Source organism: Coccinella septempunctata, chromosome 3 (assembly GCF_907165205.1).
Source record: "Coccinella septempunctata chromosome 3, icCocSept1.1, whole genome shotgun sequence".
NCBI classification, from domain to species: domain Eukaryota; kingdom Metazoa; phylum Arthropoda; class Insecta; order Coleoptera; family Coccinellidae; genus Coccinella; species Coccinella septempunctata.
The window spans coordinates 30,764,192-30,836,280 of NC_058191.1; the positions used below are offsets into that span (position 1 = coordinate 30,764,192).

The 72,089-nt window shown below is 35.6% G+C and overlaps 1 protein-coding gene across 1 annotated transcript; it reads left to right on the forward strand.

Annotated features, from left to right (window-relative positions):
* Nucleotides 1–21,288: 21,288 nt before the first annotated feature.
* LOC123309593 (leucine-rich repeat-containing protein 24-like) lies at nt 21,289–50,161 on the forward strand. Its single transcript, XM_044892782.1, has 2 exons — nt 21,289–21,329; nt 47,970–50,161. Exon 2 carries the CDS (start codon nt 48,016–48,018, stop codon nt 50,047–50,049), a length of 2,034 nt encoding a protein of 677 aa, XP_044748717.1. The 5' UTR covers nt 21,289–21,329; nt 47,970–48,015; the 3' UTR covers nt 50,050–50,161.
* The last annotated feature ends 21,928 nt before the right edge of the window (nt 50,162–72,089 follow it).

Here is a 72,089-nt window from a genome sequence, read left to right on the forward strand (position 1 = left end):
ATCAATATTTGCTTTCCCCACTATCATGGCCTTCCTTCAACATGAAATATTGACTCCTCCAAGGCCGTACCGAGAAAAAATTTTTGGGGGGTTGAAAGTGAAGGGTGTCTTTAGGGTACCTAATACTGTATGGCGGAGGGAACCTCATACTCGTTTACGGAAAATTTTGGGGGAGTTTCAACCCCTCTCATCTCCCCCCTGGGTACGGCCTTGTACACCAAAACAATCGAGGAAGCATAAAGCATTCATTCTTTTCGACCAATAGCATTTGCTCTTTGGCGATGCAATAAAGCTTTCGCTCTAGATTAAACATCCACTTTGGTCTCTAAGTTTCAATATGCTATTTAAAGATTCAAAAGACATAACGCCAATTTGAATCAAATTCGCGGGCGGACTACCACTCACGAAAATTGAAGAATAACGAAAACTCATCTGCGGTTGAACAACATTTTTCGAATAATTTCAATGAAATATCTATTTCATTCCACTTATTATTTCGATTCGATTACGAAATATGTCATGTACAAAAATTATAATTGAATTTTCAATATTCGATCCATAACGGCAATGTGTTGGTTATTCCAGTTATTGAATTTGTTCGTATGATTATCCATTGCAGATTTTCAATGTGAGAAATGAAATTCTGTAAATCCTATATAAATAGTGGAAAAACACACTCTGTTATTGGAAATATACTATGACTAGCTTCAGACCATAGGCTATACATTCAGCTCTGCTGAAAAACAAAGAACTGAGAACATAATCAAATGTATCATATTCGGAATAGATTGATGGACGTATGGGAAATGAAAATCCTAAATTATAAACGATTTCGTATACTAACAGACGAAACCATTTACAACAGGAAGTACCTACATCTTTCTTTCTGAATATTTCAGTCGATTTTTTTTCCTTGTAACCTTATAATTCAAAAAGTTTTTTCTAGGAATGGTAATTTGTGAACGCATTACGTAATTTATCAGTACTGCATAATGATATGCAATGATTTATAACTACTATATGGCTAATGAGGTTTTCATTCAATGGTTAACCTGTGTATGAGGAGTATCCATTGGATAATTTGATGAGAAAATGGATGGTAATTATCTGATGGATATGTTGAACAGAACAAAGCTATTAAAGGGGGTAGAATATAACAGGAGCTGATTATGTTTTGTATGGGATTAATATTCGAAATTATACAATATGCTGAAATTCTTGGATCAACAGGTTACAGAACTTTTTGTTGAAAGGTGAACAAATATGCCAGGCTATAATTTGAAGAAAATAATTAATGAAAAATTATGACTTCTCCTCCCAACTCATGACACAATATAAACCATGATTGTGTTCTTCTCAAAATAACTTCATAATTTGAAATTTTTTTTCTAAGTAGCTAATATTGAAAAAATCCATGCTGACAATCTTGGGAACGGCCAATTTTAAGAAGTGGAGGTACTCATAAATTGCCTTTTATTAATATTAAAACCAAAATGTTATAAAAAAGGTTGCTATTTCAAAAATTAAATTGGGAAAACCCTGCGTGAACTACGATATTTGATTTGGGCGACTTCAAACGATTAGGGAAATATTTTCCGAATTAATTCCTGTACGGAACACCATGACACTAATGTTGCAGAACCCTATACGATATTGGAAATCGATATTTACAGTTTTTGAGAAATCAGGATGATGAAAGTAGCGAGGTATGATTAAGTTATGATATCTTCATTGGGAAATATTGATTTCCTGAAGGAATCAGATAACTACTCGACAAAAGCAGAGTAAAAGAACAATATTGGCCAAATTCCCCATCACATTGTCTATTTTTTTTTTTCGTTGAACTCATATTTAAAAGCAAAGAGACTCTGAAAACCGAATATATCGAACTTGAAGTCTGCCGATTGAATTTTCGAACTTATCATTGAAATGAATTTTGGCCATTTTGGGAGGAAACTAGAATTCCTAATTCACTTCATACTATAGTCTGTCGAGTTGAGAAAAATGTGCAAGGTTATTTTCGAAACTGTGAGTTCCTTACATAAAAATGTTCACTGAATTCGACTCTCTGGGTTTAGCATTAATTATTTAATTGCTATTCGAGGAAAGTAGGTATAACCCAATTAAACCTCCTGAAATCAAATCCTGTTTTCACATATCCCCTGATATTATCTCCATCAAATAATCCGGCAGTTTAATTGAAGTTACTTGTTTGAAGCCATTGAGATATAATCTGAGTTCGATTAGAACAGCTCCAGGAGGTAAAACAATATGTCCAGTAGAAATGCTTTGGGGCATACCTCGCATTACACTTCCGTTCAGTGTGTTTGACTGTGATAACTCAGGGAAGTATTGTGCAACATTCCAAAGGTCTCTTCAAGTTGGTTATTTGGAATGTCCGTGATAGAAGTTGTTGGTAATTGAGTTTACTCTCAAAATCAGCTTTACAGGACAGTGAATCCAGTCACTGCAAATAAATAAAGAAATTCACTGATAGTCAGTTTGTGAACGGGAAATAAAATGTCTTATTTTTTCTTCATCTGTCCAATGTTCGAAATAACCACATATAGTCGAACCATTATAACTCGAACTTGAACAGATAGAAAAAAAGTTCTAATGATGAAGAGTTTGAGTTGAAGAAATATCACATAGATAGAAAACAACATTTCACTACAGCACACGAAGGAACCCAAATGTACATGGTACATATCTACTGAAAACACTCATGTAATAAAAAAGTATTGAAGTATATTCAAATTGTTTTTTCGCTAGTTTATGATGTCAGATTTTCAGCCTCAATAATTGGATAGACGTGCTGGACGGTTTCAATTCCTGTCTAAATATCAGCATCAGAAGGATTTCCTCTTGGTGCTCTTGCCCTATATAATCTGTTCTCTGACATTTTCCAATAATCTCACAGAAACATTATCATCTGCATGCAAAACTTTCGAGCATCTAGAGAATCAAAGCTATGTGTTATTCATTGATTCTTATTTTTCTTTTATTCTGATGGAGGTGGTTGTGGTTTACTCGTTATTTGTACTGAAACTAGCTTTTTGGAAGGAATTTTTAATATAGCATAAGCTTGGCTGAATTTATATTGTCGCCGAATTATAAATGCAGTACAATATATATATCAATATTGTGGAAGAAGCCATTGGGCTGAAAATGGTCTTCAGAGAATCTTCCAAAAAGGAGGTAACACTCGCAAAGTGAGTAGACGTCAAAAGTCTGCTTTGATTGTTCGACTTATAGGTAGAATTCTACCTTGGCCAAACTTGATCGAATTATAGAATTTCGAGTTATAGAGGGGTTTGATGGTTCGAGTTATACAATGTATCACAATGAGATAGTCAAATAATACAAATAGCAGAGATTATATAGAGTATGAAGATAAGAAACGCCCTCATATCTCTAGTACCTACTAAAAACCGACTACATTTTGGCCAGTGAAAACACATTTGACAATAAGATGGCGCTGCAAACGTACTGTCAATATAGAAAAACTGTTTAATAACAGCTTTCTGTTTTATGATTGAGAAGCGCGACATTCGAATTCTATTCCTTGCTATATCCTGAGCGACAAAATATAGGTATGGTTTTGTTTTATGAGTGGGATGTTAGTTTTCATCTGACCTTGAAAAACTCTGTCGGGTGTGCTATGTTTTTATTTGCAATTTATAAAAATTTCAAATTATGTACAACGAATAGAGCTTTGACTAGTACACAAGATCATATGGTGATCTGCTATACGTCAAAGGTGTTATTTCTGTGCAATACGTTGTTTTGAATTCACAAACTTAGTTGAATTTCTACAATTCACATTAGAAATTAATATGAATCAATATTCAATATACCATCATAGCATACACATTTCAGCTACTCACATATTATTTACAGAATTTTCAGAACCACAATAAAAAGAAATTACAGTATAGTTTCTTCATGCTTTTTTATGATTTCTTCATTATATTGTCCCTTTGTGACACAATATACAAATTGATTATTGAATGAACAAAACACTCACAGCAGGTTTCATATAATTTTGACTTTCCAAACAACAATTTGACAGTTACTCGATTTCCAAAACGAACTCAATAAAACTTTTGCATTTCTGAATATACTGAAGGAGTAGAAATTGAGAATCTTTGAATGGCCGTATAAAGGTAAAAGTTTCGCCTAAATAGGGCCTTCATGAAAGGAATGCTTCCAGCATACAACAATTTACGTGGATGAACAGTTCTCAATTGACTCCAAATGTTCACTGCACATGGTGTAGTCAGTAGTGTTTGCATGCCTTCACGCCCTGAAAATTTTATCACAGAAAATAAATGAATCAATGAATGATCGAGTCACATGTTAGCAAGTACAATACTTACATTTCCATTTTCCTTAGTAAAGTAAAAAATTTAATTTCCGAAATCCATTTTATTTGACAGTAATGTTCTTCCGATTTCCAGTTCTTCACCATGTTATGAATGTTTGAAGGCATCATTCAAGTCCTGCCGTAATCTGAACCTTGTGAATTAGAAGAATTTGATTTTATGAGAATATTTCCTAGTCTTGAACACAAATCCCAGCTGACTGCAGAAGACCAATATTGATCACAATGTTCGCCAAAAAAACGCCATGTAGGTATATACATGGACTCCTTCAGCTGGAGCTCCTGATTCACTATCATCAAGTCAGAAGTCAGGAATTGGGGTCTTGAGGAGTTGTTATTTCTGTCTGTTGGGCATCAAATTGCAGCAGATTCCTTTGGTCCCATTGGCTTTTCTTATTGGGATCTTCGTAAAAGAATCGAATTATTGAATTCGGTACAGTTAAGAAGATCATTTATATGGACCACGAAGAGGGCAGTTAATAGAAATGAGCCTTGAGGCTATCAAACATTCATATGAATGTTTGATGAATGTTAGTACCACGTAAATATTCCTGTTGGTAAGAAAATTCTACATCCACTCGTACCAAATCGATGGAAATTATAAGGCTTGAGTAGACATACCAAAATAATAATTGCATTTGACGTTCCATCCACTGTTTCTCGCTGGTTTTGAATTCTACTCGCATTTCTAATTATTCTACACAAGCAGAAAATGTTCCGTCATTCTCATCATGCCATTATGTAAATGGATTTGGGAGTGTAGAACCCTATTCTATAGGTCTGTAGACTGAAAGGCTGTTATAACGAACTGGTGATTATGCCCCTTCTCATAAGTAACGTGTGCATACACTGGAATGCCCATAATGGTGTACAATTATGAATCCTCCAATTAGAACGTTATTCGTGCGATAAATTCGGGTTATAATGTATAACTGTACCGCTTTCAATCGGGGTTCCTTCTCGTTCTTACTTCCGACTTCGCATGATTCTCCGATCTCAACCGTGAACTAGATGGCCACTTTAGGGTGTAAAGAATTTAGGTTATATGAACTTTTCCCTTTTTTATCGACATTCTTGTGAAATAACACCATACCTTGAGAGAAAAAGTTTTTTTTCTGCGAGATGGGTTAAACTGATTGGAGGGATTCCTTATCAAGTTATTTTTTTTTTCACTTTTATCAAGTTATTTATATGAAGAATAAAAGGGGGTATATTTTCTTCACCCTAAATCGCACAAAACAACAATTTTTCAAGTGACCTGATGCAACTAACCCTATAGACTAACTACAGAACTACTAAACCATTCATTGTCCAACTATAAGTTTAACGTTTTGTTTAGTTTTTTCGATGCCGGAGTCACTTTCCACAGTCTTATATTCGAAATTTAATTAAATTTTGTCGTATTTCTACCGGTTGCAGCTCAGCCATCTTGGATATTTCATAAGGACAATTTTTGGTGAAATGACTCATTTTGATGATTTCTACCTTCTGTCAAAAAAAGCCTTCGAAAACACTCTGTATATTTTTATATGAAAGAAAAATATTGACACATGTCATAATATGCATATGCTGAAAGCAGTAAATGTTGGTTTTCCTTTTAGACTGAAAGTTGAAGACATCAGTTTTGGTAAATCCAGAAACACAAAATTGTTATTTCCATCCAAGCATTCATATTGTGGTTATTTTTGCAGCAATGAAATTCTTTTGTTCACACAAAATTTCGAGTTGGTTCACCCTTTTGATTTTCATCAATGTGATTTCTAAATTTTGAGCAGGGATGTCCGTCTCCTGTTATATTCCATATTATCTTCAGCATCAAAGATTATGATGTAGAAAGATGAGGAACGAAGCGACTAAAGTGATGTGAGCGCCATCTGTGTTTCAAATGTGTTACTAAGACCATAAGGCTAGTTAAAATATTATTCGAGGGCCATTTGCGGAAACATATGAAAATATTGATTTATCGTTGCAGATCTTTTCTGAAGATAAATCCTCAAATTGAGGCTGTTCTTTTTGAGTCTACAATTCTTTGTCATCCTCGTCACTTACAATCTTCGTTTTTGTGGAAACATGTAGCTGAAATATAGGGTGTCCCAAAACTAGTGAATCAAACGTCACACCACGATAGAGTAGACCAAATACTAGGGAATGACACCAATATTAGTCCAGCGAAAATGTACCAGAATTTTATGAAAATACCTAAAGTTGCCGATTTTCCAACTATTTTTTTCAATCACAGGACCAGTTTGTGACACAATATTCCTAGATTATTGTTTTATCACACCTAATTAAAATTATTCCAAGTAGTTCATCGAAAACCCAAGTACATGTAAATCAAAACAATTGTTTTTTCTACCTAATTTTTATTACTTGAAATAAACAAACTCCCTCTATAGGGGTGATAATATGGGCGAAAAACGCTGTCCTTAACCACAAATTGGCCCTGTGATTAGAAAAATAGACCGAAAATCGGCAATTTTAGGTTAGGTTTTTTTGGAAACGGTACATTTTCGCTCAACTAATGTTGGTGTCATTCTATAGTATTTGTTCTACTCTATCGTGGTGTGACGTTTGATTCAATAGTTTTGGGTCATCCTGTATAAATCGTTCAGATTTAAATGGAAAATAACAATAATTTTGCTCACAGGGAATATTTTCCATACCGACTGATGAATCAAAAGATTAGAATGAGCGAATTTCAATTCAACATAGCAGTTCCTGATACCTGATACATTATCCTAGCTTTTCCACAAGTATTTTCGGCATCTTTGCAGAAAAAAAAATAAATAGGAGTCGGTAAATGGTTGTGCCAACGTCGTTTTGACATTGACGATAGTTTATGTGTGCTAACCTTAATCCGTTCTCGTAACAAATTTAATAAAATTATTCTATCGCTTACCGACTGCTTTTATAAAGGGGAATGTTCTTTGAAGCTCATATCAATTAACAAAATCTTTAAAAAATGAACACATTAAAAAGTATTTCTTGAGAAGGGAATTTCAGTTGTGGGATTATTTGTTGGCTCAACTGGGACCTACACTCAAAGATTTTTGAAGATGTTACATTTTTTAACAACGCAGTTTTCCAATGTCGCTCTCAAAAAGGAAAGTTATAATTATAAATAATTGGTACGAAAGAAATGATTGTAAGATTGTAAGATAAATATGACTTGATTGGGTCATTTTGTTCAGGCTGATATTGAAGGATTGAAGGATAATTCCATCTTGATAAATGATTTTCTGTTTGCCGAGATCTGACAAATTCAAACATAATATATTTTGTGCTCAGTACAAAAGAATGATTGAATATAAATCCTATGGAGATCATGCCGAACAAACCCACGAATAGTGCTGAAAGCGACCACCGAAAGAAGATATTCGAAATATGTCTGAAAACGAGGAAATGAATGTGAATTTTTCAGCTCCAATTCCGAAAAAGCGCAAGCCGTATCCAGTAACGTGACAATCTCCCCGTTAATGAAGCTTTTCTCCGGATAACTATTTCATCATTCCATCCCTGGTGCGGAACAGAGCAGCCTGAGGTAACGTCAAATATTGAATATTTTTGTGTAGTCCGCGCGGATGGCAACTCGTGAATTTTTTTGCTGAAATGAGATTTGGCCGATGATGGTAGGTACCTAATTGAAATGAAAATATGCTGGATATGGTGTTGTTTCAGTCGACTGTTGATGAAACAATGGATATAATTGACCATTCTTTCAGGAAGAATAAATGTTGAGAATGTTGAATCGGAAATGTCGAGCATTATTTTCATGAATGATAGAACATCAAAAAAATAAGTGCTCTCTGTTTAATGTGTATTGTTGAAATTAATAAAAAAAAAATATGTTTCTTCAGCAGGAAAAAAATCTTTATCATAATAAAATCTGAATAACTAATGCCATATCATAGATTATGTAATTGAATAAAAAACAGTTAATGGTCAAAGTAGCCCACATGTGAATAAAGCATCCCTGACAAAAAATTACAAAAAAAAGAAGCAACAAATATAATCGTAAATAAGAAGACATTTTTTTCCAAGTCTTTAATGTTATTTTGATCATTCGCTGCATTGACAATGACTTGTTCATCATTTGATTTAATTACATTATTAATACGATGGTATTTGGTCTGCTTTGTTAACTACTTCAATTTTTGGGATTTACTTAAGGTAGTTACACTTTTCTGGACCTATTTTCTTTGCTAAATACTGGTTTTCTTAAATAATACGTCACACAATACTATAATTTGCAGCTTTTTCATGAAAAAAAGAAACTTTTGATGAACGATCTATACTGAAGTTTATGGTGCTAGAGTTTAATCAAAAAGACGTATTTATATAATAGACTTATCAGACTTATATGAATAACAGGAGTGTATTCAGGGATTTTGATTGTCAGAAGAATTCTGGCGTTTGAATCCAATGAATAATGAGTTACTAAAAATGATATTCAATAAAAAATCGGCGGTTAAGTATTTATTGCAGCATTTTGTGACATAGTTAAAAAGTCGAATATTGTTTGAATTTGATCATATTTCTGTGCCACAATCATGTTTTATTTATTTTCATAATTTTTGGCCATAAAAGAAACTTTTGAACTTTGAAATAGTACATACTTCTGCATAAAGTGAAATATTTGGTTGAGAAACAACTACCCTAGTTCATTCCGGAATTGCAGCAAACATTTCAAGAATTTGCTGGCCATTTCAAATCACAGGAATACGAGGATTATTTTCCTTGGGACTATTGGATATCTTCATCCGAAATTTATGAATTCTTATATTCTTCGGCACCGAAAGAATCCCCCAAATATTGCCCAACACTTCCCGAAGTATATTATTGGTTGCCGATCTCTAAGAAACTTTTCAAAATACACAAAACTTTCCGGAAGAGTTACGTTGCAAGAACTTCGAGCTTATTCACGAACTAATGCTATATCGCCACAATCTCCAAAGCTCCAATTTATCAACCCTGATACCCTAGAAAAGTTAATATTTCTGTTACGGATAAATCTATAAGTCCCTGGTGAATGCTCGTGGGGAATCTTTTGTGCTAAAAATTGGACGAACAGAATTGAGTTCTGTATTCTTATTGCAACATGTTTGTTTCTCGTAGGCATCAGGAGATTTGCAAAAATCGTTTAAGCTTTTTTATGTGAAAATTTCTATTTATGTACGAGTAATGCTTATTGTGAACCTTCATGAATTTAATTATGGAGTGATTAAAGAGTGATTCCTTGCCAAACAAAAGTGTAGATTTGTCATATCAATTAGTTTTTAGCAGTCCTTGCTTTGATGCAGCTCCCCGAAAGTGGAAAGAAAACTAGCTTGAATGAAATTGAGAGGACATTCCATGGAAGCGAGAAGGCAAACAAAATTTCGAATCATACATATACTACACTATCAACACTACGACAAACAATGATTCTTTATTCTGTTATTTTACCTACGCTATCAACACTACGACAAACAATGATTCTTTATTCTGTTATTTATTTGTATTTCTATTTGAAATGAGGAAAGACTTTTTCGAATGCTGAGGTTTGTCGAAATTGAACTATTGAGCAATAGATACGAAATTATAGGACTGAAGCATTCTTTTGTATGTAAACTTCAGATTATGCCAACAATATGCATTCTTCCGCTAGTTATCAAATTCCTACGTCCCTTGCCGAATATAGCTCATATAGCTGAGCAAGCGCAAATTAAGTTTGTGTTTCAGCAAAGTTTCCAAGGCACACGAGTTCTTTAGGAGCATTATGCAAATATCAACATAGAACGAGGAATATTTTTACAGACTGGAATGAACCTGCTAGTCCCATGAAGAATAATTTCCCTTCCTTTCTTGTAAAACGTTACATATCGATTTTCAAATGAGTTTTCTGCAATCCTTCAACGTATCGAACGTATGTATGTTTGACGCCCGAAGCGATTGTGGAAGATGATAAAATCATATTTTTGGAGAGGACGCCAGAGGGGTCTATAAGAATGGAAATCGCAGTTTTATTCGAGGCAGAGTTATTGAATTCCACTGGCGGAGATTTACGCCTCCGAAAAAAAATTAAATTTCTGTAGGCGTTGAATTCTTTCCTGAATCAGGATCATCTATTGAAGGATTCGCGAATTACTCGATGCTTGATTAAAATAATCAATACTCGAATTAGTGGATAAAACGAGATATGGTTTGTGTATGTGAAAAAATTATATAATTTAGAAGACTAATGGAATTTGAGATAGGACATTATGCCTTCTTTCTTAAGTATATAGAGGTAGGTGAGTGGCAGTACGATCTATATCTCCTCTTGGAAGTGTTATGAGTATACAGGGTGTCCCGTAAAGACCACGTCAAACGAAAACGAAAAGTAGATTAGAATGTGCTCTATCTGATGTGAAAAAATTGTTCGTATGAAAGTCTCACAGTTTTCGAGATATTTGATGTTTTATGAAAATGTTGAATTTTTTCGCTTAAAATGCTTTCTCTCTTGTGGAAGCTACAATTTAATACTTTTCGTATCAGTTTTTTTTCCGTAAATTTTGCTGAATGATTACTTCAATTCATGCAATGAAAAATAACACAAAATATTATACAGGGATTCTGAAAAAAAAAATTGAAATTCATGTTCTGAAGAAAGTGTTTTTTTGTGCTGAATTCTATCAATAATAAAAATTCAGGATTATTATTAGAGCAAATGCTCAAAATAACCACCCCCTTCACTAATACATGCCCTGCATCTATTGAGAAATAACATTTTCAAACCATACAAACTTCTCTCGCTATTTTGGCTGCTGAAATACGAATGCGGTCCCTAACTTGTGCTTCATCTTTTATGGGATTCGAATAAATTTAATTTTTTTAAAAACCCCAGTAAAAAAACTCCAGAGGATTTAAGTCTGGTGAACGGGGAGGATATGTTTGGTGTAAATATTCCCTAACATGACGAGTGTAGTGAGCTGGGCACCCGTCGTGTTGAAACCATAGATTATGTCGCATTTCCAGTGGTATATCTCCTAAGAGTAAGGGTACACTGTTACTTAGAAAATTCAAATAGTTGGTGCTGTTTAATGATTGCAGCAATTCTGTCGGACCGAATATTTTTTCATCGTATATTCCAGTCCATAAATTCACCGTAAACTGGTTTGAAAAGGGCATTTCTCAATAGAGGCAGGGCATGTATTAGCGAAGGGGGGGGGGGGCATTTTGAGCATTTACTCTCATAAGAATTCTGAATTTCTATTATTGATATTTTTATAAAGTTTCTTCACAATAGATTTGTTGATGTTGAAGGTCTTGTGCGTTATTATATTATATCATTGCAATTAATGAATAATTTCATTTTATAAGTAATTTAAGGACTAACTGCCATTTTTCAAGAGAATTATTCAATATGTTACAGCAGAATCTGCGAAATGAAAGAATTTGTAGAAAGGGTGACAAAATCAGTTTTTCACAAATTTGCTCCATTTTCGATAAACATTCAAATATCTTTTTTCGTGAAGAAGGTTATCACCTATATTTTACCTTTTCGGAATCCTTACAAAATGGGCAACTTTTCAACGTAATGTGCAGAACAGATCTAGTGTCTTTTTTTTATACCACGTCAGATAAAATTCAGCACAAAAAAACACTTCCTTCAGAACATGAATTTTAATTTTTTTTTTCAGAATCCCTGCATAATATTTTGTGGTATTTTTTAATGCATGAATTGAAGTTATCATTCAACAAAATTTACGGAAAAAAACTGATTCGAAAAGTATTAAATTGTAGCTTCCGCAAGAGAGAAAGCATTTTAAGCGAAAAAATTCAACATTTTCATAAAACATCAAATAACTCGAAAACTGTGAGACTTTTATATGAACGATTTTTTCACATCAGGTAGAGCACATTCTGATCTACTTTCCGTTTTCGTTTGACGTGGTCTTTACGGGACACCCTGTATAAGGAATTCCTACATCTGTTTTGAAGAGCTTCAGTGTAGCGTTGTAAACATTGTGTTTCTTCAATTCAATTTGCTCCTGACAAATTAGTGCAAGAATTTACGCAGGAGCAAATCGTTGATTTCATTTTTAATTGATTTTGTTTCAGAGATTGGGAGTGAAAACCCTAAAAAGTTTATGAAGAGATGCAGAATCCTCCCAGAATAAATTTCAATAAACATTGTGTTCTCTGCCATTCTGATGATATGCATTGTTTAACTAAGTTAATCAAGTCAATGATCTTGATAGTTTTCACATCTTTTCTGTCAGGAGAAGTTGCAGTTCGGGCTACTCGGTCAGCCATTTCATAACCTCCTTTATCAACATAAAGCTTGGTACCCAGATGAATTTCACTTCACGGTTTTTCTGCAACCAAAGATTGTATTTTCTGAATATCAGTCAAATGTTATTTATAGTTCTCACAAACGGTTTTATCGAATAACATGAATTTCAGAAAATAGTTTCTCATTTATTTGATTAATCTTTTTCGAACACAAGATATCACCCACGTCATCCAGTTTTCTCATTATGACGATTCAATAGAACCCAACTCTTGACACTAAGTTAGACACTTTCTTATGAGTATGTGGGCGTTTTTTAAAATGAAAGTGTTCTTCATATTTTCTCGCATTATACGCCGTTTTCGAGTATTTTATGTTGAAAAATAAAAAATATCTGTGAAATTAGAAAAATTGGATACTTTGACCGAATGCAACTCTTTTTGAAAGATCCATAAATGTGTAGTGTCATAGATTTATCTAGTTACTCTGGGGGTAATTTAGTTTTTCCAGGGGTGGCACAGCTCAGTAAGAAAACTTGAAATGGCTATATCTTTTTATCGGGGCCAAATCGAAAAAATGGTATAGGAAAAAAGTCTTTCTTCTGACCTCAAGAATCTACTGTTCGAATATTTGTACGAGTCAGAGACTCACTCTGTACCTATTGTTTTCACCTAACTCTATTATAATATTTTGAATGCCATTTTTTCGTGTGTCTTGACTGTAAAATTTATAAACATTCATAACCTCTTGAGAATCGCATAGCTCCATTGTTGAGCACTTCAGTATCGATTGATGAAAAGAATTACTGCATCACCTCAACCCTTCACTCTTCAACGACATTCCCAAGAATCGAAATTCCAAGAGGTTCCACTCGTATTGGACCATTTCCGTTAGAAACCGGATCCATTAAAGAGAATTCCTCTTCTTATTGTTCAGAAAGGATTCGGTTCCTCCCTCCAGATTTTCCATTCGATCGCGCCTTCCACTTTAATCAAACGATTATTGAAAAATAAAATATCCTATAGTTCCTGAGACAAAAGAACTTATTCTACGGGAACTTTGTAATGGAATGGTTATTCGTAGCCGAATCAAGCCCATTCCGAGTTAAGAACACTTCGGAGTCGCGTATTCTGAGTGGGGTAATTAAAAGTAATTGCTTTTCGAACAGTAATTTATTTCAACAAATGTGTCATGACGACCCGAATCACTTCTGGGAGCTGAGGAAGTTCATTTGCCAGAACTGCATAGTAGCGTCAATGCTAGATTTGTTCTTATAGCTGTTTCCAAGATAAGAATAGATTAATAAGAGTTATAGATTAGATAGGACGATAGATTGAAGTTCGAAAACCCCGAAAATTGCTCATTTTCAATCCAGAAGAGTTGTCATATCATTATGCAGTTTTATTTTAAATTGGGATTCAGGAATAGAAATAGCTTTTTTTAGTGAAGGCAGTATCAGACCAGTGGAGATGCTATTAGACCTCCCTTCCCTTCACATTTTTGTCCAGGGAGAGGCAGGACTAGCAACCCACAGGCTCCACCACCTTACCGTAAAGGAGCCTGACAAACTCATTTTCGTGCCCAATCGTCTTTCAGTCCAATTGGAAGCAGATGAGGTGATGGGCATGAGAACTGATCAGATAATCACAAGAACCAGCACGGATGGAACCTTCAGTTCTCTGATTCCAAGCAGAGACGAATGGCTCCATCACAAGGAATTTTATCTACAAGGACCTTGCTGGTACTGATGGCTCCAGAACCAGTCAGGGATCTGGAGCCGGAGTCTACAGTCGTAGACCGCTGATTGAACGTAGTGCCAGTCTGGGAAAGTCGACGACAGCATTTCAGGCAGAAATCTTCGCCATTAATCTATGCGCCAAACATTTGCTTAACATGGATTGGGCGGGTAGGTTAATAAAAATCCTAACGGATAGTCTAGCTGCAATTAAACCTCTTGCAGCAGACAAATGCAACTCGATACATGTATTTGAATGCAGATCTAAACTCTCCAAGTTGGGAAGTTTAAACAGACTGCAACTGATTTGGGTACCTGGACACTCTGGCTTCAGAGGCAACGAAGTATCGGATGCTCTAGCCAGAGAAGGTGCAACATCAGCGCTTATTGGCCCGGAACCAAGTACAGGAATTTCCAATTCTTTAATCAGGGAACGGAACAACACCTGGATAAGGCAAAAGGTCTTGGAGTACTGGCGCAACCGTCCTGGACTGCGTCACTCGCACAGTGCTATTTCAGTGCCTCCCAGCCCATACACCAGTCGTTGGCTAGGATTTTCTAGAACCAATCTAAGATCAATGATGGCGGTTTTCACGGGACATTGTAGACTCAGAGCCCATCTTAAAAAGCTTAGCATTGTCGATGACCCGCTCTGCAGACTCTGCTTAGAGAAGGACGAAACGATTGAATACATCCTCTGTGTCTGTCCGGCGGCAGAAAGGGTCAGACTTGGAGTATTTGGTTCTCCGAAGATGGTCCTAGAGGAACTCAAGAATCAATCCTCTTCCGACATCATCTCCTTTTTGAGTAGGATGGGACTGGAGGGAGAGATCTAGCTCTCTAGCTTCCGTATTTTAGGGAAAAACTTTTCTTCGTGGAACTGAAGCGCATAACTCTACAAAAAATTTTTGTTCATTTAAACTTCCAAAGTAAACAATCTATCACTTTTCAAACATAAAAACTATTTCGTGATTGTAAATTGATGATCGTATTGCTTCAATTTAATATAAAAGTACTGGTCGTGGGATCGGAATATTTCAATAACATCTAATCAAATTCTATTCACTCTTCGAGGGAATACCTTTGTAAAGAGGTGTAAAGACTCTCTTTTCATAAAAAGCATAGACAACAACGTATCGGAGAAACCTGTGTGTAAATTTTATAAGTTTCCTTTTATTGATGGACTATCACAGAAAATGAATGGAGTTTTTGATGATAATACCAGGCTGGTTTTTTACAACATCAAGTCATCCCATCATTAATTCCAATCGGTTTTAACTCAATAGTAACTTATTTCTATACCCACTCCATATTATCACAAAGTGGTAGTCCTATTTCACCATAAGTGACGTTTACTCGTCAGTAAAAAGAAGGTCTGCTGACCCACTTGGCTCCCATTCTGACTAACAAGCAATAGAGAGAAACGTAAGTTTTAGTAAAAATATCAAATGATCAGTAAAACTAAAGATACCTCGACTAATGCGAGTGAAAATGATAAAGCTGAATCTGAAACAGTAGGAAAGCGGCAGTAAAAAGAAAAAGCAGCAACATTCACCAATTCAAGACAGTGGTAGGCACTAGTGGCAATACCTCCCAAAATAAATTTCAATCGATAACTAGTGGCAATACTTACAGAAGAATATTGTGTCATTCATTCGAAATTCAGGTGGATACAAGTACTAACGGCGAAAAAATAAATGAAGCAAAATAATACCATGTTTCAAAATCATGAAAAATTGCATGCCTGAAAAAAAAAATTGCAAATCTAGATTCCAATTGGAGTTCCAACAACATAATCATTATCCTCCGCAACAAGATAGTGCGCCTTTAAGTAAAGGAAATGATGCCTTAGCTCAATTGTGAGACACAGGCTCATATTAACTGAAAAATATTTAACGAATTTATACGTAAGTAGAGATTGATGTATCTATCTAAAGGTATATTCGTACGAATTTGCCTGTGTTGAAGCTTATGGATCATTATTTTTGAACTTTATCACATTCGGAATCAATAAAATTTGTAGTAATAGAATAACAAATGATTTGTTTCGAACCATCGGCATCGAGTTGATCGAGTAAATGCGATATCAAGAACAAAGGGAATTTATATTCGTTAGGGCAGGAATCAACTACGAATTGACCCACATTGTCAATACAATCAATTCGAGTAGGTTGTTTTTAACTGTCTAAATGTAACTAGATTTGACGGCAGGTTTCACGTAACGTAGATTGTGCGATCAATCATTCGACAGACATTCGGTTTTCAGCATTATAGTCCGAGAGCTGGCAGCAAAAACAACTACCTCATAAGTTACCAAAGATTTGGTTTGGTACTTTGATTCAACTTTATAATGTGAACTTGAAACCGTCCGTCTGCCGTGCGTGAGTGGTCGCCTTATTGGATAAAAAAAATTGAAAAGATGAGAAAAAATCGATTAGAACCTCCTCATCAGTTACCACTGTAATTTTTGTGTCAAATTTTCAATTAATATATCACTAATCGAAATTCAGAAAGAAAACATTGGCAGACGGTCGCATTCTCAAGACAGACGGCCTAAAAGTATAACTACCTGAGGTACGTAGTACATGTAGATTCGCAAAATTTGTCGCGGTTTTGAACCAATTGTGATTTTTCATGATGTGAATATTGTCTTTTGAAATAAGAGCTTACATGTATTTTAAAAAGCGTCATCAACTTCTTCACAAGGGTCATCAATTTCGATTGCCAGATCATTCATCATTGTAAGTTATGAGGACGAATGAAACATCTTACGGCATATGGTCGCATCCTAAAAAAAGATGGCAATTTAAAATTGATCTTATTTTGTGGATATTGTTTAGAAAAACAGGAGCAAAATACAACAAAAGATTAAACACACAATTGAAAATTCAAAAAAGTGTTAAATTGAAAATGCTAACTCGATGAGTCGATTATTTAATGGCCTTATCTCCATCACTGCTTGCAGTGCTTGCACCGTGAAATACTTCATCTTCATCTAAGAGGGATGTTTTCAAAGTTCTGAGAATTGTGCTGTAATTAAATATGCAGAACTTGTAGCCAATTTTAGTGGTACTAGACAAGTTTTAACATGTTTATGCAATTATCAAGTGCAATATTATTCAGTTGTATTATGATGATTTCTTTGGTTGTGAAGGATCGATTGAAACAAGTACACTCTTTGCTTCTTATCTCACGTTTCGCTTTTATGTAAAAGCATATTCAGGGCTTCAGCACTTTTAAATAAAAGCAAAATGTCAGCTCAGAAACGAAGAGTGTTCTTGTTTCAATCGATCCTTCACACCCAGAGAAATCATCACAATACAACTGAATAATATTGCACTAATCACAATAGATATTTATTAGGATCATTCAATATATTTTACTTATTCAGTTGTTCAACTAATAGGGGCGCGTTTTCATCACTGTTTTTGTAATCATGAAAGTGGCAGCAAAATCTCAAAGACAGATTTTATTGTTGTGAAAAGTAGATGTGGAAACATAAGAAACCATACAGCATCTGCAAGGAGTATTTGGTGAGTCTGCAGAATCGTAAAGTACTGTTTATCGGTGACTACTCAGAGGGAAATATATTTAAATTAGGCTGAGATTGTTTTGGCATTTTGGTTCAGTGATACATTGACTGGAGGTTTGTAGCTTATATTATTTCAACTCCTGACTTTGATATACTTTTGTAATCTCTTGACTTTTGATATTTTTAATAAGTTGTGATGTTTTGTGGTTTTTTATGCGTTGTAACTGAGAAGACCATTTGTTATGAAGGAACAGATTTACCGACTCACCGACATAAGAAAGATAAGATAAACTAATAATTTGATACAATAACCAAACTTTTTGATCGAACTTCGAAAAAAAGATTCATTACCAAGAGAAATATTATAACGAGCTGAGTGTCAGTTGTGTTCTTCTGGATGTATGATTTATGAATTCGTATCATTGCAGCCTTGAGAAAGTACAAATAGTGTCCGAAACGATGGCCAAGTTATAAATGATTCAGGTAACATCACTATATACACTTTTTTAATCAGTCCAAATTCCCGTTATCATTTATTCAATATTGTATATGGATAAGATCACTCATCAGGTTGAGATGAATATATTCAGTTAAAAATAAAAATTATATCTTCTGAGATTTTTTAGTGTTTTCACTCTCAGTCTCTGAAACAAAATCGATTAAAAAATTATAATAGTCGATTTGCTCCTGCAAAGAGTTTCAGAAGATGGAGAGAGTCCTCCCAGATTGACATTCAATCGTATGCAAAATAAGATTATGTTGAAAATTCACACTGTGATATTGACAAGAATTAACAAAATTATAAAAATTACAGCTAAATTTCAGACCTTTGGCAACATTCCTCGTATGCCTCGTAACTAGAAGTCAGACTTGTTTTTCAGTATCAAAAAATTCGAATAGGCTTCTGTGGCGTAATTCCAGATGCCGCAAATTTGATTCGCACATTTATAAGCACCTTTTAACATGGTGACATCAAGCTCCCATAATTTTTTTTTTTTTTTTTTTATGAATTACATGCCTGAGACACAGAACTACCATAGTTTCTTTTTAAGGAACAAATCCAGCCCTACTTTATTTATCAGCATAGCCATACATGCAGCATACAAATTCTTAAATTCCTTGAATTTGCTCTTTTAATGTTTCTTGAGAATGTCAAGAAGAGGCAGAAATTTTGGCAATATTGGGATCTTTTTCAATAATACTAAAATGCTTATATAATTGTGTGCATCAGTAAATGATGCTGTATAATCACTGCCTATTAAAGCATGACAGGCAGATAAAGCTTCAGAAAGAAAAAAATTGTGATAGATGCTTAATGCCACCTCGTAAAAAAAATTAGAAATGAAATGGAAAGGGTTAATCAAGTTTGCGCCATCTAGAATTACGTCTGAAAAGTGCATCCGCTTTTTTTTTATTCTGGAAAACATGCCTGGCTTCTAGTTGATGGAAGATACAAACTGAAATGCGTTATTGGACCACGAACAGAGCCCTTCTACAATTCAAGAAATATGTGAAAACCAACTCCAGACATAGAAGAAGATAAGTATTCCACAGTGCGAGGAGTGGTGAAGATTAATCGATGAATTAATAATTAACGTACTGAGTTAGAATTTAAATTTTAATACTTCTTGTTAGATAACAATTATTTATTCATTTTTTTTTGTTAGCTATTCAGATTTTCAATGTGTGTTATCTTTGCAATTTTTTGTTGTATTTTGGCTCCTGTTTTTCTAAACAATATACACAAAATGAGATTAATTTTAAATTGCTCATTTTTTACATGAAATTTCTGCTTGACGACCTTAATGTATCCGTTGTTGTTGCGAATAATTACACAAGGCCTTTAACATATTCATAGAATTGAAGCCATCTGTTCGTAGGATGCGACCGTATGCCGATTTTTCTATTCGTCCTCATAACTTTCAATGATGAAAATGATCTGGCAATCGAAATTGATATCCCTTGTGAAGAAGTTGATGACCCTTTTTAAAATACATGTAAGCTCTTATTTCAAAAGACAATATACACATCAGGAAAAATCACAATTGGTTCAAAACCGTGACAAATTTTGCGAATCTACGTGAACTACGTACCTCAGGTAGTTATACTTTTAGGCCGTCTGTCTTGAGAATGCGACCGTCTGCCAATGTTTTCTTTTGAATTTCGATTAGTGATATATTAATTGAAAATTTGACACAAAAATTACAGTGGTAACTGATGAGGAGGTTCTAATCGATTTTTTCTCATCTTTTCAATTTTTTTTATCCAATAAGGCGACCACTCACGCACGGCAGACGGACGGTTTCAAGTTCACATTATAAAGTTGAATCAAAGTACCAAACCAAATCTTTGGTAACTTATGAGGTAGTTGTTTTTGCTGCCAGCTCTCGGACTATTATACTTCATCATTTTCTCTGAATATATTCAAATCATACTGATTGAAAGTTGTTGAATTGACATAAAAAAATCACAATTTGACGCAAGAATTATAGCCTAAATGCTCATTGTTAAGCATGAGCTTTCATAAACCTTCCGAATCTTCGAACAGAGGACAGAACTTTGTATTGCTAGTCATGGGGACATTTAATTAGGTGAAATAAGCTGTAAAATTGATTTTGTCATTTTCCAATCAAAAATTTTTTGATTGGTCGTTTGTCTATCCACGAGTACTCATTTCTTCAAAAATATGCTCAATAGTTTGTGTGTATTATAACCATAAAGACTATATCTCCACAACGAGTCATTATTCATTTTATGCAAAAACGCAAGAAATAAAATGTTCCTAATCTTTTAACGAAGCGAAAAAAATCTTGAAGTCAAACAAACTTCGAGTTCAGATGAAACGACAAATAAACTTTCATTTGAAACATATCTTTATCTAGGCGCTTTTTCAAGTAGTTTCCTCAGTGGATCTTTTAAAATGTATAATCCAACTACGCGAATATTTTTTTCGTATGTAAAGACATATTCTGCAAACACGATCAACTTTATTTTGTGCTTGAATAAGAGACAATGAATCAGAAAAAAATAATGAAGCATGAGCCTGATGAATTGCCGAAGCAACAATCTGAATTCTCAGCATCACTTAACAATAATCGATTTCCTGGTGAGTCTACGAAACTTTGTTAAATGCGCTACAAGAAACTTTTCGTCTGATACTTAAAGTTACTCCACCCAAAGGATACACTCCAGTGCACACCGATTCTTTCGAAGCTCAGGGGATAATTTTGTTCTGCACAAAGGACGGAGAAATTTTATTTATGAATTTAGGCGATATTTTTTACTGCACCGAATCCCCAAGGAAACCAGGGAAAACTTCGTGCTCGCTGAAGTATGCCGGTGAAGAAACAACCGATTCATTAATGAATTTTTCTTTTGCAGGGATTAAACTTCAGAGCCAGAACAAGAGTCCGACACAATCCGAGTGAGTTTCTTAATTGAAGTTTATTTCCCTCTATATTATAGTTCTCGACTTTTATAAAGCTTTGAGGATATGATTCTCATTTCTCATTTCACCCTTGATGAAACGTGTCCTCAACTACATTGAGGACCAAATCATACAGGGTGTCCCGAAAATAATGCAACAAAATTTGGCAACAGATTATCGATACAAAATTAGGTTACCACTTTTTTCGATTTCTCTCTTATGCCCCCTAAATTTATACCCTAAAACTATTATTTTCTTTTTATCTCAGAATCCAGCCATACGAAAGTTACTGAATTTGGTACAAAGCAGTTTTATGATATGCCAAATCTCATAGGGATGTGTATTTTAGGGTTCTTTGACAGTTTCCATTGGATGAAAATGAGTTTGGAACCACTAAATATAAACCACATATTTCAATTCCTTGAAAATTTTTGAACCGTTAGAAAGCAAGTTTTTCGAGGAAAATTCGAAAATGTGATTAACAGGCAACAATTGATTGTTTTCCTTAATTTATGAATATATTTCATTGAAATCGTCATACCTCGAATATATGAAATTTCAACCTAATTGAAATCCGACGAAGTGAATAAAATAGTGTAGCTGAAAAGTATCTGTTCAACTGAGTTGGTTTAAAATTTTTTTGATGAATAGACGAACCTTTATTTCTGAATGTTCTCAAATCATAAAAGAACACCCGGTCCAGCTGGTTTTTTTCAGATTGAAAATGTAGAAAATGTTATGAAATTCCAGTTACTTCAGTTGATAATAGAAATTAAAGAACCAGCCTAGACTAAAACTTCTAGTTGCTTCGAGTTGAGTTTTCTGGGACTGTGAATATAGATGTCTCCATATCTGTCGTTATGACCATCAAGTTTGATAGACCAGTAGACAATGTCTCATAAATCACCAGTGATTTATAAATGTTATCATTCTCAAGGAGACAGATAGATTATTTATTTACACAACTGGAACCCCAACAGGATAAACCTAATAACAATAATCATCACTACATGCAACGGTCGTGAAAAAAACACCCAGAAGGAGCTGTTTAAATTTTATTTTTTTTTTTGGTAAAACATAGATATCGATTGAAATTTATGAAAAAACATAGATAGTATAGCAATCAGTAAATGATTAAAGTTTGAAGAAAAAAACGAAGGGTTCACTTTTTTTTTTATTAAATCTGTTAATAATGTGTCTTGTCATTGATGCAAGAAAATGGTCTATTTATTCTTGAGGGATATCCCAAGCTACCTGTACTTCATTTTTCAGAGCCGCCAAAGTCCGTGGGGGCTGGGGTAAATTTCCAAGCCTTCTACCGATGATGTCCCAAACATGCTCTATGGGCGAAAGATAGGGGTATCTTGGTGGCCATAGCAAAATATTCACATGGGTCGCTTCAAAAAAGTTTAAACTAACTCTGGCAACATGAGGTCGAGCATTATCTTCCTGAAATATTGGATTCTTAAAATCTCAAGCCGGTTAAGGTAAGGGAGAGCATATGGCTCCATTATTTCGTGAAGGTAACGCAGCGCTGTCATGTTACCTCGAATAATGACTAAAGGTGACCTACTTCCATGCGCAATAGCACCCTATACCAAAACGCCTACTGTCCGATGTACATGACGCTTAAGATCAAAATGAGGTTCACGTCTTTCTCCTCGACGTCATTTTACCCTTCTTCGGCCATCAGGTGTATCCAAGGAAAATCGAGATGAGAGACCATATCTATGCCATTCCATATTCCAATGTTGTCGTTCTCTGCACCACTGCAGACGTTGCCGTCTTTCCTCAACCCTAAGACTCGTAAGAGGTGACACAAGAGGGGGTCGATAATGCTGCAGTCCAAAAGACCTTATACGGCGGTAAACCGTTCGATCATTTACAGGATGGCCTTGTTCTCCTAACCACTCATCAGCCAAAGATCTAGTTGTCACAAATCGGTCTCTGATGGCCATAAGTCTTAGACGCCGATCTTGAACTTCATTTGTGCCCCTTCGACGTCCGGTGCTACTCTTCTTCGATTTTGGGCGTGATCAAACCACGCTTGACAACATCTCATAACAGTAGTTGGATTTCAGTTCGTACGGTTAGCGATTTCTCGAAATGACAACCCTGCCTCCCGTAGACCAATAATTCGACCTCTTTCAAATTCACTTAGCTGGCGATAAATTTCGCGTATACGTACTCTAGGCTTTTTAACAAAACTAAACATCGACATTGGATCTCCTGGAACAGCTGGTTTGCTGTAAAATTTAAAAAATTTGCAAAAAACGACTACTATATTACAGTAATAAAAATTGTTTGAATTTTAAAAAAACCTTCTCGATTTTTTTCCCAAATTTTAATCATTTACTCCTTGCTATATTTACTATTTATGTTTTTCCAAAAAAAAATTTTAATTTAAACAGCTCCTTCTGGGTGTGGCAGTTTCTTTGTCAGTTAGATACATCCTGACTTCAGATTCCATTTTGAACTCAAACCAGATTAGGACAGATCCTAAAATATCGTTGCAATTCCTTAATGTCGACTTTTCTAATTCCACGCTTTTCCTTCCTCCAAAAACTCAATAAGAATCAAACGACGGAGTGAAAACTGAATTTTCCAAATTCTCGACCTCCGCCAACCGGAAACCTGCCTTTCTGAGATATTCAGCCGGATATGGAAGCTGGCCCGAAACAAAGTCCGTCAACTTGCCCAATAAAACGAAACGGTAGGGCGAATATATTCTTTTAATGCTCCCTTCGATGCCGCCATTAGTGAGCGAAGAGCCATAAGTCCTTGTTAAAAGTTTCCCAGGCCCAACCCGGATCCAATGGATTACGTCCCTTGCAGTGGCGTAGCTTTTACTCACTCTTAGGTCTTAGTAGGCGTCACTATTACTCTTTTTGACATTGCTAAATTGCAGATCCAGGGTTCAGGAAATACATACGCCAAAAAAGTAGATTTCGCACCATTCGACATTTCACATTTGCAGGCTTTGTCTTTCACCTATACTCGAGTTGAGCTATGACATTTTCGTGAACGAATAGTCTGTCGTACTTGCATTATATATTCTTGAAATAGGTGTTCATTTCTCGAAAATGCCTTTCACACTATGTTTCCCATTTCCCCGAGCAATAAATTCATTCAATCTGGATATTGTGCCAATTTTCCATTAGGAGAAGATGCTTTCTCCTAAACATGTATTTCTTCCCAAAAATGTGTCTTATTTCGAAGTCACACCTATATAATCGTGTTATTCCTAGTAAAGCACAACGTTTGTCGAGCATAGTTTGGCTTTATAATAGGGCATACTTGATCTTCAGAGAAGGTATGCGAATTGGGAGCTTCATTCAGTGGCCTTTTCACAAATCAATCTTTTCTCCGCAGAAATTTTGGACCATACCTTTCATTTCAGACCCGATGACCTAATAATACCAATGAGTGTCAATGAATCAGAACAGTACATTCCGAAAATTCAAACCTCAAAGAGGTCAGTCATTTATAATACCAATTCAACGCCCCAATGTTCTATTGAATAGATATATCTCCCCCATTTAAAATGAATGGTTAACGTTCCTGCTGTAGTCACTTATTCACGAGGGTCACTTCCTAAACGTGGCAATAAACCATAAACATTCAACGCTGATTTGAACTGCTTTGTGGGGCACACTTGTACAGAGTTACAGGATGGACAAAGAGTTTTGTATGTTGGATTATTTGATTCAGTCACTTGATAGGGATTCGTAATGGAGTGCCTAATTTTGAGAAAGCTACGTGTAATAGATTATTGGAAAACGGTTTATCAACAAGCGTGTAATGATACTAATTATGCAAGGGTATTATGCTTGAGGCATTGAGCATAAGCACCTTTCGCACAATTCCTTGAATAAGCAATATATTTGGAGATCGTAGTAATATTTCAAAACAAATTGATTTCATGTCTATCTATCTATTAATTTGCATATTGGTATTCTTGAATTACGCAATGATGCCAGATATACTGAATCATCTTATTTTGAAAAGATCTATGGCTTACAATAATTACAGGAGGAGGGAATTTGCTCCATCATTAGAATGAGTTCATTAGGTACATTAGAATACTTATGCAAACAAATTTTCAGCGCAAAATTTTGGATAGTTTGGCTTGCAATATAAAGTAGGTAACCGTTTTACTTGTTTCAATTTCACGGTGGCTTTTGCCAAACTGTGTATCATGTTTCTCCGAATACATCACGATCGAAAAATATTTATATTTATTTTCTAAATACTTCATGAACCGAAGTATCTATTGCTGAACCAGATGAAACAGGCGTGCAGGAAATATCCTCAACGATTTCTGAATTAATCATTGTTATTTCCAGCATACAATCCCATGTTCAACCAGATAGTGTGTAATAATCAATAGGATCTAGCTCATGTATTATATCAGTTTTGAGATATGAATAAATCATGAACCGAAATATAAAATGCTGGAGCAGGTGAGAAGGTCGTACAGGAAATATTTCTAACGATTTCTGAATCAATTATTGTTATTTTCAACATACAATCCCATGTAGAGCCAGGTAGAGTGTAATAAGGAATCAAATATATCACATACTCTTAAATAACTATCGCGAAAACATCAACTGAAAGCATGATATTACTCGTAAGATATAGGTATTATCTCTTTATTAGTCCTCATTTCAAAAAACCCCGAACAAGTTTCTCTCATACTAGTTCTTACTGAGCTTCGCAGTTAGAATCATCTTATCTGAAATTTGAATACTTATATTGAGTAGTAAATTCTAATCAAACAAGGGAGTTCTAGTTGTAATGAAGGCATTTAGTATCAAGAAAAGAAAGAGCCTTTTAACTAGAAACGGGTTTCAACTGCAATAGCTCTATTTCATTTTTGTGCCAATTAAGTGAAAAAACAAATTGAACTACAAAAAAAAGTTCACTATAATCTCGTTTCTTCCAAACATATCTCAGACGAAAAGATTGCAAATGGCTCATTATTCCTCAGAGGTTGATATCTAGACCAGCAATATTCTGTCAATCGAAACATTAGATGGAAAATTAATGATGTCTCTCCGAAGCCTTCGGATGTATCAGATCAATACTCCCGAGGAAGAGGATCGTGCAAATGGGCCCCAGCGATCTCATTTCCCGATGTTCCTGTCCACGTCAACACAAAGTTTGCTTTTTTGACTCGAAGATTATTTATTCATGAATCCTCTGAATCGTCCTGAATTATGGCGGCGGGAATCTATCAATTCCGCAGAGTGGGGTGGCTTCGAAGGTTTCGAGGATAAATGGGAATGTCTTTTTGGCGTGAATCTATTGCTTTATCAGGATCTCTCTGGAGCCTCTGAAAATGTCTTACTTTCCGCCGTCGAAATCCTGATCATCGTCCCCCTTTCAGTGTGGTCGGAAGGCGATCGTATTTTCGTTTCCCAGTTAGATTTCTCGGGCGTGAGCCTGGAAAGGTGCAATTCAAGTTGACCGAATAGGAGGTGCACGTATATCGGTCATGGTTTTCGGGAGTGAAGGCTTGCGACCAGCTCATTTTTCAGTTCGAATTAGATATTTTCATTCTCAACGCTGATCTTGACACAATTCATTCGTAGAGGTCAGATCTGTGCCGAGCACTGAAAAAAACTGCTTCGAGCACTAAGCAACGAGCACTGATCGTATATGCCTTACGTGTCTCTGATAATGAATTCATGCTTATCTGAAAGTTTGCGCGGTGGGGCTGGCCGTACGGAAGAATCGAAAATGGTAAAAAAAAAGTTTTTTTACAGCGTGTCAGATTTTTGAAGCATATGTTAATTTGACCCTAAGGAAGCTACTTTTCGAGGAACTGACAATTTCGACGTGACGCAAGGTAACAGCGTTCCGTTGAAAATGTAAGAAAATCGTTACTTGTACATACTCGAGCGTGTCAGATTTTCTTCAAACGTAGAAAAAATTGCTTCGGACAAAATTTGTAGAAAATGTTATGCTCTACAATTTTTATAATGAATGCGAAAAAGATTTGAAGGCCAGGGGAAGGGATAATTCAAAAAAACTGATTTTTGTGACCTTTTTGGACAATTTTTATTGTTTCGGCTCCCTTAAACTATCAGATTATATTTTTTCCGTTATTCTTGAATCATTAGCCTCAAAATAAGAAAAAAAGCCACCACGTCCACACATTTTCGACACGCTTAAATTGTCAGATTAGGTAAAGCCGATAGATTTATGCTGAATGGTATAATTTAAAATGATGTATCTGAAGTATAAATCCCTATCAATCAACGAAAAAAAAAGGGATGAACGAAGCTGTAGAGAGAGGGGATAAGAAAATTAATGTGTCCAAGAAATTCGGAATTCCCTTGAGTACGCTTTCTAATTTTTTAAATAACAAGGAGCAGATATGTTCTGCAAAATCAAGTGCTGGAAGAAAGCGAACTACACGCAATTTCAGTCATCCCATCGATATCATTCTCTCATTATTACGATCCGCTCGGTAATTCGAAGTTTTTAACTTGTCCCTTCAACTTCGAATTATCGAGAGTCGACTGTAATTCGATTTTGCGAGCACTAAGCACTTTTCTGAAAATCTGTTGGAAATAAGATTTTTGTTATGAAATCTGCTTCTATTTCTTCGAAACCATAAGTTTTTTGTTCTATTCTACAGCAGTTTCATAAATAAAGGAAAATAATTTTTTCACGAATGGGAATATGAATTCTACGAAGGCGTAAAGAAGGACTACAAAATATTTTAAAAATATTTTTCGACTAATTTCCACTTTGCAGTGAAAATCTTATTTAGTTCCGAGTATTTACAGGGTGTCTTATGACTGCGTGAACTATTTCCTGAAATATAGGTTGCTTTTTCAACGAATATTCTGTATTCACATTCATATCTGGATGTTCACATATTCAGGGTAAATTGATGATGTAGTATTTGTATTTTTTAAATATTATACGTGGCGCTTCTACTCCTTTCAAGAATTGCTTAGCCAAGTTTTCAATGAAGTTAGAGAAAACGTTCACAATTTCAATTTTTTTTTAGGCCAATAATTAGGACCCAATTCGTTCTTTGGAAGTAAGCTTCAAATCATTAGTACTTTCTGAGTTATTCCGACTTTCTTTATTTTATGAATCTCGCCATCTATGAAAACCATTGAGTACCTACTTGAGCATATAGTCAAAACAAGCTCTTTTGGACACCGTTTGAAGCGGCTTCCTTAAAGCAAGCGCAATTTTGTTGTAAATCACATGTGTCAAGATTGTTGCAGTTTTTATTCAATAGGGAGAAAGTCGACAATTGTTTTCATAAGTTCGAAGGTGGTCATCTGAAGATATTCAAATGGGCTATTTTTCCTATCGATTCTCCTTATTTGGATATTGAAAGAAGGGGATTCGGTTTTAACAAAAGAAGAATTTGTTTCATTCTACTTCATAAACCTATAAGCGGAATTGAGTTTTAGATAATTACAATTCACATGAAATACAATTAGTCTTCATATAGAATTTGAGTTAGATCGAAATATTCAAATTCTTGGGTCTATATTATACAGGGTGTTTCACCGCGATTGTAAATTAAATGTTTTCGGAATGCCGGCAATAGACTTCTAGTTCCTCATTTCAAATGACAAGCCAGTATACCTTTGCATCTTGAAATGACCGATTTAGTGACAATTCCAACAGTGTGCCATACTATGGGTAAAAACTCAACGATTTATGTGTTAATGGGATTGTTATGATGAAAATCTTGAAAACGCGGAAGATCTCAATTATTGAGTATTTCTGCCTCTCAAAAAAATCGTCGAAGACCAAGAAGATCAACGAATTTATCAAAACTTGATATTTTCAAATTAAAATCCCTATCTAATATATAAAATTCTCGTGTCATAGTTTTCATTACCATACTCCTCCGAAACGGCTTGACCGATTTTGATGAAATTTTTTGTGTTTATCCGGTATCTATGAGAATCGGCCAACATCTATTTTTCATCCCCCTAAATGTTAGGGGTAGTCCACCCCTAAATTTTTTTTTGTATTTTTTAGACAAAATTTTTGATTTCTATTTTTTTATGATACAACCTACAAAAATACATACAATCCTCAATTTTCACCCTTCTACGATCAACCCTTATTTTTTAATAGCCATTTTAGTAATTTAATCATTAGGAAATTATTTATATGGCAAAACAACGTTTGCCGGGTCAGCTATCTATGAGAATCGGCCAACATCTATTTTTCATCCCCCTAAATGTTAGGGATAGTCCACCCCTAAATTTTTTTTTGTATTTTTTAGACAAAATTTTTTATTTCTATTTTTTTATGATACAACATACAAAAATACATACAATCCTCAATTTTCACCCTTCTACGATCAACCCTTATTTTTTAATAGCCATTTTAGTAATTTAATCATTAGGAAATTATTTATATGGCAAAACAACGTTTGCCGGGTCAGCTATCTATGAGAATCGGCCAACATCTATTTTTCATCCCCCTAAATGTTAGGGGTAGTCCACCCCTAAATTTTTTTTTTATTTTTCAGACAAAATTTTTAATTTCTATTTTTTTATGATACAACATGGAAATTATTTATATGGCAAAACAACGTTTGCCGGGTCGGCTAGTTTATGATTAAGTGTTTGAGTCTATTTTACGTAAGTCATCAAAGAAGAATTTTGAAATTGGATAAAAGAGTAATTTCGAACTGCTTGATTAGTCTGGACTTAATTGTTTGTTGGTATTGTTGAGAATCCATAAACAGTTCACGAAAAATTTTAATCATTTATCCAAACATCGCATTCCAGTCGAGTCGAATCAATTCAGACACATAACATCCGTTGATTGATTTTGAAAGTTTTTGCAGAATTTGAGTCATCTGCCAGACGGCTGCTGATGATTTTCTCATATTTTCTAATTATACGATTGTTACAAAATTCAACACAAGTCGGTACTTCAAAATGGCAGAAAAATATTCATATGCATTCAACACTAATGAAATCATATGAGCAAAATGCAAAATAGACCCTTAACCGGCGTAATTGATTTCGATCACTTATTCATCATCAGATAGTTCAGTGAGAAGGGCTTACAGTTCATTGCGACCTCAAGGTCTATTGTTCCATCAGATAGTTTAACCATATATCTGCGGTATACTACATGCTTATAAAGTGACAACTTGTCGATCGCTTATTCGTGTTTCAACAAGATTTCCGAAGAGCTTAGTGCTCAGTAATTCCAGGAAGTAATTCATATTCATGAAAAAAATTCATGAGATTAAAGTTGATTACCACATTCTCAAACAAACAAATATTGTAAGAATTAATAATGAAATAGCCGCAGTCCCTTCAATAAGAAATACTTTTACAGGTTCCTGAATTAAATTCAAAACTAAAATTTATTTTTCAAACAGGAGATTCATTTCATTACGATTTATGCAGCTGTATCCTCCTTGAGTAGTTTCCATTATTATTTCCTATAAGAAGTTGATTATTCTCCCCGATCCATGGTTAGAGTTACTATTCAGGCCAATAAGAAAGCAACCTCCACATTCAGTATTACCCGAGGTATTACCTGTCAAACAATAACTCGACGCATTTCTGATCATATCTACCGATTATTGAAAAAACCATACATGATATAGACAAATTACCGTTTTTCGAAAAACTTGAAGTAGAAATGACGAATATCTGAATACTTTTCAAGTGAAATCCAGATTTTATATGGAAATTTTTCGTGGAGTTGCGGTGAAAAGTTAACCGCTCCTAATTTTTCTGTCATCAAAGGAATGGCTATTTTTTCCCATTCAGTTGGAAATCTCGAAAAACATCCTTTGTATAAACACGACCTTTTCCTGCTTTACATTTCCTAAGGTACCCTCATTTATAACCCCGCAGAATTCGCCCGAGAGGATCGTTGTAGAGCATCAATTCTGAAAGCCCGAGTATGTGAACAAGAGGAAGCGTGAGTTGTAGGTAAGGGCAACATAGTAAATTAGAAGGCCTGGCACGAGCATGTGCCTCTGACAACCTTATTAAAACTGCTTCTAGAAATGCAACTCATAAATTGGCTCTTTGTCGTTCAGCCTGCTATACACAAAGAAGTAGTTTTTGCCTGACGAGAAAAAGGACGGTGTGCCTCATCCGAACGATGGTCAGGGTTATTTTAGTAACTCTCCATGCGTATGTTCGAAATGGGCTGTAATTTGTAATTCAGAATTTCGCTCGTCCTGTATACTGATACAAAGCATTGGTCATATGATGAGGTCATCGACTTGAATCCGCTGTCAGATTAACGTCGAATAGAAATAGAAAAAGAAATAATATGTGAAATATTAACGGCAAGTCAACAGACTGCTGAATTCTCAGACGAAACTTGATTCCACGATCTCATGATGGCCCCTGAAGTGCTCTACCGCGGAGAAACCATTCCGCCAGAATTCTTCGTTAGTAGCATAACTTAATAGACCAAGTGCTGACGAGAAAATCAGCAAGAGTTTTGTATTGGCTCATAATTACGAGGATATATTGAAAAATTCGTAGCCTACTATAGAACCAAACAAAATTTCAATGTCAAAATATTTTATTACTCAACATATTCTCCTTTCAATTTGATAAATTTATTACAACAAACCTGCAACGTTTCTAGACCTCTCAGAATAAATGTTTCTTCTTGCTCTGCAAACCATACCTCCACAGCTTTTATTACCTCCTGTTGGAAGGAGATTTACGACCTTTTAAACTTTTTTTCAGTTGGGGAAAGAGATGGAGCCAAATCTGGTGAATAAGGGGGGTGTTCTAGTAATTCGAACCCTAAATCACGAATTTCTTGCATGGCAACATGAGATTTGTGTGCAGGTGCGTTGTCCTGCAAAAACAAAACACCTTTGGAAAGCTTTTCGCGTCTTTTCTCTTTAATTTTTTCCCCTAGTGTGGTCAGTAATGTCTAATAGTAATCTCCGGTTATTGTTCTACCTTTATCCAAAAAATCAAACATGATTAGGTACTCCATGGCAATCCGAAAAAACTGAATCAAGAACTTTTCCAGTAGATTTTTGTACATGAAACTTCTTATGTCTTGGAGAACCAGAATGTCGCCATTCCATCGATTGTTTCTGGATCGTAGAAATGTACCCAAGTCTCATCTATAGTAACAAGTCGGTTTAAGAAGTCTACATCGTTTTCAAATTGAGCACAGATCGAACGCGAGCTTCTACCCTTGCTTGCTTTTGGTCAATTTTCAAACATTTGGGGATCCATCTTGCAGCAATTTTTCTCATGGCCAAATTGACGTATGAAATATTCAGTGCATCAGGTATCCGTTTTAGCCTAATTCGACGGTCTGATAAAGTTATGTCATGAACTGCATCGATATTTTCGGGGACTGACACATCTTCAATGGAAAATTTACCTCTTTTGAAGCTTGTAGTCCAATTTTTCACGGTCGCATACGAAGGACATTGATCACCAAGGGTATTAAGCATATCTTCTTAAATCTGCTTACCTCTTAACCCTTTTAAATAGGTACTTGATGATGGCTCGATACTCCAATTTTTCGATTTTCACAATTTCGGTTTACATCTTCTTTCCTTTTATTCATTGCCTAACTCTGGTTTCCTTTTTTGACTTCAAACTTCACACTCATACTTCTAATGAGTTATTGTTCGTTGCTATGGCAACGCGATATTTTTTTATGCATGGAAGTGGTCTAGGCTAACTAGATAAGAATACATCTCGTAAATATGATTTAGTGTTGAGGGTTACCTAAGTCAGCACCCACTCACAAGGTCAGGTAGTGGAACACCTGGAAGCTTCGCTGTATGTAAAATTACAAAATCCCCACTTTCAGCGACTGTTGACCAACTCGGTTCCATTCATCTGTGACCTTACCATTTCATTCTCAAATGGTATATATGAATAGTATATAATATGATAATTAAACAGAAAATGCATTCTCAGGCATTGCAAAACAACGAAATCCTTATGACAACTTATATATCATGTTCCACAAATATGCAGTCCGACCACTTCCTCAAGATTGTTTTGTACTATAGACTTGTTAATTGACAATTTTCAATTATTACAAAAGATACGTAGGGCATGTTGTAATTTTACATATCTACATCAAAGCACTTCGCTGCCAGTTGTAACAGGTTATAGCAGTTTTGTTATGATTAAACTTTTGCCGATTTTTGTTACCAGTTTTCGTACTAAGAACCTATGAAAAATGTAATATTAATAATAATAACATTCACCATTCACTGAACGATATTTTCTCAGAATATTGATGAGAATTTAATATAAACTTTTAGTAATCACAACCTTCCGAATTCCTCAACGAAACATTTCTGTATGGTTTTTCTCAGTTCAATTAGATTAGATAAACCTGCCAAGCAACAGATCTTGAACGTACTCGTTCTGACGCTAAATGGTGAATGCGCCAGGTCAAAATTTACCAATGACATTACTTGATATACCTACATTTAAAGAAAAATTCAAGATTTTTTGTTTCCCTATTTCTTTGAATAAGCGTTTTTCGAAAATGGAAAAATTACACTTCGTGAATCAACCAGTCAGGGTTATCTGACTGCTTCCATTGGATAAAATGGGCTTTGTCTATGGTTTATGACTTAAACACCTTGATTAAAGAATTCACGAGAATAATTAAGGTCCTACATTTTTTCTCTGGAGGTGGCTGACTTCTTTATTAGGTTATTGAGCTAATTTGATCCTTAATAATGATAAACGTTACTCACAAAAATTCTTCATATGTTGAGGAGTCTTCACTGCATAATGATAACATGTAAAATATGTATATTCTAAGAACCAGTTAGTGTAAAGAACAAAATGAGAAAAAAACTGCTTCTCATTACTTGAAGAAATATGCAAATGACGCCATAATTCGTTCAGACGACGAGGGAGCAAACACAAAATTTAGTCAAGATATGAATCATTATTTCCAGCTGCAACTGCTTCATTTCCACTGTCGCATAAACTTAATTGATTCTGATCGAACCGTACATATCAAATCCAGGGGAAATATATTGCGAGGCGTATAATCTGACATAATTCAAGCGAAAAGGCTGAGCATTGCTCCAATTTCATAATGGATAAATACGCCCTTGTAGTTCGGCAGCGCAACGTTAGATGCCCAGGGTTTATTTGGCTTTGTTTTCGATAGTTCGAAGTCGAATAATTTATCACTCCTGTCAAATCCACGTATTCATCTGATCCAATCAATAAATTCCCAAGGTAGTCACAGGGCTCCGAGCTGCGGAGCCTGCACTTGAAGTTTTCAGGACATAAAATATTCCTGAATATAGCCGTCAAAATCCCGGTCTTTCATCTGACAATTATTTTCACATCGTTATCGTTTTGATTTATACGACAACCATTATGGGTTCGGTTGTTGAGTTACTGTTGATATTTTTTTATTCCATGTATAATAATTACAGATCCTTCCTGTGGGAGCTTGTATTTAAATTATATGAAAAGCCACTCTCTGCGATTTCCCGCACGTTCTAGTTGATCCAGATTTCACCGGATTGGAATGAATAAAAAAAATTATATTTCGAAAATTATTTTTCCTCAATTCATCGATTAATTATTATTCATTAACCCAATGTCACAGAATCGTTTCGGATTTGAAAATGTATGTGTCGCAACGGATTGCAGTCAGATTCTTCTACCTCATTAGGCTAGATCAGATCAGGACTTGAATTCTACTCTCGTGTTTGGAGGTCAGCAACAAAATTTCATTGCAACTCTTGTGTTTCAACCAGATACATAGATATTTCCATGGATGGTGTGCTCAGCTGAGGAAGTGATGCCAATTGAGTTGCACATTATGCACACAACTAAAATGTTTCAGCAAAACTGAAGAAATTTCTGTCTACCAAAAACCTCCTTTAACCGAACTGAAAAATTGTGGAACATGCTTCCAGAGCAGCTCTGAAAAAAATAATCTCCAGCAATTCAGAATAAGTGTGAACAAGCTACCACTTTGCATTCAGGACATCAACTAGGTCACTAGTAGGACACTATTACAATAATTGCTGACATCAGTATGCCTGCAAAAGGTGTTGGAATAAGATTAAGATTTGATGGAGGCTTGTTCCACCTGAAGCGCCGCAGAGCAGAAACCAATACAAAGTTTATCACGGAACCTCAATATGCAGACGACTGCGCACTTTTATCGCTAGCAGCCCAGAGGATCTACAGATAATGTTGGACATCTACAAACTTATATACGAAGCTTTAGGCCTTAGACTCAATATTGACAAAACCAAAATCCTGGTAAGTCTGTCAGAAAACCTTCAAACAGATACCAGACTGGAGGATGAAACTCTAGAACAGGTCAAGCAGTTCAAATACTTGGGGAGCTTCATAAATACTAGGGATAACCTGGACACGGAAATACACAACCGTATCAGTTCAGCATCACGGGCATTCTGGAAGCTAGAGTACAGAGTGTTTCAAAATCACGACCTCAATCTGAAGACCAAGACAGCTGTTTTCAAAGCAGTGGTCCTCCCAACGCTTCTTCACGGACCTAAGGGTACGTTCATACCGAAGATGCATGGATGAGCGCGGTGGAGGTCGCGGTCGCGGTCGAGGTTTACATCGATGCCAGGCAGTACATGTCGAAGATGCTTTCCTTTCAGTCAAAGCTCATAAACGAACTGAAAAATAAATACGTTACCCTGGTGAATGTCACGTGATTTGAAGAGCGCCAATAAACGTGCAAGGTACCTCGCGGCAACTGCCCGATCGCCATATAAAATCAAACTATTTTGTTCTGCTATCGACATCGCTTAAAACCGCGATGATAAGCGGCGAGGGTGAACGGGTGAAACATCCTTGGTTTGTACGATCTCATTAGAATATGAAGGTTTGTTTTGACATCGATGTAAAGATCGCGACCGCGACCTCCACCGCGCTCATCCAGGCATCTTCGGTATGAACGTACCCTAAGTCTCCCTAACATAGCTCTGTACGACGAATTCACAGAAGGAGCTCGGAAACTAGGAGGCCAGTATAAGCGGTTTAAGGATACTCTACATCAATCTCTAAAATCAGTTAATGCCAATCATAACTGGGAACAACTATCATTAGACAGATCACAGTGAAGGTCTTTGGCCTTTGGTCCTCAGCTATAATGGAGACTCTAGAAGAATACAGCGGCGGCTAGATCTGGTTGGTGACTATCCATGCCCAGAGTGCGGGAGGATCTGTAGGTTACGGTTGGGTCTCTTCAGTCACAGGAGGGGACACAGACGCAAGTAGCACTAAGAAATTATAAGTTTGATCGCACCGATAGTCATTTTGTAGATTTATCCTCGGTAACGAGATTCAGCAATGAATTAATGAATGAGTAGGACACAGGTTTCTCCTCCTTCAGGCTGACAATAAAGACAAAAAGATACTGGAAAGATATAAAAAACCATTTCCCGTAATCCTGCGTACTGCAAACTCTTCTTCTGAATTGAGTAATGAAATAAATTTTCATCTGAAAATTAATAATAATAACCTTGTACTCAGATTAACTGAAAAATTATCAATTCTAGCAATTATTTGACAGAGTGCTCTATTGTGGAATGAACGTCATTAATTTATAAAATTCCAGTGAATATTATTCAATCCACCTTTTGTAGCAAGAAGATTAATATTTTCATTTAATTCTATTCATTTCCATGAAATAGCTGACGAAGTTTCGAAGAATCTACGACTATGTCAGTGATACCAATTATGTGAAATCATTATTCATTCCGTGTAATTTTGATGGAACTACATATCCGATAAATTCACATGTTTTAATGTTGATCATTCGAATCATTTCAGTGCAATAAATATAAAAATATTGCTCACAAAAATCTCCAAGCATCTCCAAGGTTTAATGAACAAGAAAATCAATTTCAAGTGGATCTGGATATAGCTTCTCAACAGATATTGAAGTCCTTGAAAGTTTTTTCTTAAAATCCCAACGGCACAAATCTGCACAAATGTAGCACAACTAAATAAAAAAAAATTAATTGCAAAAACACGAAAGTGCTGGCTGGCTTTTTTCCAAAATCTCACTTTTCCGAAAAACTAGAAGAATTTTCGTGAAAATTTCAACGGCACAAGTTAGCACACGCATGTAGCATAATTGTTCACATATATTTTCATTGAAAAAAAAACGAAAGTGCTGGGCTAACTTTTTTTCAATTTCAAGAAGAATTTTTGGGAAAATATTTACGGCACAAGTCAGAACAAATGTAGCGCAAATTTTTCCACTAATTTTTGAGAAGAAAAAACAAAAGTGCTGGCTAACTTTTTTCTTCATTGCCGATTTTTCGAGAGATAAGAGGGACTTTCGCAAAAACTCGAACAGCACAACACTCACTCATTTTTTCAATAAGTGCTGAGCTGGCCATTCACATTTTGTACAATATTTTGAGCACCGTGTGGAATAAAAAAATTTTCAACAGCACAAAGAAGCACAAATCTAGCACAATTCGGCACAAAAATTTTTTTCGAAAATCGAAAAGTGCTAGGCCAACGTCACACACATATACACTGCGCAAAAAAATTAACGCACATTCTGAAAATCTCAATTTTAATGAAAGTTATTTCTACCTTGACTTTATAACTTATTTTTTATGTTCTCTTGGGAAGATTTTGAACGAAACAAGACACATTAAATGGAAGAAAAATTCAGGATTTCACCGAATCTTATGTGAAAGAAGAGAAATGAACAATTTTAAAAATACTGAAATGCTGATAAGTGATTTAATACTTTGTATTTCCACCCCTTGCGTTAATTACAGCTCGGCAACGACGGTTCATACTCAAAATGAGTGATCTCAAAATGTTCTGATCTAATCCTTCCCAGATTTCTCCGAGTTGGATTCCTTAGTCATTAAGAGTAGCTGGATGCTTTTCTGAACTTCTCAGCCTTCTATTGAGGTTGTCCCAAACCTGCTCAATCGGATTGAGATCTGGACTTCTTGCTGGCCATTCCATTCGAGAGACTTCAGCCTCTTCAAGGTACTCCTGAACGATGCGCGCACGATGGGGTCTGGCATTATCGTCCATAAAAATGAAATTTTCACCAATGTATGGGGCAAATGGCACTACATGCTCTTCAAGAATGTTCCTTATATACTTATCAGCATTCATAGCTCCATTATCAACGACCACTAGGTCTGTGCGAGCAGTCAAAAATATTCCACCCCATACCATAATCGATCCTCCCCCGAAACCAGTAGTATTCAGGAAATTGCACTGAGCATATCTTTCATGTGGACGTCTGTATACAAGGGAACGTCGATCATAATGGTAGAGGTAGAATCTAGACTCATATGTGAAGAGAACTCTTTCCCAATCGGCCTCTTCCCAATGGATATGCTCTCTCGCAAAATCCAAACGCGCCCTTCGATGGGCTGGGGTAAGAGCTGGGCCTCTTGCCGCGACACGAGTCCTTAAATCATATTCTCTGAGGCGATTTCTTATTGTCTGAGTGCTAATTTGCACCTCATAAGTTTGCTCAAGCTGAATTTGAAGGAGGCGAGCGGTTGCAAACCGTTGTCTCAACGAAGAAACTCTCAAGTAACGTTCTTGAATGGCAGTTGTTACGCGTGGTCTACCCTGTCCTGGTCTTCGGACATTCATACCTGTCTCCCTGAATCGCTGCAACATTCTGGACACACTTGTATGGGAAACTCCAAACCTTTCTGCAATTCTTGTGTATGTCCACCCTTCTTCTCGCAAAACTACCGCTTGGGCACATTCCTCTTGGGTCAAATTGCGTGTTTCGCGTTGCATAGTGATCGAGTGTAGAAAATCAAACGTAAGAAAAACTATTGATCACTAGAATTGATCGAGAGCAACTGATTTTAGAATGGAGCCAATACATTCAAAATCTGATAATATCATTTTTTTTTATTCCTGCTGGAAAAAAACATCTGTATTGAAGAAAACCGTTGAAAGTGGATAACATATGCATGCATAATTCTGATAAAAATAATTATCATTGAGAACACCTTCAGTTGTAGAATAAATTTGAGATTTCCATATTGTGCGTTAATTTTTTTGCGCAGTGTATTTACTACTTCGTTTTGAATTTCGAAGAATTCTTTGGAAGGAAACGTAGAAGTTGTTTATTCCATTCCGACGATGGCAACAACCATAAACTTGGGTTATCAGGATGTACATAACTGGCTCACAAATTGAATTTTAGCTCCATCCCACATATGGCTTCATTGTTGCAGGTTACAAGTTCTGCCAGACTGCGGCATCTACGTAATCCTCTCGACCAGACCCTCATTGTTAAGCCCGTACACTCCTGGCAGCGATAGGACTGACAAGTTGCCGCTGGAAGTTTAAAACCGTTATTAATAGTGTCACTGATACTGCCGGACGGGCGAAGCTACTAAGTCGTGCGATAAAAACACCTTATACACGTGAATTGAAGCTTCCCTGAAAAAGGTTGTGCTTTATGACATGCAATAAAAAAGTTACGTGACCTTTAACTATTGACGGGTAACGTCTCCATCACTTGTATTCATGAATGATTAATTCGTGAGAAATTTCTTTTTGAAGCAAGCAGGGTGTACAGGTTGAGCAAAATTGGTGATACCTGAACTACAACTATTTAACCCAATGAGATAGGGCAAAATGAATGTGCCATTTATGTCTTCTTTTTTCATTAAACTAATAATGCCATCCTCATTCCTCTACCTCCTTTTGTTTTTGAGTTATAGGTCAAAATTTCAATTTGGGCGATTTCAACTTTATAATCATTATCTCCGTTTCTGCTTGTGCTTGTGTGAAAACATTATACAGACACTTTTTGATAGCAAACCAGTGGCATACTTTGATTTTCTCCTACAGGTTTATTTGCTGGGGTGTAACAAGAAATTGTTCTGTTTTTTCTTATGGAAACAGTAGTTAAAAATGGATAAGAAAGAATCGCCATTTTTTTACTGTTTCGAAAATATATCATACATCGCACTCAGTTTTTCCAAGTTATTTTTAACTACTGTTTTTATAAGAAAAAACACATCTTCATGTTATAGATCAGCAAATATACTTGTTGGAAAAAATCATAGTACGCAACTAGATTGCTTTCAAAAAGTAATTATAATATTTTCATTTCAACATCCTAGCTTAAACAGAAACGAAGGTAACGACCAAAGTTGAAATTTTAGTTTTGACTAAACATAGAGGAAAATTCCTCTATGTCGTTGGGTGGAAACAGTTGTAGTTCAGGTATCACCAATTTTGCCCACGCTGTACACATAGTGTCTTCGTACAAAACATAATTAGTCACACATTTGATGTTGAGAAAATCACGGATTCAAGACAGAGTCGTTACCGAAGTGAAAATGGGATATAGCTTAGAACATAGAATATCAGGAAGGAGCTTTTTCGAATAAATGTGACGGGAATTGTGCGACGGAAACGGCCATATTGGTCTTCCAAGTTCTGATTTGAAAAGTGGCAGACTTGGAAGTCAAATGATTCTGTTTTAACTTAATTTTGGTAATTTGGATTCTCGAAATCTGCTGGAAATAAGGATTTTGGATATTTTAGAGTGAATAATTCATAGGTAGGTGATTTTTTAAGCTGAATATCAGGTATTTATTATGAGTTTCTGAATTTCATGACATAACAAGGTTATCCCATGAAAATAACACTCCATGGGCGTAGGTGATGTTAAGTCATAGACCTTAATACCATTGAGTATATATCAGTGTTAGGCGGGGAATTTCCGCTTTGATTATCAGTTTGAACGAGCGTGAAAACGCTTCTGACTTAAGGTCAGTGCTTTCCTAGTTTTTTTTGATTAATCAGAATCAACTGACTATTGAAGTTAGTTTTTTGGAAACTTCATTGTCCTACGCCACTGTTGAAACGGAAATATATGTCGGCCATATTTCTCCTCTATTCCGGTCAAATTGAAATGAGCAATATGCTCCTTCCTGTTATTCTATATTCTAAGGGATATAGGCAGAAAACTGTCAGTTTTTGAGATGCACGTAGTGCGTCCACTGATAAAAATCCGTGCATTACATTGAAATTTATAAAGATATATCTATTTTCTTTTATATCAACAAAGACAGAATTTCAAATATTAATTTGTGAGATAGGTACGCATACCGATAGTTGAACTTCAAAAAATTCCCAAGAAGATGGGACCAGTTAAAAATTCCTCAAGACCGAGCGTTTGCCCAGAACTCGATGATTCATTGATGAGTACCAGAAAATTTCATATCGATTAAGAGATGAAATTGAAAAGAATCATTATTAGTGGTTATGAAACCTCTCCAGCATACAAGGTGTCCACAAACAGTATGTCGACATAACCAATATCCAATCGACTTATCTTCGTTTGTTCAAATGTAGTGAATTTTTGTAATTGAAATTACTGTACAATTTATGGGGAGTCCGGAAGAGTTGAACCCCTTTTCACTCTGAAGCCAGTTAAGTTGTATCTGTATTTTTTTGCGTGAAGATATCATGCCCAAATAGAGTAAAGTGATGGTGAGATGAAGATTTTGAGTATAGCAATTCTTTTTTTAGGAACAGAAAATAGGCTTATGTCTCCCTAACCCATGGAGAGTTCAACAGGGTGCGAGAGAGACTTGACCATAAATTTGTTTATCAGGAAAAACATTGAAAGACAACAATTTCAAATGACCAACGATTGTCTATGTCAAGGTTCTTATTATCAGATGTATCAGTGTATGAAATACATATTTTGTTATTCAGAGTCACTCTCACTCATTTCCGAGATGTTTTTTACTTTTTTGAGCCTCTGTATATATATTTGTAACAAACAAAAAATATTCAATTTCTTACTTCCTAACATCAAAATCTGTTCTGATGGCGGCCAAAATGGAGCCGCCACTAGTTGTGCCTTGTTACGAGTATGTCGCAAACTATTTACGATACCGGTAGCGCAAAATTGAAATATTTGAGGTGGTTCAAGCCTCCTACCTGAGCAAGTCTCTCGGGCTGCCCCCTACTTCATTCTAGACTTATTTCTGTGGTACGGTAATATGGGAATACTTTAATCGAATTTGTTTGACAAAATCAGATATCTTAATCAAAATCCTGAAATATGTTTTGCACATTAGGGATTTCCAGGAATATTACGAGTGACATTTATGCAATTCTCCTGTTTCGACTGTTTCATGAAGGAGCGATAGGATCACCAAAAAAAGCACACATAATAAGTCCGGGAATTGGATGGTTCACCGATGGGATGAGAAACCTAATATGTCCATATGAACACAATATCCATTTTATCTGTTACGAAAATTAATACCGCCGAATTAATCCCGGATCACAAGGCCGGACATTTTCATCAAAAATTCAATACGATTCGCATTACCTTCCCGAGGTGATTTCATTTTGTAGGATTGCAAAATTGATTACTGTCGAAATCGAAATTCGGGAATCAATAAGGGAGTTGTTCGAATTGAAATAACGAAGTGGATTTTATGACTTCGTAACTTCCAAAAAGTTCAGAACATTATGTGAGTCGTGCAGCAAACGACGATGTAATTGAAACTTCCGTAACTTTAAACTTTATCCGTCTTTCTTTGATTGAACTTGATCTCTTGAAGGAGATTGTGAAGAATTGATCATATTCTATTTTTTTGAAGCTAAGGAATGTTCAAAATAGCGTTAAGCTGATGGTATTCGATAATATTTATGGTTACATTTTCTATGAATGTTTTATTCTTCATGTATGAACAATAGAAAGAATGATCGAATTAGTGGAATATTCATTAGTGATCGTTCAACTTATACAGGGTGAGTTTTGACTCGTACACATGTTATAATAGCAGATTCTTAGGGTCGAAAGAAATACTTTTTTCTCATACCGTTTTTTCCGAATCGGCTCGGTTTGAAAGATACAGACTGTTAAAAATCCATAAAAAACGGTTTTTTCGAATGAAATGAATTTCGGATTTTTGGGATATAGTTTTGCATTTATTTGCTGAATTGTTTTCGAACACAAGTTACCACCCACGTCGTCCAGTTTTCTCAGTATGAATAGTACGTACCATAAAAATACCAAAAATTTTAAGAACCCAACTCTTGTTTAATTTTCAGTAAAATAAAAATATTCGCTATATTTTCTTTTATAATGCACCGTTTTCCAATGATTTGATGTTCAAAAATTAAAAAGTATCTTTATCTGTGAAATTTTAAAAATTGGGTATTTTGGCTCAATACACCTCTGTTAAAAGATCCACATAAATGTAGTATTATAGATTTAGATTTTTATTCTGAAGAAAATTTTGTTTCCCCAGAGGTGGCATAGCTCATTATGAAAACATTAAATGACTATATCTTTTTATCAGGACTTAATCGAAGAAAATTATATGAAAAAAGTGTTTCTTTAGACCTCAAGGATCTACTGTTAAAATATTTGTATGAGTCAAAGACTCACCTTGTATACTTTCAAGAGTTGGGTTCTTCGAATTTCGATTTCGATATTTTTATGGTATGTAATCGTCATAATGAAAAAACTGGATGATATTGGTGGATTTTAGCCTTCGAAGAAGATTCGTCACATCAATAAAATCCTAAATTTCAAAAATCATTTCATTCGATAAAATAATTTATGAGATAACAAATAAAATTATATTTTTTTCTGGATTTTCAATAGCCCTCATCTTTTCAACCGAGCAGATTTGGAAAAATCGAGTATTAGTTTTTTTTTCCTCGTGAATCTTCTATTAAAATATTTGTATAACTCACCACCCTGTATTGTATTTTTTTTTTCGATATTGTTCCATAAACAATTACTGCCTTTTCATCCCAATTAAGTCTCTTCTGAGTATATTTTACTTCGCGAATTCTGTCGTTATGTTTTCGTTCGCCCTTTTAAATGATCCAGAATATTTCATTTTTCTCATTCATTTTTCCGATAACGCTTTGTTTTCTACAGTTTCATTTTTTATCCTATCGTATAGTAAGAATATAGACGTTAGTATTTTCATTCCTACTGTGTGCACCATTTGCATTGTTTCTGTAGCATCTGATCCTGTCCCAGAAGTTTTGTAGAGTTCCTTCTGTTGGTTTGTCCATCTTTTCTTTGTATCTCGTTAAGATATTTTTATACATCCTGAAACACGAGAAGTCTTGATCAATTGTGTTTGAAATTATTGTTTTCAAATTGTTCCGCTAGTAAAAGATTGAAGAATAATTTGGGAGCTGCATTCTCTTTGAAGTTTTCAAGGTCAGAAGTGCTTCTGCGTATTGCACAATTTTTTACAAGCAGTTACTGGAATACTGGAAACAATATTCATTAATAACGTGAAGGAATGTAATGAAAATGAATGTGTCGTGTGAGTTTGAAACCTTCATTAAAACTACATTTATTCAGGTTATTTGAAAAATTATTTGATAGGCAATATTGTTTCAAGTAGCTGCTTCTGACAAAAAGTGTCATAACTACTCAGAAATAATGCATAAACATTAACAAACATAAAATTTGTTATTATAATTCCTTTCGTCTCAAATATTTGGAGAGAGAACTCATGAAAAGTTTCAAGAAGAATCACACCTTCCAAACTACCCGGCAATCAATATCGAGCAATATAGATGAAAAAGAGGAGAAATTTGAAAAGGGTAATGGCAAGCCCAATTGATCAAGGCCCTTTGTGTTTCAGGATGTCTGAAGGCTATGATATGGAGAAAAAAAATGTGTTTCAGATATTGGGATAGAAAACCCATAAAAAGGTTCCAGATATTTGATTCTCATATATGTATTATTTGTATTTAAAAGAATGTGGATGTTACGCTGATTTGAAAATATCGGTATAAAACCGATGCGATGTTTCAGCAGATTATGTAATAAAAAATACTAATATTGGATCATACATGAGTCAGATTTATTATTCTTCAAATTTGGGCTGCATGAAATCCAATCCACGATCGTTTCCTCGCCGACTTTGCACCTGACGTAAATAGCAAATTGTGAAATATTTCATATCCGGTTATCCTGAAGTTTGGATTAACTCCAAATTCATTTTTCACGATTATTTCCTTATATTTCAATTTCCTTCCGCTTCAGGTCTACTAAACTTCACCTCCAGGATTGAACGTTACCTCCGAGCCATCTGATTTATGAAAATTCAATCAAATCAACTTCAAATGCAGCCGTCTCTCTGATGCTTACCGCGTCAAACTCAGATAATTCATTGCTTGTCACATCTCCAAGTTTTAATGCAACATTCGACTGGATATTTGTTCTTTGATAGGCTATTATTCGCGAGGAAGACATCGCAATATTCCAGAATGCGGATAGCTTCCTGCAAACTTAGATTACCTGGATTAGATAAGGCGGGGTGAAATTGTGCTAGTTCCGCCAGGGGTTTCTGTCACTGTAATCCCACGTAATCGACGGAATCTCATGGCACAAAGGTGAGATACCTGCCGAAGTGGGTTGATTCATATGGATATCACAATAGGTTGGTAGTTAGGAGTTTGTGTGTTAAGAGAATGAATCCAGATCGATATAAATATATATAATCTAATTTATTGCATCTATCTGGAGGGGATTGAATTGACACCATTTCATATTGGGTGGCGCTCTGGGTAAATGTATGAATATTGAATAAAGTTCCATAAATTCAAACGTTCTCCAACGTAGAAAAATGCTATGTTGCTCTGATGAGGTCAAATGAGACCGAAACCATGGTCAGCATCTGCTTTTCTTCGATGGAGCGTACTCCATTTGGGGCCTTAACGATGGCAAATTGGCTAGTTGAATTCAGATCGTAACACTTGTTGATATTGATATCGTCGGGTGGTATGCATCTGAATTTATTCTTATTATTGTATTCATTGCCTCCCTGTTATTAGGCGTGATCATTATTTTATTATTACTCTTATAGTACTGTAGCTGAAGCGTCGTTTAAATTTTTCCCTTCATTTCACTCCCTGTAGTAGGCACTCTCAGAAAAATCTCTTTATTAATCCCGTTTGCAACAGCCAAGAACTCTCCATAGAGTTTACTCGTATCTTTAGGTGCGTGATGGTTTACTAATAAATGAAGATGCTGCCGTTATAACGAAACACGTGAAGTAGTTAAGTTGCTCCACCTAGTAGTTGGGGAGCCGACGATGCTAAATCAGGATTTACACGAGTGTCGTAGAGACCTAGTGGATTTTGTCGAAGAAGTCATCAAAAATGTAAAAAAAATGTAAAAAAGTGTACATAATCGAGATTGTCAGATTTAGATACTGTATATGCCCTACGTGTCCCTGATAATAAATTAATGTTAATCTGGCAGTTTACGTGGTGGGACTGGCCGTACGGAAGAGTTGAAAATGACAAAAAAAAATTTTTTTTCGGTCGTGTCAGATTTTTAGAGAATATGTTAATTTGACTCAAAGCTACTTTTCAAGAGACTGACAATTCTGACGTGACGGAAGATCCTTTGAAAATGCAAAAAAAAATCGTTACTCGTACATACTGGAGCGTGTCAGATATTAATCTGACACTAATCAGGGGGGTATCATTAATCTGACAGTTTGAAGATGACAACAAGGCATTTTTTTTTTAAATATCTCCCTTCCTGTACCTCTAATCGTTTCTGTAGTCATAATGAAAGTTGTAGATAATGAAATTCTATATAACTTTTGTCTGAAGCATTTTTTCATACCCCCAACCATTTTAGAGCTAGGGGATCTTAAGGGCGAGGAACGAAAGGCCAAGGTCAATTTAGAAAGCCATATATCTCAAAAACGTTCAAACGTAAAAAAAATTACTTTGGACAAAATTTGTACAAATGTTATGCCCTACAACTTTTATAATGAATGCAAAAACAATGTGAAGCCTAATAGAGGAGATGATTAAAAAAAAAAAAGATTTTTGTACCTTTTATGGCTTACTCACACACATTTTCGTCACGCTTAAATTATCAGGTTAAGAACTTGTAATCAACCACATACATATATTTCGATCTGACACGCTCGAGTATGTAGGTACAATGATCTTTTTTTTTACTAGTCTGACAGGCTGTCCTAGACAATTCCCTCGATATACAGGTCTAATTTCTGGTAGAGGTACCCTATAGGGTCTAAGGTATCTCCCCTTATATCGATCTGACTCGAGTAAATCTAGAATTTCCCCCTTAGGCTCCCCATATATCTATAGGCAAAATCAAGTCATTCAGAAAGGTGAATGACTATAAAAAAAGTCTATCATTTTGCATTTGTCTCTCAGAAATGCTGTCAGTAAACCTGGTGATCTTAAATCTAAATCTCATTCAGGAGCATCTGCTATCAATTTTCGGGAAGTTGCATGTGGATAATTTACCAACCTCGTATCGTTGGATGAGGTTTATTCGAGTGTATAATAGCCATCATATATGCTCGTTGAATAATTTGCTATTATTTCCCCACGACTGCAATCCTACAATTAACGAATTCCAATTCAAAAAGTCAATTGGTGGTTTACATGAAATGCTCTTCAATTCGAAATCAGTTACCCTAACGAACTCACCCGATACGAAACCAATGCAGCGTGAGAATTCTCATCGATCGTCCCCTCACCCCATAAACCAAATACGTAAATTCGAATCGCTCCCGTCAGACCTAGTTTCTAGTTTACCTAAATCAACATAGATGTCACTAATTCAGCCTATTTGTTTCAGGTGAATGATCCACCGACTCCAGTCTCCGTAAACAAGCCATAAGGAAATGAAATGCAGAATGCTAAACCACCTCATCTTGACTGCGACGCTGCTGTTTATAATCAAATTGGGAGCCAGTTGCCCCACCCCATGTATATGCAAGTGGAAATACGGAAAGCAAACGGTCGAGTGCATAGATAAGGATCTCCTTATTATACCCGAAGGGATGGATACGGGGACCCAAGTGCTGGAATTTTCCGGCAACAACCTCCAGTTGCTGCAGTCTGAGAAATTCCACAGCATGGATTTGATTAATTTACAGAGAATTCATCTGGCACGTTGTCGCATAACGAGCATAAACGATCGCACATTCAAGGGCCTGACGAACCTCGTCGAATTAGATTTATCCGGTAACTTGCTGGAAGCGATTCCTTCCGAAAGCTTCCTCGATTGTCCTTCATTAATGAGACTGACTCTGAGCTCGAATCCTATCAAGATTGTACGCAGAGCGGCCTTCAGCCATCTATCTCTCTTGAACACGCTCGAGCTGTCTCGCTGCCTCCTCAACGACATTCAGGAAGGGGCGTTCCAAGGCCTATACAGCCTCGAATGGTTGCATTTGAACGAAAACAAACTTGCCACCCTCAAAGGCTTAAGATACTTCCCCAACACCCTCAAAGGAGTGCAATTCCAGGATAATCCGTGGAACTGCGACTGTCATCTCGTTGAGTTCCAAAAGTACGTGAAAGAAACTAACACACCGAATTCAATGGCACCAATTTGCACCAACCCTCAAAAGCTGATGAAACACAACTTGAAATTGATTCCACCCGAAGAACTTGCGTGTCTTCCAGAAATATCCCCGACAACGTTCTATTTGGAGGTTAGCGAAGGCCGCAATATATCTTTGATATGCCATGCCAAGGCGTCACCGGAAGCGAAGGTGTCTTGGTGGTTCAAAGGTCAGTTGATACAAAACGACACAATGGTAGCACCAGGTATTCATCTGATCTACTTTGTGGAGGATGGATCCGAAGATAAACGAAGCGAGTTGTTTATATTCAACACGAACGAAGAGGATAATGGAACTTTCATTTGCGTTGCTGAAAATCCCGCAGGACTGGGCCAGGCAAATTTCACAATACGCGTTGTTCTTAGGAAAGTTGACGGGGAGATTCCATTGGAACCACAACTGGATATTATTCTGATTTTGATTTCCACTGGGGTAGTGACAGGGGTACTTCTGCTGTGTATTCTGTGCATTTCCATTGTGAGGTGTCATAGGAATAGGTTGTTGAAGAAGAGGATTGATTCGAAAGTGACTCTGAGTAACTCGACTAAAGATAGTCTGCTGCAGGAGAGTATAGATGAGTATCCTGAGAGTTTGAGAGGAAGTTCGAAGCTGACTTCACATTACGAGGAAGAAACGGAGCTTTATACCTCTCAGAAGGGTAATATTACGCATTCTATCTCCCCAACATCTACATCCAACCAAGCCAGAAGTCCCTTATCTTTGAATCGCTACAATATGGAACAAAACCCAGATCTGATCAACGGAACGGACGGGGTATCAGAAACAGGCCGGCAAGCATGCGCTTCTAAGAGCCGTATGTCAAATTACGCGACAGATTTCAGGAGGAACGACTTCGGCCTCAGCTCGCTGAACCCGATCAATCTCGTCGGCGGGCCTTCGGCTGAGCAATTAAATGTAAATTGCTATAAAACCCTGCCCTATAAGAGGGAGAAGCCGGGCCTGGTATGCAGGTATTCTTTGGAGGCCGAATTCATAGCTCAGCCCACTCATTTGGAACCCTTCGCGAATCTACGGTACACCGCAGACGGTTACCCCGTTCGGACCATACCGTATTTCCAGCCTTCCACGATCGAGACGTGCTGCGCGTCTATTAGGTGGCCACCCTGTTTGCCCGCCAATTTTGCGGAAGTCCAAGGTAACGCTTTAATGAAGTGCGTGGGTGCTCAAACCGAAGAACTTAAACGCGATCCCGAAGAAACGGTCGATAACAGAACGGACCAGAGTGAACGTGAGCCCGAGGTGTTCGAGGACGTCGAAAATAAGGATCTGTCAGATGTTAAATGTTAGTTTTTCTCATATGAGGCAGCTTTGAGTCGAAGTGCGTGTTCGATTTTCTCTCTGCGAAAACTGGAACGTAAAAACTAAAGACTATTTGTAATCCGATGATATTGAAGTAAAGTATTATCGAAGTATTAAATTAGTTCTGTGAGTATGGTTCGTAGAAATTTATATTGTTCTCTTTAGAGTTATGTGCCTTAATTAGAGCGAAGTTAATCAAGTATGAATGCAATACTTATGTTGTTGTCTGGGTCTCGATGTAGAATAATTTTAAATAAACTCGGAAAATATGTAGATATGAAATTTTTTATTATATGTATATAACGAGATAATTTTTCGACACTATAAAAAGAGTACAAGTACCATCAAGGCCAAATAACTCGTGACATTGTAACTATTAGTGAATATTCTTCACATATAATACGAGTTTTGCTCAATATCATGTATAAACCTGCAAATTTTTGTATAATTCGAAAATATTGTTAACCATTTCCGTGGGTTCATCATTTGGCTGAGTAGAATAAAAGTTGACATAGAATTCATATTAAATGAGAAGGATAACAAACTCTATTATGATGTTTTACATTTCAAGAAAAATGAGTAGAGGAAAGTGTCCATACTGTCCTAATTTCGGAGAGCGCTCTTATTTCGCTACTACAGTTCCCAACTTCCCCATTCAATACTCTTAAACATTGCTGTCATCACTGCTATCCTAGGTACTTTTCAATTCCCACGTACACTGCAAAAAAAAATTAATTGACACAACTGTATCTACAAATAAACATAGCTTTAAAGATGCGCAAGCTATCCCATACTTCCAATACCAATGCTCTACACGATTTTCAGATCTGGAAATTGTCCCTTCCAGTCAAATACAGCTATTTTGGTTTGTGATTTGTCATCTGACCTTGTTATATTACAGTTCACATAAGAAGACATAATAAACTCCAAGTGAAAAAAGATAAACTTGAATTTTGCACAAGAAAGAGAAGAATTAGAAAAATAATAAACCCAATATCCAATTAACAATATTTGTTTTGTTTCATTGAATGTTTTCTTGTAAATTTATTGTGATACATATACAGGGTGGGCAAAATTCGTTGTCTACTTAGGGGATCTCCAGAACTATAGCAGCTAGAAGAAAACAGATGACACATTTTCAAGCTTTTTTTTCATGACTAATCCAAATGTGAAAACAAAATCGGCCTATCATTTTTAGATTTCGAGTTATAAACGAAAATTGAGATTTTGATGATTCCGAAAAGTTCTCATAACTTTTTTGTCTATAAACTTACAGATCTGAAACTTGAACCCTCTTAGGCACTTCCATACGTAGAATCTACTGACGAAAGATTTTTTCTCAATTCAAAAATAACATATTCACTAAAAGTTTGCATTTAAAAAAATGAAAGTTCACCTAATGATTCGAAATGAACAAATATTTTGAGCTCGTCAGTGGATTCTACGTGAAAAAGTGTCTGTAGAAGGTTCAAGTTTCAGGTTTGTAACTTCAAAGACAAACAAGTTATAAGAACCTTACGAAATTGTCAAACTCAAAAACGAAGTATCGTAGGAGGCTGCGGTTTTCACCATTGTTTGTTTCTCCGAAAAAGAGCTCGGAAATGTGTCATCCGTTTTCTTTTAGCTGCTATAGTTCTCTCAGTAGACAACGAATTTTGCCCACCCTGTACTACGAAATCGAAATGATAAAGAACACAATATTAAAATCGAAAACAAGAAATGTTACATTCTCTTGATTTGAGATATTTCATTTTTGTAACCTCTATGCTCGCCTCTATGTCTGTTCCATAAGAGTGAGTGACAATTTTTACAGGAACCATATTTTAATTTTCATACCACAAGAACAAATTGATGGATTCAGAAATATGGACACTTTACTCTACATGTAAGTGCAATTCGTTTTTAATTTCTTTTATTAAAATAGTTGCCCCTCGTGAAGTTAACATTATATAGTTCTAATTTCGCTTCTCTTTTATCACTAGCAATTCTCATTTGGAAAAGCACATTCAGAAATATTGTTTAACACCTTTGAAAAAATTCGTCTACAGCTATATGAATTTCTAACACACTTTGATTCCTAACTGGGAAATTAATTGGGGTTCATTAATATTTTTGTGTTTGATTGGAAACTGTAAGAAAACTGCCTAGACTTCCTAGAAGTTTTCTTTCCTAGGGGAGATTCTGCAAGAACTATCCGAATCTCGATCTGAATAGGTTATTTTGTTTGTAGAAATTTGATTCTGTCTTTCATTAGGAACCCATAGTTCCAGAATATTCTGCAAGTGAGCGGTAAATAATTATCATTATCGAAAAGTATCTTTGAAAGACGCGTGTAAATTGAACATTCAGGAAAAATGTATAAAAATTTTCACTAAAATGTTAATTTCTCCCTACAATGCAGGTGTTCACTCATCAGAAATAATTATTCTCTTAGAAAAGTTGTTGAAAAGTTTCGATGTGTCTATATGCTGGCTGAATGGTATTTTGTTCAAAAAAAGGTTGTTATGCCTTTCCCATTCACGAAACTCACATGGCAAATGAATTTTTTATTTTTGTGATTATCCTTATCAATAAAACGGGTTCGAATTCGGACAAAATTAATGTTTTTTGCATAAAGAAAAGGTGGAAAATCCAATTTCTATGAACGTATTGTTATATTCCAGAGTTGTCAATCAAAAAAGTTGTGATGTTTTGAAATAGTGTTTTTGCGACCGTCTGTTAACTGAAAATTATCTTCGCACTAATAAAATTTCCCCAATTCATCATACAACGAAGTCAAGAACAGATTTTCAAAAAACTGGGTTCAATAGCTGCAACGTGTGGGAATCACTGAACATCAGTTTATAACTACGTAACTTTGACGAGCGGCGTACAGAAACATCGAAATTATCCAGCTCCAATTGTTTCATGAAACAATTCGTACAAACAGAATAATTCAATTGATTATGTCCCACCCAATTTTCGCGTAGGTACTTTGGAACTTGCATTGATATTCAACGAAATATTGTAAATATGAAACATAAATTTGAATTTTCGATATTCTGGAATGTGATACCAGAATACATATTCTCATTTTTACCTGTATTATATTCAGAAATGAAATGCTGATATACTCTTGTAAAAAGTACGTAACCTTCATTTGTAAAAATTTGTATGAATCTCATTCCACATGTAGTGTGAATAATTGTGTATAGCTGAATAAATTTCATTGGAAAATATACATTTTTTATTTAACCATGACAACTGATTGATATTTCCTGCAACCATAAGATGATTGAAAGCTGAAATAAGATTCGAATATTTTAAATGGACCGTATAGTCTGAGGTTACCAGACTGATTGAATGATTTCTGTCCAAGAAATGCAACAAGTAGATACTTCAATAGTTACTTGAAGTATCAATTTATTATACTTCGTATGATAACAGAGTATCTACTATAACTGAGGCTCTGTAGTTTGGGTCTTGTAATTCCATTGATGTCTTCGTAGTTTTTATTTTTCAGACTGTTTACCTATGTAGTTTCAATTTTCATCTCTGACAGTTGCTACAGAAACAAGGATTTCGAAGTTTCAATCCGTTCAGTAGATGAGGCTGGATTAAGTGTTTTTTATATACTTTTGTCAGTCAAAGTGAAGAAGGTTTTTTAATTTTTTTGTCCGGAATATTTCCATGATGCTGGATTAATTTTATTATATTAGATTTGTAATATTTTATTACACTTCAAATGGATGTGATCAATATACCTATTATGTAGATACAAAATATCCGTTGTTCGTATATTCATTTTCGTTGCTTCCCAACTGTTCGATATTTCCTACACCTATAATTGATTGAGTGGAATAAAGCAGACACAACCAATCAAATAAACCAATATTCAGGAATATAATCCCCATAAATAGAACTATGTGTCCAAGCACGCTCTGATAACTATACATTCACAATTTCGTTTTCTATATGCAACCACAACGCTGATGGAATGACCACTGTGCCAACTTAATTAAACTAGAAATGAATCACTTGCCGTCTATTTAATTGCAAGCCATAATTGCACCTAATTATATTCCCTTCGATATAATACGAATTTTCATTAATTGGTGCTCATGGATTTGCATTCCTCTTCAGTTTCAATATACTGCAAAATCGCAGAGATTTCTGCTACGATAATTTTAAAATGGGTTTCACTTTGTTTCATGGTTTCGATCCGATAAATAACATTCTTGTAGAATCCAGGGTAATATGCAAGGTATGAAATATGACATGGTTGGAAACGAAACCATTAATTCAAATGTTCTACTTATTTTCCTTTTCTTTTCTTCAATATATTCCAAAATATTTTATATCGATATCGCGGATACTGATGATATATACGCGGTTCGCTAGCAAAATGAGATGTAGTGGTTGAATAGTCCCTCCTAATAACATTCATGGTTCTACAGAAAACAATGAATATCAATGAGGAAAAGTAAGAGATTTGTTTGTGGCATAAACAAGTGATAATATTTGAAAGATTCTTGGGAGACCAAAATTTAACTCAGGTTGCAGAACATGAGAGCAGAGGAGACAACTTACTAGTTTATTAACGCGTTCCTGAGGGTTGTATGTTCTGCTGTTTGTCTGTATAATGTGATACATACATAATAAATTTAACCCTTCATTCGAAAACATCTCAGGATGGAAGTAGAATATACCGAAAATTATTGTTTACCACTAGCATTTCATATGGGTGTTGTCAGAAATATTTCCAAAATAGTTTCTACATTCGGAAATGCGGACTGTAAGCTATCAATTAGTAATTTATAAATTTCTGCAGTATTCACCTCTTTTATTCGATATAAGAAAAAATAATTTCACAGCACTCAATATTTAATAGAGGCGTCTCCATTTTAGTACCATAATCTTCAGACGATTCACCATAGAATATGCAGCCACTGTCAGGCACTAATAGGTACAAAGCTCTGAAGCAAGCTAAGCTATTGTTATATGGAAGTGTCATAAGAAGAGGAAGAATTTATTAAAAGAAAAGGAAAGCCTCCCTAGTGGAATAGGAATATTCAGTAAAAAAATACTAACTAGCGTTCTACACATAGTTAACACTCAAATATCTAATTCTACCGTGAAGCACAAATAACTTAAACATAATACATATACATAATCATAGTTCAGCGTTGAAATTTTTCAATATTTTCGTATATTTTTATGTTATCTCTTTCCATAACCACTCTCCATGTCATCTTGCGATTCAAACTATCGTAACAACTTTGTGTAACAAAGATTGCCACTTATTTTCAGAAACATTTAGGACAGATATCCGAGCATACCCAACAAACATGATTCGTGGAGCCTATCAGGATACTCAGAGGAGCATTGTTATTTCAGATTCTGGAATTTTGTAACGTTTCACAATTTGTTTCAAAACAAGGCATATCTTGAAAATTATAAACATAATCGTAACCTTTCCTATGGTTTACCATGAATTTTATTCAAGAATCATGATGATAGTTTTGAGATAAAACCTTTGGATAGCTTTCCGCGTCTTTTCTCTTTAATTTTTTCCATAGAGTGGTCAGTAATGTCAAATAGTATTCTCCGGTTTTTGTTCTACCCTCATCCAAAAAATCAATCATGATAACTCCATGGCAATCTCAAAAAACTGAAGCAAGAACTTTTCCAGCAGATTTTTGGACACAAAACTTCTTAATTCTTGGAGAACCAGAGTATCGCCATTCCATCGATTGTCGCTTTGTTTCTGGATCGAAAAATGGACCTTAGTGTCATCCATAGTAACAATTCGGTTTAAGAATTCTACATCGTTTTCAAATCGAGCACAGATCGAACGCGATGCTTCTACCCTTGGACGCTTTTGGTCTACATTCAAACATTTGGGGATCCATTTTGCAACAACTTTTCTCATGTCCAAATTGACGTGAACTATATGATGAAGGAGTTGGTATGAAATATCCAGTGCCTCAGATATCCGTTTTAGCCCAATTCGACGGTCTGATAACATCATGTCATGAACTGCATCGATATTTTCTGGGACTGACACAGAAACTGGCCTTCCCGAGCGGTCATCATCTTCAATGGAAAATTTACCTCTTTTGAAGATTGTAGTCCAATTTTTCCCGGTCGCATACGAAGGATATTGATCACCAACGGTATTAAGCATATCTTCGTAAATCTGCTTACCTCTTAACCCTTTCAAATACAGGTGCTTGATGATGGCTGGATACCCCAATTTTTCGATTTTCACAATTTCGGTGGACATCTTCTTTCTTTTAATTCATTGCGTAACTCTGGTTTACTTTTTCAACCTCAAACTTCACACTGACACTTCTAAAGAGTTATTTTTCGTTGCTATGGTAACGCAATATTTGTTTATGCATGGAACTGGTATAGGCTTACTAGATGTCAATGCATCCTCGTAACTCTAAAATGTTCATAGAAAAAATCCCGAAATTAAATGAAGATATTTTTCGTTGACGATGGAATTAATCAATTGTAGGATTGATGTAGATAATTACCTATGAACCCCCATCGGTTGAAGAGACCCCAACCTATCCTACACCGCTATCGCGAGCGCGCGAAATTTGCAGTTTTTAGCGGTCAAATTTATAGGTTCAGATAAATTATTCCAATAGCATAAATATTCCCGGGGCTCCGAAAGCGGGCCATTTAGGACGTGGTCTGGTTTGGGGGGATCGATATGTGCCTTCGGGCGTTCGTAGCATGGGGAACATTCTTATTCGCGTAATTATTACAGGCCACTTTGTCGCTTTCGGCCGCAAAAGGGAAAAATTCACAGTCAATAAAACCAAGGAGATTTATTTATTATGCATTTGCCATGGGACTATCGTTTGCAGGGAAAAAATTAATGTACCGTTTTAATTCCCTTTCCTGGAAAGCATTAATTATCTGGGGTTATGGGAGCAGTTTGGAAAAGAGTGTTATTAATAAAAAGTTGGCTGGAACTTGAAGCAACCCTGCTTCACGCACTGGTGGGAAAGAGCTACTTCTTTAGGTGTTCACAAGATATTTGTTTGATTTATTAGGACGGAAAATCCTCAACGAAACGGGGTTGTATCCGAAACTAAGGTCAGGGTCTTTTAGGTTCATAATGCGAAAAAGTTTTTCAGAAACTCTCCCACTGCTTTCGTAATGGGTATGTAGAATTATTACTCAAAAAAGGGTTATTTTCTGAACATTTGCTACACAGCAAACGCCCTAACAATTTCTGATTAAACATTTTGTTTTTATCAGTAGGTTCAAGTTTGGAAGAATGTAAAAATCTCATAAGGTATAACTCCTATAAAGACCTGTTAACGAAAAAGTGCTAATGTATTAGGTGTAAAATGAAGCTCAACGAATCTGGACATTGATGGAAAAGAAATAGCGTGGAAAAATGAAGCAAAATAGTAGTTTGATATCTTAGACTTCACAATCACTATGAATTTTCACTACTTTTACAAATATTTCCCTTCAAACTTTTTTGCCTATCGTAGAGATACATATTTCAAAAAAATACTTATTTATGACGATATATTCTGCAGATTTTTATCGTATTGTTATAGACGATACTGCAAATTTAAAGGGATGGTTATATTAATTATTATATTCTATATATAGAGGGTGATTCTTCGACTCGTACAGATATTAAAACAGTAGTTTTTGGAGGTCAAAAGAAACCCTTTTTTCCGAATCGGCTCGGTTTAAAAGATGCAGACTGTTGAAAAGCCGTGAAAAAAATTATTTGTAGTTCTATCTCACAAACGGTTCTATCGAATGAAATGAATTTCGGGATATCATTTATTTGATTAATCTTTTTCGAACACAAGATATCACCCACGTTTTCAGTTTTTTCAGTATGACCATTTCGTACCATAAAAATACCAAAAATTCAAAGAACTCAACTCTTGAAACTAATGAAATGAAGAATCCTCCCAGAATAAATTTCAATCGGTATCTTGAAACTAAGTTAGACGGTTTCTGATGAATATATTTGAACGTTTTGCAAAATGAAAGTATTCTTCACATTTTCTCGTATAATGCGCCGTTTTCGAGAGTATCTGGGAAATTCGAAAAATTGGGTAGGTACTTTGTCCGAATGCAACTCTGTCTACAAAATCCACAGATGTGTAGTGTCACAGATTTAGATAGTTATTCTGCTGAAGGTAATTTTATTTTTCCAGGGGTGGCACAGCTCATTATGAAAATTTCAAATAGCTATATCTTTTTATCAGGGCCGAGCCGGAAAAAATGGTGAGGATAAAAAGTGTTTCTTTTGACCTCAATAATTCACTGATAAAATATTTGTACGAGTCAAAGACTTTCAACTTTGTAGCAAATATAATAGTATAGTCAAGGGCTCGAAGTATATGGTCTCTTAGGAATTTTCGAACAGAGTTTGTATGTCGATCTGAAAAGAGGGGAGTTCTTTATAAGTTGTTCGAAATCTACTTTTATCAGAAACTGTAAACATTTCAGGGAAATTTTCAAATCTAAATGAGAATTCATAAAAAATGTGAACTCTTGGTCACCCTTGTGCTATTTTGTTTTTCCTTCTTATTCGTGAATGAGTGAGTTATGAGTCTGGAAACGTAACTACTACGCCATTGCAAGGCTGCGATCATTACCATAAATTTTGCCCAGATAATGAATACCAACAGCATTCCTTAATCAAATATTGGATAAACCTGGTACATATTGTTCGATAACTACAACTACAGCCAATTTATTTAACTGACAATTATTGTTCTGAGAAGATTATTTAACTTAGGCCCGGTACTTTCACGTGCGAATAAATAAATTTATTCGCATTTATTAAGTCTTATTCGTAAGATTAGTAAAAATGAAGTCTTTTCACTTTCAGATATTGTTATTCATCGAATAAATCTGTCATTGAAACTTAATTAGGAGAGTTTATTTGTCATAGATCGAATGTCGGTACGTCATTATTCGTTGAATAAAATTTATTCGAAGGTGAAAGTACCGGGCCTTACTAAGATAATTTTTCTGAATAACCTCAACCTCAAGTTAGAATTTGAAATTGGTTATGTGAGTTCTCCTAAAAGTCAGGTACTCTACTACAATTATTGATATCTTAGGCGGCGACGTAGAATCATAATTATCTTGCCAAAGCGAATAGCAATTAGATCAGAAACTTTATAATAAATGATTCCTAACTGGTATTACACCATCGCGAACGTTTCCATGTATAGAACTCTGGGAAGTCTTCATCATTCTTTTCCATTTCTTGAGGTCCTTGTCCACGCCCAAGCCATTTGTGCAAACAGACAGTTTGAAAATCCGAATTGAACGTGTGAAGGTAGAAGCTCAGTTTACGCAAGCCAAATTAATTGGTTTGTGTCTGAAAGACTTAATTTCCGAGTTAATTTCTGTGTTCACACGTTCAACCGACAGTTTCTTAAAGTTATAAAAGTCTTATGCACGTTTGCACCTACTTATTCGAGGCAGGCCTATCGTTAATTAGGTTTAAGTATTTGCTATGGTAACTGCTAGTGAAATCAGAAAAACGAGTTGGGCATAACTAAGCCTGCCAAGTCGGTGCAAACGGGCATCAAAGTGATATAAGAAACATTGATATTTTGTTTTTACCTCTTCCTTAAACAGGAATGGATTTAACACGAAAATCTTCTCTACTGAACGAAAACATTTTTGAAATCTGACATCTGGTTCAGGACTTATAGAAGTACAAACAAACCAACACACGGACACCCATAGTCATAATAACAGCAGCACCCTCTTTTTAATCTTCATTGAAAATTAAACAATGATAATCTTCATTTAAGACGAAATATTGATAAAGGGAGTGGAACCCCTAAAATTCGGTACCTTTTGTTGAATTATAGGCTTATTTATGAAGTTAGTACCTTTTGAATATGACCTGTCAGACCTGTTTTGTTTTGTTTCATTTCATGTCAGGGAGTACCTATTTCATGTATAGGTAAGGACATAATTGTTTTCGTTTTTGTTTTGTGAGGGTCTGAACCTTCTGAATTAGAGTATGGCTTTTAGACTAGAAGTCATTTGACTAAAACTTTATTTATTTTATATGCGAGTTCAAAATTCGAGCATTTTTGTATTAAGTAATAATACACTATTTCCGCCTTTTCAGTATGGCTTTGAGGATGACTGTATTATATTCGAAACATGTCAGCCGGAAAATAAATTGTTTCAAATAAAAGTAGATTTTAGACTGTAATCCGTTTTTACTATTTTGAATATGAAGTTGTACTATTATCTTCCATATAAAAATCAATCTATCTAATGAGAACACGAAGACTGACGATGATCAAATAAATTCTTGTGAATTACCTATGTAATTGCCCAGAAGACTTCTTATCGCAACTCACAGATGCCTCAAAAAAGCACGGCGAACATTAAATTTATTTTATGGCATAAAGAGACGCGAATCTGAACGAACGACCGTGGACTTTGACTCGACAAAACAACGCAACAAAAATCCTTTCCCGAAAAAATTGTAAATCATATTTATATGAATAGAGGCACTGAAACAGGAACTGATAACTGTGAGCCGAAAATTTCCCCCAAAAATTATGACCTAATACTACGTCCTCGGCTCTGTCAGGAGAGGGAAAAAATGTTGAGGATGCCCTATAAATCAGGAAAAATGGGATGAGGTAAGTAGCGAAATATAGGTTTTCATTTTCTGGAGAGCTCTGGATATCTCAGAAAGTTTCATGATCCAGCTTACTTGGATGTAATGTAACGAAGAAATATCATATATTCGGCTGTCGCAAGGAGGGATTGAGGAATATGAAGGAGAATTATTCATTCTCTGTGAACAACGCCTCGCAAGATCTGTTTGTTGATATCTTTCTCTGTTTCCACTCAAGGGCGGACGGATCATATTTCAAATTCTGAATGGTTTAGGATTATATTATTTACTATGAAACCTGTACGAATATTTACTAGAAACAAATTTTCAACTGGAACTCAAGTATATCATTCGCCGGAGGAAAAATCCAAAAAGAGGATTCAAAAAATTCATAGAGAAATTACCCATTGAATGAATGATGTTGATATTGAAGTTTCTGCAGAATTCATCTTTGTATGACGATTCTTTCGATAACCATTGACTTTTTCATATAGCTGATTTCTTGCCTAGAAAGCAGGTACGAATTGTTGGGTTTATAGGCGAATATAATAATGAAGACTTTTTATTTTTTGTTTATACAAAACATTAAGTAGTAGTTAATCTCGACAATAACTTATTTGAGCGGAAAGGTTGATCGGGTATGTAGTTAATTGTTTCAATTTTAGCTTTTTATTGTCTCAGCCAAGCTTTCGGATAGATAATCGCTTATCCTTCTTAAGGACTACTGGAAATTGCATAGCGTTGTTAATACATACAATACAAAAGTAAGTGTAATAAAACTTACAACAACGAAAAACTTTAATATTGATAAAAACAATAACACTATAATCTTCATATACAAGGGGTCCCAAAACTAGTGTATCAAACGTCACACCACGATAGACTAGACCATATATTAACGAATGACACCAACATTAGTTCAACGAAAATGTACCGTTTCCAAAATAATCAGAATTTTATTGAAATACCTAAGGTTGCCGATTTTCGAACTATTTTTCTTAATCACAGGGCCAGTTTGTGAAAAAGGATATCGATTTTACATTATATTGAACTGAGAATATTGTTTTTTCTCCCATAATTGAAATTATTTTAAGTAGTTAATCGATAACCTAAGTAAATGTAAATTAAAAGAATTGTTTTTTCTACATGATTTTTATTACTCAGAATAAACGCCCTCTATAGGGGTGATAATATGGGAGAAAAACGCTATCCTTAATCACAAATTAGCCTTGTGATTGAAAAAATAGTTAGAAAATCGGCAACTGTAGGTTAGGTTTTTTCAGTAACGGTACATTCTCGCTCAACTAATGTTGGTGTCATTCGATTGTATTTGATCTACTCTATCTATGATGTGACGTTTGATTCACTAGTTTTGGGACACCCTGTATATCATCACTAAAAATATTTGTTAAAACTTAAAGAATCAACATCAAGCAACTCAAAAGACACATGAACGAACAATGCCAAATGTTAAAAAACATAGAAAAACACAAGAAAAAGAGGCACATAAAGGAATGACTAATGAGGCCGAGTGACGTCACAAAATTAGGAAGCAAAAAGCGTTTTATCGTGGAAGAATCATCTCATCTTACTCATTTTAATCAATTCGACGATATTACAATAAATGGAATCAATACCATTGAAATCTGAGTTGATTATTCAAGTTGCTATTCTGGCTCATGATTTCAACCGCCTCTAAAAACTCACGTTTGTACTTATTTCGTTCAGATCTTAAACACCGAGCATCTGTGACGTCATTGGGCCTAATTTGTCATTCCTTTCTGTGGCTATTTTTCTTGTGTTTTTTATGTTCTTTAACTTCTGACATTGTTCGTTTAGGTATGTGTTTTTTGACTTGCTTGATGTTGATTTTTAAGTTTCAATAAAGATTTTTCCTGATGATATATATGGAAATTATAGTGTAAGTGTAATCATTTTCATTCCTGTTTCAGTATTGGAGTCTCACATTGTTGTCAGTTTTGTTACACTTACTTCTGTATGTTTTCACAACGTTATGTAATTTCCAGTAGCCCTGAAGAAGGATAAGTGATTATCCGAAAGCTTGGCTGAGACAATAAAGCCAAAATAAAGCTAAAATTGAAACGATTGAACTACATACGCGATCAAACTTTCCGTTCAAAAAATATATTCCTTCATGGTTTCGAAAACTAACATCTCCCTCCAGAGTTTAACGATGGGTTATGAAATACATGAATACACATATACACACTTATCTACATAATGACATGAACATATTTTTTTATGCTTCGTCAGACTTGCCTTTGGCATTCGAGGGCCTTTGTGCCCTGAATCTACTTTTCTTTCGACTTGCCTAATGTTCTAGGTCTCAAGGAAACAAAAACAGTTTTTTCTGTATCTTCTTCGGCTTTCTCCTTTTCATCATTTTCTTATTATTCTTCCTTATGTTTATAAGATTCCTATTTTTCTCACTCACGACACCCCTTTTCACATGTTTTTATTTTCTAGGAGTTTCTCATGCATCAATTTATTTCTCAATAAGTGTGTCTTAAGCACAGTACCTACATATGTGGTCATAATATGCGGTCATAAGTCTATTCTATTTATTCCTTCTTCTTGGCGAAGCAAAAAATGTTGCCGTCCATTATTCATTTTTATTATTCAATATAATTATTATAATAACGCACCACAAGACAAATGAAAAAACTTTTTCAGATAAACATACCATGCGCAGAATCATGAATCAGCCAGAACCAGAATTCATAAGTTCAGAAATGGAGAAATTTTAGTTTATGTTTAGATAACCGCACCACCTCCATGGTATCAGAATATTTCTCAAATATTTTTACTCAATATTACGTAACTCTTCACAGCGAGCAACCTAATTGTCATCTCCCATAAGTCATGCGACAAAATAGGATTTCACGTGCTATTTGTTATAGGTTTAAACTCCAAGTAACTTCCAGAACTTTCATTGGATTATTTCAACCTCAGGCGAGTTTGCTTTCCGCTTATTGAGAGAACCATTTATCTTCTCTAATTATATCATGAAAAAGTTTAGAACTTCTGGACTGTGTTTTTTGAAGTTAATTAATACTGATAAGTTGAAAGGGATATTTACCCCTTAAGGTGTGTTCAAAGGGTCGAACCAACTTTGTTGCAGAGCACAATTATAGAAGGGGCATAATATACAAAAGTATGAAGAGAAAAGTTTTCGACAGATTTCTGAAAAATTGGTGTGGTTATAAAGGGTGTCCCGAACGAATTATTCGCCAATCTTAGATAATTATTGTGAACGACAAAAATGCTCAAAGTGGTCGATTTCACGTTGAAGGAAGAAGGGAAGAGAGGATTTAACTGTTTTTGAGAGTAATTCCTGCATCAACTGAGCGTCCAGATTTGAGCCTTCTTGAGTACATCAATGCTGCATGGGTTTTATGAGGGTGAATTCGGCATCACTTCAGTGTGCAGAGTAGGACATTAATTTTAAGTTTTTTTCATCTACAAATGTCTTCTCACTGTCCGTCTGAAATATTTCGAATCTGTAAAGCAGGTTGGAGTCAATTCCGTTAAGTTTGCAGCTTCATGAAACGATCTTCTGTGGCACTAGTTGCCCGAATTTTGCCTTGTCTTTGCCTTCGCAATTAAAATGCCGTCTGTCTGTATCGTTTAACATTACGGTGGATCACAGATACTGGAAACCCCAACAAACGACTCAGTGAACACTAGGTCTTCTATCATGGTTATAGCTTCTTCAACTGCTTGTAAATCATTCATTTTTTGTTGAAAACAATGTTACCTGTCTGACTGTAAACAGCAGAATGAACACAAAACGCCACATTACCCATGAAACGCTTAAAATATGGAGCGTCCTAAACGCCACAACTAATAGTTGAAATGTAGCAAATTCTCGTTGTCTGCATAATTTGAAATGATTCAAAGTGTGCAGTAGACCAAAAATATATAATACTTATCGAAGAGAGTCAAAAAAATTATGGCGTTTCTTTATTTTTCCATTGTGTACATTCTCCTGTGCCTATGTCATGAATTCAAGGTGAAAATCAAATATAAAATTGATTCGTTTAATTGAAGTTTGCTTCACAACATGTTATAAACAGAATGGCGAGTGGCTGAAGGTGCATTTCTAGAGATTGAGCTATTATGTTATTTCCCTGATTACAATGATTATCCCTGACGTTATTTAGGATTTCTTATACACTTCTTTTCTGTTTCCTGGTGCAGAAACAATGCTTGAAAAATACTAAGTTACAGAAACTCAACTTCAATAACTCGATTCGGAATCCTCAAATTGAAATACATATCAAAGCAGTGCAATAAACATTATTTAAATGTATGTACAGTGATTGCTGAATGCATTAGGGACTTTTTCTTTCCTTTTCGTTCGGAGTCTGAATATGAAAATAAAAAACTTTCTCATTTGTGCTACATCACTTCCTGAATTGTATTTAGAGAATTGAAAATAAAAATAATGTCCGAAATGTGAAAGAAGCCACTGAAAAACATAACAGTAGTCGGCAAAAATCGAAAAGTTTGATAAGTGATAAAAGGAAAGTGACCACCATAGTGCGGAGAACATATAGGCTATCTGGGATATTTATTAGAAAAATGCCAATGCGACACCTTGATAGCTGCATAAGATGGCCTGATGAAATTGCCTATATTAGTGGGAAACTTAGTTCTTCTTTCTATGCAATCCGTTGAATAAAAAATAGTCTTCTAATAACAGCTGTTTTGAATGTAGAATTGGCGAGCTGGTGAATATAAGCGTAGATTATGTGGAAGATCGGGGCAGCGTATTGGTTATTCAGATACCTGATACGAAAACCTATAAGAAAAGTGTTTTCACTGTGGTCATGGTAGTAATGAGGTTGCTGCACTTGATATATTCCGCAAGTATAAAGTATAAGAACTTGAGGCCAAACAAAGTTGATCACAAGCGACTTTTTCTAAATTATAAAAACGAAAAATATACTGTTCAGCCTGTAGGTGTGAACTCATTTTCTGAAATGCCCTCTACAATTGCAAAGTATTTGTGTCTTTCTGATGCTGAACAATATACGTGGTACAGTTTCAGGCGATCTTCTGCAACCCTAGTCGCAAATTCTGGGGCAGATTTGACAGTTTTGAAGAGACATGGTGGATGGCGCTCAAGTTCTGTTGCAGAAGGATATATTGAGGATTCATTACACACTATTATTCCTTAATGTATAGTCATCTTGCCTACATTTTTGTGGTATGGCGTTGATCTGTCGATTTTGTGAGGATATTTATAGCCCAGAAACGCATTCTGAGAATGATATTTGGACTTCTTCTGAAACTTTTTAGGGTTTTCACTCCCAATCTCTGAAACAAAATGAATTAAAAAATTGTTGCACTAATTCGTCAAGAATTTACACAGGAGCAAATCGGTTATTTCAATTTTTCCATTCTTTTTTTTTCAGAGACTGTAAGTGGAAACCCTAAAAAGTTTCAGAAGTTTCAGAATCCTCCCAGATTAAATTTAATCGATATATTTGGACTTGTTCCACGTGAATCCTGCAGGCCTTTTTTTGTCAAGTTTGAAATTGGGACTGCTCCCTGTATCTATATATATAAGTGTACCTATCTTTTGTTTGTGAAAAAAAAATGAAAAATACAGCACCAAGCTTTCAAGTTACCACATATACAATACTAGAACAGCAAAATATGAAACATTTGCTCAATAACAAAGTATTATTCTATTTAATCATTTACCTGATTCAATAAGTTGTCTAGATTCTCTGAGAAAATAAAAATTATACTCTTGACTAAATGTTATAGTCTTGGTGAATATATAAATGATAAAAGTATCAGTTAATTTTTTTTTGTTCCTCCTCCTGCCCTTTTATGTATTAGATTATTTGTTGACTTGTCCTATATACACTGTAGTTTGTGTCTGAATGGATCAATAAATATTATTTCATCATTCCATTTCATTTGATTTTTCTAATTGCCGATGCAGATTGGGGAGAAAGTACGCGACTAGAGAAATTTCTCGGTATTTCTCTTATGCTTACTGAATTGCATTCATTTTCATTCGGTTCTTTGAATTTCTACATATGTTGATTTTTTCCTTGACCAATCTCAAAATGCCACCTAAATCCTTTCGTACTAGGCAGACCCTGCCTCTGTCCTAGCGACGGCCCTGAATTTTCATAATTGAACCAACTGCTTCGTCATTTTTATTCCTCAGACGGCCAAACGAATCAAGGTTTGATGAAAACTCTCAAATTTCATGACTATATACGAGAAGCCCTTCAACTTATGAGCCCAGTCTCATCCTTCACCAAATCCATTAATGCCACTTCCTGAAGAAGTGTGGACTTAAGAAAGCCGATGTCGCGTAAGCGGCGCGAACGAGCGCGTCGTTTCTTATCCCGTCGAGCTGACACATTAATTATGCAGACTTACTACTAAAAATATAATTCACCTCAAACTTATTTAAATGTCTCCTCCTTGACATTTTCATTTAATGACTTAATTTAATGGTTCTTAGTTACCTGAGATAATCTGTAGTGGGAGCGGAGATGGCGGACCAAATTCCACTTACTTCCGTATAATATTTTTCCTAAGGAATAGAATGAGCGAAGAAGGGGGGAGTTTCATTACATCTCTCGGCCATTTCGGGGTGCGAAGTGAAAGATTGAATAAAGCGGCTCTATATTGTCTAAGTGGAAGCAGCCCATTCAATTTATGAATCGGCTAGGATTGAGTTGCTCCGAAACTGCCCAAGATAGTCGAAATACTTTATAGTTGACGATAAATTCGTCCTGGAGTTAATTAGATCATTTTTCATATTCGAAATATTTGATTTAATGATCTTCGATAAGATAGGGGGAAGAAATCAATTGGACTCTGCCGACGTTTCGATCATGTTCGAATCATCTTCGGGGTTCTGAAAGAGCAATACGAAACTTGCAAATCTTAGTTGGTGCTGGAGAGGTCAATCCACTCACATATGCAAATCATATCAATGAAAATGGACAAGTGGTAATCTGAATTGAGATGTGAACGTGCCATCATCGACCAAAAGAGTAACAGGCAGACCTGATGTGATCATTATGTTACAGATGTGACATCTGGCAAAATGCAAGCAGACGAAACAATAGACAGTGTTCAGTCGTGGACATACATTTTTTCTTCAACCTCACCTACCTTCATGAAAATGAGTACTCTCCTGTTTGCTGGCCTCGGCTAGGTCGCCGTACTTTCTAATTCCCTCAGCTCTTCAGGAATTTTACTGATATCTATATCGCTATCATCATTTTATTCTATTCTCGATTATTATTATGAACACTAATATTCAAACCACGTTCCTAATTCCGTCTTGAAATCTAGAGGACTTCGTGAAGAACTAATTTGACAAGAGCAAATGACAGTTATCACAATACTCCTATTTTTATTGTATCGTGAATTCACTTAAATGACACAATCGTCGCTCTTATATTTTGTCCTACTATAACCCCCCTACAAAGGCCCTGTTTTTGTACCACTATTCAACACAGTAAAAAAAATGTTTTTTTTTTCATGAAAGTCGAATATTATGTACAGATGTCTCACTCTATCTAAATCTGGCTAATTCTGAAAAAAACCTGCTGAAATATTAATAACTGTCCGATTATGAAGGTAAGTGGGGGCGCCCACCAAAGTAGCGTAGCACTGACATGGCACATAGATACATGACAGAGGCGATGCATAATTTTCAGATATCGCACATCTGAGTGAAGGGTCAGTTGCGTGAAATATGTCGTTCTCAGTTCATATCTGGAAATTATGCGTCGTCTTTGTCATGTATGTATGTGCCACGTCAGTGCTACGCTACTTTGGTGGGCGCTCCCACTTATGGTTGCCTGTCTCTGATTTGTCAGGCGTTTTTTGTCCCAGTCGCTAGCGTCACCTTTGGAGCAGGAAAAAACTTTTCGTCTGTCAATGTTTACAAAAATAATAATATCTTCCCAGAACGCTCAAATATATCGCAGCAGTTATCGCGCAATTTGTCATCTATATGACACCTATATTAAGTCGACCAGAGTGATATTGAGCAACTTGAGTGAAGTGACTTATGTCTTCTCTATCAGCTAGGTTTCACTAAACTTGTACGAAAGGTTAGTTCTGTTTGAAACAGGCTGAATATTCCACGTGTGAATTTTTTTGCTACCTCTATGAGATCCACTCTCCACTTGCCTACCTTACGCACCCGTAAAATTGGAGGAGATTAGACTAATCCGGGGATTATTGTCATCTTCTGACCTTCATACTGTCTACGGCTTTCACGTTCCAGCCAGAAATACTAGAGGCGCTATCTTGCTTAGTGTTAACCATAGATCGTCATCGATTCCCAGAATACCACAATGAACGGTACAACAGACGCAGACTTTGATAACTTCAATTTGAACTACTCTGCAATTGTAGGTTTTGTGATATTCGAAGAATGAACTTTTTTGTGTTAGATTGCCACACTTAGATAGAGTGAACTTTGAACTTCCCCCCTTCCCCGGAAACATTCCGATCAACTTAGACCACTAGCAGACTCTATAGAGCATTTTATGAGCCATGAAGATAGTACAATATTCAACTTTGTAGCTTTCATCAGTAGGAAGTTATAACTACTCATTCAAGACTTTCTTCATCTCAAATTTGATACGAATGACTTAATATCATCTATGTGAAGCTGACACCCCCAAATGCGAATTTTGAAACAAAAATTTCAGGTTCGTTTGTCCATCGTAGGTCCATGTTTCAGGATTTTTCGAAATTCAGCTTTCGAGCCGTTTATCTCTCAATAAAAGTAATTGTAGATGGAAATGTGATATATATTCTAAAAAAGTAACTCTTTTAATAACAAATCTGATAATTTCATCCATTTAGGTGCAACCGTTCAATCTTGACGAATTTCTGCTAAAAAAATGCACCGAAAAAACTTATTTTTCCATATCTCTCAAACGGTGCCTGCACAAATAAAAATAAAAGGTGGACAAACATGGAGCTACGATGGACAAACGATCCTGAAATTTTTATTTGGGGGTGCCAACTTCACACTTCCCTTAATATCACCAGAAACTTGAAATTGGATATTGGAACCGTAGGGAAAATTTTATGGAAAATACAGAAATGTAATAAAATACAGAATTTGAAAAAACAAAGTTCGACTCAACTCAACGTTTCAGGGGAGAATCTCATTCGGTTCTTTAGATACACTGTAGGTCCAGGGAAATGCTGGAATTTCTAGCAAGTGAATGGACATAAAAACCGGTTCCAATTGCTACTGAGTTATTAACCGTAATAACCCAATATCCCCTGCACCTAATCGTATAGGCGACAGGACTTGAAGCCATACCTGCCGGACCGACATAATTTCCCGGGATTATGAAGTTACAAATTCGCAGTTAGCCGGAGCGGAAATATTCGGTTTCGATTACCGCCTCATTTTCTTATCGGCCCGACATGAACGAAATGGCAAAATTCGGAATAAATCACCCCCCATAAAGTCTTTCCGGTTACCGGGAAATCGTACCGAACGCGTTTCCCTCGAATTTGGTTGTTTTTTTCCGGTCTGGTATTTCATCTAGACCTTCCGAACCATTCGAAACAAATGCATTTTCTTTGAATTATGACGTTTTCCTCCGAACTGTAAAACATCAGGGGGAAAAAAATAAATGAACTTCGAGAAGCATGAATCTACTTTATTTTGAAGGGTATCCTTGACTTTTGCAAAAATTGATTTTTTCTACACGACCCAAATATTGAACAGTTTTAGTTGGAAAATTTAAGATTTGAATTAAGTGAACTGAACTGAGATTTCAACAGAATTTTTTCCCAAGACTGTGGATAAAATTGAATTTTATCATTATACAGAGTGGTTCACCGCGTTTGCCTATTAGAAGTTTATGAACTAGTCGAAGTCATCGTGAAAAATACCAAATTTTCAGCACAAAATTATGATTAATTTTCAATATGATTTTTTCATCGTAGCTAGCAAATGAACAATATTGAAAATTCATCTAAGCAAAGGTGTGAATAAACAATTGAATCAAAAAATTGGATTGGATTGGAGCCTTTCATATAATTTTTTGCCACTTCTGCTTAGATGTTGACACGTGAAGATTGAGCTAGAGAACCAATTTGTAATTTCTTCCGTAAAAAAAAACAAAATGAGGAAGCATTTTGTGTGAGCAAGAAGGAAGCACGAAGTTTTTTGGCTGTGTTCCCCTATGATTGCAAGGATTATGAAATGGAACCATTAAAATTTGTTCCGATTAATTTCGTTTTTCATAGCATGACATTCGAGAATTGCTTTCGGAATGCTCAATTCATCCCAACAAACACAATACGAGGATATATTGAAAAATTCTTAGCCTACTATAGAGCCAAACAAATTTCAATGTAAAAATCTTTTATTACTCAACATATTTTCCTCTTAATTAGATACATTTATTAGAGCGAACCTGCAACGTCTCTAGACCTTTAAAAATATGTTTCTTCTTGCTGTGCAAACCAGACCTCCACAGCTGTTATTACCTCCTCGTTGGAAGAAAATTTACGACCTTTTAAACGTTTTTTCAGTTGAGGAAAGAGATGATAGTAGAATGGAGCCAAATCTGGTGAATAAGGGGGGTGTTCTAGTAATTCGAACCCTAAATCACGAATTTTTTGCATGGAACATGAGATTTGTGTGCAGGGGCGTTGTCCTGCAAAAACGAAACACCTTTGGATAGCTTTCCGCGTCCTTTCTTTTCAATTTTTTCCCGTAGAGTGGTTAGTATTGTCGAATGGTAATCTCCGCTTATTGTTTTACCCTTATCCAAAAATTCAATCATGAAGTTTTTTGGGATTGCCATGGAGTAGACTCCATGACATTATCAAAAAACTGAAGCAAGAACTTCTTCAGAAGATTTTTGGACACGAAACTTCTTAAGTCTTGGAGAACCAGAGTGTCGATATATCATCGATTTTTGCTTTGTTTACAGTTTTTGTACAGTGGCTGGATTTCAGTGTTTGCTGGGATTAGGATCGTATGAGCCTGTAATTTATTGCTTTATTTCACGGTTATTCAGAAAAATGGTCAATATAAACAGTTACCTAAGAATTTTAAGTGGTATGGACTGCAATTATTATCGAACTCAAATTCATCTATTCCGAAGATAATTCCAGCATATACGCTTGATGCTACCTACCAGCTTTCAGATTGAACCTTGAATATACTGCGTGTTAGCAAATAAGTAGAGATTTAACACAAAAGTTATTCATCTCCCAACTTTTCAGAATATTTTGAAAAAATTCGACCCGTCCACCGCTCGAATAAAGATTAAAGTATTCCAGAACATGGAGCAGGCATTCATCAATATCGGCCGAAGAACCCTCACCAGCAAATGCC

Excerpts from the sequence above, each read along its gene's own strand:
- LOC123309593 (XM_044892782.1), top strand. The coding sequence starts at position 48,016 with ATGAAATGCAGAATGCTAAACCACCTCATCTTGACTGCGACGCTGCTG.